Consider the following 72,089-nt stretch of genomic DNA (forward strand, 5'->3'; position numbering starts at 1 on the left):
TGGTTCATCATGGGGACACCAGCTCTACACATTCGTATATCTACACAGAAAGCTAGATGAACTGAGGCAAACAAACATGATATTTCTGTTTGTATAGATGACATTTTATGCACTTGCGTAATGAAAAGAATTTGCTTTTCTCCAAAACCATTTGAACTGTGATTTTCTTGGTCCATTGCATACGAATTCCACACCACTTTGTCCGGATATTGTAGGACCCCCGGAGCAGGTGTCCCACAAATCGACCGAACCCCAGATACACGAGCTCCACACCAATCGATGCAAAAGGCAAGAGGGAAGTTTATTTCATTTGCAAATGGGCCGTCTCAGTAGCACCCTCTAGTGCAGTGCAGAGAGAGCGGCCCCGATCATCAGTTTCACAGAGTATTTAAGGCTTAAAACCACAACATTAGCATATTTCCACTGTGTTACAATTTCATTGGGTAACTTAAACGGTTACAGGGTAAAGGAAGAAGTTACATGCTGTACGTGCCTTGCGGTTTTTATCTTTAGCTTGAGCAAGCAGGGGCAGGGGTCGTCAAGCCGGGTATGTAGTGTGTGGTAACTTGTAGTGTTGTAACAGGATATAGGTTGGGTACATTTTCTGTTAACTTCAGCCTTTATAGTTCCTAAAAACGGTTACATATTGCAAGCTCAGCCATCTTATGAAAGCAATCACATTCCTTGCAAAATTATTGCAAGCCCAGCCAATTTGTACAGAAGCAGAACAATATGCAGTTAGCTCAAGCAACTCCATCTCAAACCTAACCTGCCTAATTCTTTCAGATATGACTGGATGAAACCAGAAATATCTGGTTGTGTTTTGGCTAACTCAATCCCAGATATTGCTACAGCCTCTGTGTTTGTGTTTTCTGGATATTATCAATGGACTTTATTGTTTTGAATGTTTTTTATCGGGGGCATTTTTTTTGACCTTGGATACAGTAATTGGTACCTCATGGAGACACCAGCTCTACATATTTGTATTTTCTAGGGAGAAAGCTAGATGAACTGCGGCAAACATACATGACATTTCTGTTTGTATACATGACATTTTATGCACTTGCCTAATGAAAAGACTGCTTTTCTCCAAAAGCATTTTTACTCTGATTTTCCCAGTCCATGGCATACCAATTCCACACCAGTTTGTCTGGATATGACTGGATGAAACCGGAAATATCCGGTTTTGTTTTGGCTAACTCAATCCCAGATATTGCTACAGCCTCTGTGTTTGTGTTTTCTGGATATTATCGATGGACTTTATTGTTTTGAATGTTTTTTATCGGAGAACATTTTATTTTGAGCTTGGATAAAGTAATTAGTTCCACATGGAGACACCAGCTCTACATATTCGTATTTTTAGGGAGAAAGCAAGAGGAACTGCAGCAAACAAACATGATATTACTGTTTGTATAGATGACATTTTATGCACTTGCCTAACGAAAAGACTTTGCTTTTCTCCAAAACCAATTGTACTGTGATTTTCTCGGTCCATTGCATACGAATTCCACACCACTTTGTCCGGAAATGACTGGATGAAACCAGAAATATCCGGTTGTGTTTTGGCTAACTCAATCTGAAATATTGTGAAAGCCTCTGTGTTTGTGTTTTCTGGATATTATCGATGGACTTTATTGTTTTGAATGCTTTTATCAGGGAGCATTTCATTTTGTACCATTGAAACACTTATTGGTTCATCATGGGGACACCAGCTCTACACATTTGTATATCTACACAGAAAGCTAGATGAACTGAGGCAAACAAACATGATATTTCTGTTTGTATAGATGACATTTTATGCACTTGCGTAATGAAAAGAATTTGCTTTTCTCCAAAACCATTTGAACTGTGATTTTCTTGGTCCATTGCATACGAATTCCACACCACTTTGTCCGGATATTGTAGGACCCCCGGAGCAGGTGTCCCACAAATCGACCGAACCCCAGATACACGAGCTCCACACCAATCGATGCAAAAGGCAAGAGGGAAGTTTATTTCATTTGCAAATGGGCCGTCTCAGTAGCACCCTCTAGTGCAGTGCAGAGAGAGCGGCCCCGATCATCAGTTTCACAGAGTATTTAAGGCTTAAAACCACAACATTAGCATATTTCCACTGTGTTACAATTTCATTGGGTAACTTAAACGGTTACAGGGTAAAGGAAGAAGTTACATGCTGTACGTGCCTTGCGGTTTTTATCTTTAGCTTGAGCAAGCAGGGGCAGGGGTCGTCAAGCCGGGTATGTAGTGTGTGGTAACTTGTAGTGTTGTAACAGGATATAGGTTGGGTACATTTTCTGTTAACTTCAGCCTTTATAGTTCCTAAAAACGGTTACATATTGCAAGCTCAGCCATCTTATGAAAGCAATCACATTCCTTGCAAAATTATTGCAAGCCCAGCCAATTTGTACAGAAGCAGAACAATATGCAGTTAGCTCAAGCAACTCCATCTCAAACCTAACCTGCCTAATTCTTTCAGATATGACTGGATGAAAGCAGAAATATCTGGTTGTGTTTTGGCTAACTCAATCCCAGATATTGCTACAGCCTCTGTGTTTGTGTTTTCTGGATATTATCAATGGACTTTATTGTTTTGAATGTTTTTTATCGGGGGCATTTTTTTTGACCTTGGATACAGTAATTGGTACCTCATGGAGACACCAGCTCTACATATTTGTATTTTCTAGGGAGAAAGCTAGAGGAACTGCGGCAAACAAACATGACATTTCTGTTTGTATACATGACATTTTATGCACTTGCCTAATGAAAAGACTGCTTTTCTCCAAAAGCATTTTTACTCTGATTTTCCCAGTCCATGGCATACCAATTCCATACCAGTTTGTCTGGATATGACTGGATGAAACCGGAAATATCTGGTTTTGTTTTGGCTAACTCAATGCGAAATATTGTGAAAACATCTGTGTTTGTGTTTTCTGGATATTATCAATGGACTTTATTGTTTTGAATGTTTTTATCAGGGAACATTTCATTTTGTACCGTTGAAACACTGATTGGTTCATCATGGGGACACCAGCGGTACACATTCCCATTTCTAGGGAGAAAGCTAGAGGAACTGCGGCAAAGAAACATGACATTTCTGTTTGTATAGATGACATTTTATGCACTTGCCTCACGAAAAGACTGTGCTTTTCTCCAAAACGATTTGTATTGTGAATATCTCAGTCCATTGCATGCGAATTCCACACCACTTTGTCCGGATATGACTGGATGATACCAGAAATATCCGGCTGTGTTTTGGCTAACTCAATCCCAGATATTGCTACAGATTCTGTGTTTGTGTTTTCTGGATATTATCAACGGACTTTATTGTTTTGAATGTGTTTTTTATCGGGGAACATTTTATTTTGTGCTTGGATAGAGTAATTGGTTTCACATGGAGACACCAGCTCTACATATTCGTATTTTTAGGGAGATAGCAAGAGGAACTGCAGCAAACAAACATGATATTACTGTTTGTATAGATGACATTTTATGCACTTGCCTAACGAAAAGACTTTGCTTTTCTCCAAAACCAATTGTACTGTGATTTTCTCGGTCCATTGCATACGAATTCCACACCACTTTGTCCGGAAATGACTGGATGAAACCAGAAATATCCGGTTGTGTTTTGGCTAACTCAATCTGAAATATTGTGAAAGCCTCTGTGTTTGTGTTTTCTGGATATTATCAATGGACTTTATTGTTTTGAATGCTTTTATCAGGGAGCATTTCATTTTGTACCATTGAAACACTTATTGGTTCATCATGGGGACACCAGCTCTACACATTCGTATATCTACACAGAAAGCTAGATGAACTGAGGCAAACAAACATGATATTTCTGTTTGTATAGATGACATTTTATGCACTTGCGTAATGAAAAGAATTTGCTTTTCTCCAAAACCATTTGAACTGTGATTTTCTTGGTCCATTGCATACGAATTCCACACCACTTTGTCCGGATATTGTAGGACCCCCGGAGCAGGTGTCCCACAAATCGACCGAACCCCAGATACACGAGCTCCACACCAATCGATGCAAAAGGCAAGAGGGAAGTTTATTTCATTTGCAAATGGGCCGTCTCAGTAGCACCCTCTAGTGCAGTGCAGAGAGAGCGGCCCCGATCATCAGTTTCACAGAGTATTTAAGGCTTAAAACCACAACATTAGCATATTTCCACTGTGTTACAATTTCATTGGGTAACTTAAACGGTTACAGGGTAAAGGAAGAAGTTACATGCTGTACGTGCCTTGCGGTTTTTATCTTTAGCTTGAGCAAGCAGGGGCAGGGGTCGTCAAGCCGGGTATGTAGTGTGTGGTAACTTGTAGTGTTGTAACAGGATATAGGTTGGGTACATTTTCTGTTAACTTCAGCCTTTATAGTTCCTAAAAACGGTTACATATTGCAAGCTCAGCCATCTTATGAAAGCAATCACATTCCTTGCAAAATTATTGCAAGCCCAGCCAATTTGTACAGAAGCAGAACAATATGCAGTTAGCTCAAGCAACTCCATCTCAAACCTAACCTGCCTAATTCTTTCAGATATGACTGGATGAAACCAGAAATATCTGGTTGTGTTTTGGCTAACTCAATCCCAGATATTGCTACAGCCTCTGTGTTTGTGTTTTCTGGATATTATCAATGGACTTTATTGTTTTGAATGTTTTTTATCGGGGGCATTTTTTTTGACCTTGGATACAGTAATTGGTACCTCATGGAGACACCAGCTCTACATATTTGTATTTTCTAGGGAGAAAGCTAGATGAACTGCGGCAAACATACATGACATTTCTGTTTGTATACATGACATTTTATGCACTTGCCTAATGAAAAGACTGCTTTTCTCCAAAAGCATTTTTACTCTGATTTTCCCAGTCCATGGCATACCAATTCCACACCAGTTTGTCTGGATATGACTGGATGAAACCGGAAATATCCGGTTTTGTTTTGGCTAACTCAATCCCAGATATTGCTACAGCCTCTGTGTTTGTGTTTTCTGGATATTATCGATGGACTTTATTGTTTTGAATGTTTTTTATCGGAGAACATTTTATTTTGAGCTTGGATAAAGTAATTAGTTCCACATGGAGACACCAGCTCTACATATTCGTATTTTTAGGGAGAAAGCAAGAGGAACTGCAGCAAACAAACATGATATTACTGTTTGTATAGATGACATTTTATGCACTTGCCTAACGAAAAGACTTTGCTTTTCTCCAAAACCAATTGTACTGTGATTTTCTCGGTCCATTGCATACGAATTCCACACCACTTTGTCCGGAAATGACTGGATGAAACCAGAAATATCCGGTTGTGTTTTGGCTAACTCAATCTGAAATATTGTGAAAGCCTCTGTGTTTGTGTTTTCTGGATATTATCGATGGACTTTATTGTTTTGAATGCTTTTATCATGGAGCATTTCATTTTGTACCATTGAAACACTTATTGGTTCATCATGGGGACACCAGCTCTACACATTCGTATATCTACACAGAAAGCTAGATGAACTGAGGCAAACAAACATGATATTTCTGTTTGTATAGATGACATTTTATGCACTTGCGTAATGAAAAGAATTTGCTTTTCTCCAAAACCATTTGAACTGTGATTTTCTTGGTGCATTGCATACGAATTCCACACCACTTTGTCCGGATATTTTAGGACCCCTGGAGCAGGTGTCCCACAAATCGACCGAACCCCAGATACACGAGCTCCACACCAATCGATGCAAAAGGCAAGAGGGAAGTTTATTTCATTTGCAAATGGGCCGTCTCAGTAGCACCCTCTAGTGCAGTGCAGAGAGAGCGGCCCCGATCATCAGTTTCACAGAGTATTTAAGGCTTAAAACCACAACATTAGCATATTTCCACTGTGTTACAATTTCATTGGGTAACTTAAACGGTTACAGGGTAAAGGAAGAAGTTACATGCTGTACGTGCCTTGCGGTTTTTATCTTTAGCTTGAGCGAGCAGGGGCAGGGGTCGTCAAGCCGGGTATGTAGTGTGTGGTAACTTGTAGTGTTGTAACAGGATATAGGTTGGGTACATTTTCTGTTAACTTCAGCCTTTATAGTTCCTAAAAACGGTTACATATTGCAAGCTCAGCCATCTTATGAAAGCAATCACATTCCTTGCAAAATTATTGCAAGCCCAGCCAATTTGTACAGAAGCAGAACAATATGCAGTTAGCTCAAGCAACTCCATCTCAAACCTAACCTGCCTAATTCTTTCAGATATGACTGGATGAAAGCAGAAATATCTGGTTGTGTTTTGGCTAACTCAATCCCAGATATTGCTACAGCCTCTGTGTTTGTGTTTTCTGGATATTATCAATGGACTTTATTGTTTTGAATGCTTTTATCAGGGAACATTTCATTGTGTACCGTTGAAACACTTATTGGTTCATCATGGGGACACCAGCTCTACACATTCGTATATCTACTGAGAAAGCTAGATGAACTGAGGCCAAGAAACATGATATTTCTGTTTGTATAGATGACATTTTATGCACTTGCCTAATGAAAACACTTTGCTTTTCTCCAAAACCATTTTTACTGTGATTTTCTCAGTCCATTGCATACGAATTCCACACCACTTTGTCCGGATATGACTGGATGAAACCGGAAATATCCGGTTGTGTTTTGGCTAACTCAATCCCAGATATAGCTACAGCCTCTGTGTTTGTGTTTTCTGGATATTATCGATGGACTTTATTGTTTTGAATGTTTTTATCAGGGAACATTTAATTTTGTACCGTTGAAACACTCATTGGTTCATCATGGGGACACCAGCTGTACACATTCCTATTTCTAGGGAGAAAGCTAGATGAACTGCGGCAAACATACATGACATTTCTGTTTGTATACATGACATTTTATGCACTTGCCTAATGAAAAGAATGCTTTTCTCCAAAAGCATTTTTACTCTGATTTTCCCAGTCCATGGCATTCCAATTCCATACCAGTTTGTCCGTATATGACTGGATGAAACCAGAAATATCCGGTTGTGTTTTGGCTAACTCAATGCGAAATATTGTGAAAACATCTGTGTTTGTGTTTTCTGGATATTATCAATGGACTTTATTGTTTTGAATGTTTTTATCAGGGAACATTTCATTTTGTACCGTTGAAACACTGATTGGTTCATCATGGGGACACCAGCTGTACACATTCCCATTTCCAGGGAGAAAGCTAGAGGAACTGCGGCAAACAAACATGACATTTCTGTTTGTATAGATGACATTTTATGCACTTGCCTCACGAAAAGACTGTGCTTTTCTCCAAAACGATTTGTACTGTGAATATCTCAGTCCATTGCATACGAATTCCACACCACTTTGTCCGGATATGACTGGATGATACCAGAAATATCCGGTTGTGTTTTAGCTAACTCAATCCGAAATATTGCTACAGATTCTGTGTTTGTGTTTTCTGGATATTATCAACGGACTTTATTGTTTTGAATGTGTTTTTTATCGGGGAACATTTTATTTTGTGCTTGGATAGAGTAATTGGTTTCACATGGAGACACCAGCTCTACATATTCGTATTTTTAGGGAGAAAGCAAGAGGAACTGCAGCAAACAAACATGATATTACTGTTTGCATTGATGGCATTTTATGCACTTGCCTAACGAAAAGACTTTGCTTTTCTCCAAAACCAATTGTACTCTGATTTTCTCGGTCCATGGCATACGAATTCCACACCACTTGGCCCGGATATGACTGGATGAAACCAGAATTATCTGGTTGTGTTTTGGCTAACTCAATCTGAAATATTGTGAAAGCCTCTGTGTTTGTGTTTTCTGGATATTATCGATGGACTTTATTGTTTTGAATGCTTTTATCAGGGAACATTTCATTGTGTACCGTTGAAACACTTATTGGTTCATCATGGGGACACCAGCTCTACACATTCGTATATCTACTGAGAAAGCTAGATGAACTGAGGCAAAGAAACATGATATTTCTGTTTGTATAGATGACATTTTATGCACTTGCCTAATGAAAACACTTTGCTTTTCTCCAAAACCATTTTTACTGTGATTTTCTCAGTCCATTGCATACGAATTCCAAACCACTTTGTCCGGATATGACTGGATGAAACCGGAAATATCCGGTTGTGTTTTGGCTAACTCAATCCCAGATATAGCTACAGCCTCTGTGTTTGTGTTTTCTGGATATTATCAATGGACTTTATTGTTTTGAATGTTTTTATCAGGGAACATTTAATTTTGTACCGTTGAAACACTAATTGGTTCATCACGGGGACACCAGCTGTACACATTCCTATTTCTAGGGAGAAAGCTAGATGAACTGCGGCAAACATACATGACATTTCTGTTTGTATACATGACATTTTATGCACTTGCCTAATGAAAAGAATGCTTTTCTCCAAAAGCATTTTTACTCTGATTTTCCCAGTCCATGGCATACCAATTCCATACAAGTTTGTCCGTATACGACTGGATGAAACCAGAAATATCCGGTTGTGTTTTGGCTAACTCAATGCGAAATATTGTGAAAACATCTGTGTTTGTGTTTTCTGGATATTATCAATGGACTTTATTGTTTTGAATGTTTTTATCAGGGAACATTTCATTTTGTACCGTTGAAACACTGATTGGTTCATCATGGGGACACCAGCTGTACACATTCCCATTTCTAGGGAGAAAGCTAGAGGAACTGCGGCAAACAAACATGACATTTCTGTTTGTATAGATGACATTTTATGCACTTGCCTCACGAAAAGACTGTGCTTTTCTCCAAAACGATTTGTACTGTGAATATCTCAGTCCATTGCATACGAATTCCACACCACTTTGTCCGGATATGACTGGATGATACCAGAAATATCCGGTTGTGTTTTAGCTAACTCAATCCGAAATATTGCTACAGATTCTGTGTTTGTGTTTTCTGGATATTATCAACGGACTTTATTGTTTTGAATGTGTTTTTTATCGGGGAACATTTTATTTTGTGCTTGGATAGAGTAATTGGTTTCACATGGAGACACCAGCTCTACATATTCGTATTTTTAGGGAGAAAGCAAGAGGAACTGCAGCAAACAAACATGATATTACTGTTTGCATTGATGGCATTTTATGCACTTGCCTAACGAAAAGACTTTGCTTTTCTCCAAAACCAATTGTACTCTGATTTTCTCGGTCCATGGCATACGAATTCCACACCACTTGGCCCGGATATGACTGGATGAAACCAGAATTATCTGGTTGTGTTTTGGCTAACTCAATCTGAAATATTGTGAAAGCCTCTGTGTTTGTGTTTTCTGGATATTATCGATGGACTTTATTGTTTTGAATGCTTTTATCAGGGAACATTTCATTGTGTACCGTTGAAACACTTATTGGTTCATCATGGGGACACCAGCTCTACACATTCGTATATCTACTGAGAATGCTAGATGAACTGATGCAAAGAAACATGATATTTCTGTTTGTATAGATGACATTTTATGCACTTGCCTAATGAAAACACTTTGCTTTTCTCCAAAACCATTTTTACTGTGATTTTCTCGGTCCATTGTATACGAATTCCACACCACTTTGTCCGGATATGACTGGATGAAACCAGAAATATCTGGTTGTGTTTTGGCTAACTCAATCCCAGATATTGCTACAGCCTCTGTGTTTGTGTTTTCTGGATATTATCAATGGACTTTATTGTTTTGAATGTTTTTTTACCAGGGGCATTTTTTTTTCCTTGGATACCGTAATTGGTTCTACATGGAGACACCAGCTCTACATATTTGTATTTTCTAGGGAGAAAGCTAGAGGAACTGTGGCACACAAACATGACATTTCTGTTGTATACATGACATTTTATGCACTTGCCTAATGAAAAGACTGCTTTTCTCCAAAAGCGTTTTTATTCTGATTTTCCCAGTCCATGGCATACTAATTCCACACAACTTTGTTCGGATATGACTGGATGAAACCAGAAATATCCGGTTGTGTTTTGGCTAACTCAATGCGAAATATTGTGAAAACATCTGTGTTTGTGAATTCTGGATATTATCGATGGACTTTATTGTTTTGAATGCTTTTATCAGGGAACATTTCATTTTGTACCGTTGAAACACTAATTGGTTCATCATAGGGACACCAGCTGTACACATTCCCATTTCTAGGGAGAAAGCTAGAGGAACTGCGGCAAACAAACATGACATTTCTGTTTGTATAGATGACATTTTATGCACTTGCCTCACGAAAAGACTGTGCTTTTCTCCAAAACGATTTGTACTGTGAATATCTCAGTCCATTGCATACGAATTCCACACCACTTTGTCCGGATATGACTGGATGATACCAGAAATATCCGGTTGTGTTTTAGCTAACTCAATCCGAAATATTGCTACAGATTCTGTGTTTGTGTTTTCTGGATATTATCAACGGACTTTATTGTTTTGAATGTGTTTTTTATCGGGGAACATTTTATTTTGTGCTTGGATAGAGTAATTGGTTTCACATGGAGACACCAGCTCTACATATTCGTATTTTTAGGGAGATAGCAAGAGGAACTGCAGCAAACAAACAGGATATTACTGTTTGCATAGATGACATTTTATGCACTTGCCTAACGAAAAGACTTTGCTTTTCTCCAAAACCAATTGTACTCTGACTTTCTCGGTCCATGGCATAAGAATTCCACACCACTTGGCCCGGATATGACTGGATGAAACCAGAATTATCTGGTTGTGTTTTGGCTAACTCAATCTGAAATATTGTGAAAGCCTCTGTGTTTGTGTTTTCTGGATATTATCGATGGACTTTATTGTTTTGAATGCTTTTATCAGGGAACATTTCATTGTGTACCGTTGAAACACTTATTGGTTCATCATGGGGACACCAGCTCTACACATTCGTATATCTACTGAGAAAGCTAGATGAACTGAGGCAAAGAAACATGATATTTCTGTTTGTATAGATGATATTTTTGCACTTGCCTAAAGAAAATAGTTTGCTTTTCTCCACAACCATTTTTACTGTGATTTTCTCGGTCCATTGCATCTGAATTCCAAACCTTTGACAAATACGACTGAATGAAACTGGAAATATCCGGTATTGTTTTGGCTAACTCAATCCCAGATATTGCTACAGCCTCTTAGTTTGTGAATTCTTGATATTATCTATGGACTTTATTGCTTTGAATTTTTTTTATCAGGGAACATTTAATTTTGTTCTTGGAAACACTATTTGGTCGACATTGAGACACCAGCTCTATGCATTCGTATTTTCTAGGGAGAAAGCTAGAGGAACTGCGGCAAACAAACATTATATTTCTGTTTGTATAGATGACATTTTATGCACTTGCCTAACGTAAAGACTTTGCTTTCCTCAAAAAAACCATTTTTACTCTGATTTTCTCGGTTCATTGCATACGAATTCCACACCAGTTTTTCCGGATATGACTGGATGAAACCACAAATATCCGGTTGTGTTTTGGCTAACTAAATCCGAAATATTTTGAAAGCCTCAGTGTTTGTGTTCTCTGGATATTATCGATGGACTTTATTTTTTGAATGTTTTTGTCTGGGAACATTTAATTTTGTACCGTTGAAACACTAATTGGTTCATCATGGGAACACCAGCTCTTCACATTCGTATTTTCTAGGGAGAAAGCTAGAGGAACTGCGGCAAACAAAGACAATATTTCGGTTTGTATCGATGACATTTTATGCACTTGCTTAACGAAAAGACTTTGCTCTTCTCCAAAACCATTTTTACTGTAATTTTCTCGGTCCATTGCATACGAATTCAACACCAGTTTGTCCGGATATGACTGGATGAAACCGGAAATATCCGGTTTTGTATTGGCTAACTCAATCCCTGATATTGCTACAGCATCTGTGTTTGTGTATTCCTGATTATCCACGTACTTCATTGTTTTCAATGTTTTTTTTTTCAGGGAACATTTGATTTTGTGCTTGGAAACACTAATTGTTTCCACATGGAGACACCATCGCTATACATTCGTATCTTCTAGGGAGACAGCTAGAGGAACTGCGGCAAACAAACATGATATTTCTGTTTGTATAGATGACATTTTATGCACTTACCTAACGAAAAGCCTTTGCTTTTCTCCAAAACCATTATTACTGTGAATTTCTCGGTCCATTGCATACGAATTCCACACCACTTTGTCCAGATATGACTGCATGAAACCAGAAATATCTGGCTGTGTTTTGGCTAACTCAATCCGAAATATTGTGAAAGACTCCTTGTTTGTGTTTTCTGGATATTATCGATGGACTTTATTGTTTTGAATATTTTTATGAGGGAACATTTAATTTTGTTTTTGGAATCACTACTTGGTTCATCATGGGGACACCAGCTCTACAAATTCGTATTTTCTAGGGAGAAAGCTAGAGGAACTGCGGCAAACAAACATGATATTTCTGTTTGTATAGATGACATTTTATGCACTTGCCTAATGAAAAGACTGCTTTTCTCCAAAACCATTTTTCTGTGATTTTCTCAGTACACTTCATATGAATTGCACAGAGTTTGTCTCGATATGACTGGATGAAACTGGAAATGTTCGGTTTTGTTTTGGCTAACTCAATCCCGGATATTGCTACAGCTTCTGTGTTTGTGTATGCCTGATATTATCCACGGAGTTTATTGTTTTGAATGTTTTTTATCAGGGAACATTTAATTTTTCGCATGGAAACACTAATTCTTTCATCATGGGAACACTAGCTCTACACATTCGTATTTTCTAGGGAGAAAGCTAGAGGAACTGCGGCAAACAAACATGATATTTCTCTTTGCATAGATGACATTTTATGCACTTGCCTAAAGAAAAGATTTTGCTTTTCTCCACAACCATTTTTACTGTGATTTTCTTGGTCCATTGCATACAAATTCCACACCAGTTTACCAGATATGACTGCATGAAACCGGAAATATCCGGTTGTGTTTTGGTTAACCCAATCCCACATATTGCTACAGCCTCTGTGTTTGTGTATTCCTGATATTATCCATGGACTTTATTGTTTTGAATATTTTATAATCAGGGAACATTTAATTTTGTTCTTGGAATCACTAATTGGTTCCACATGGAGACACCAGCTCTACACATTCATATATTCTAGGGAGAAAGCTAGAGGAACTGCGACAAACAAACATGATATTTCTGTTTGTATAGATGACATTTTATGCCCTTGCCTAACGCAGAGACTTTGCTGTTCTCCAAAACCATTTTTACTGTGATTTATTTGGTTCATTGCATACGAATTCCACACTACTTTGTCCAGATATGACTGGATGAAAACAGAAATATCCGGTTTTGTTTTGGCCAACTGAATCCCTGATATTGCTACAGCCTCTGTGTTTGTGTTTTCTGGATATTATCAAAGGACTTTATTGTTTTGAATGTTTTTTTATCAGGGAACATTTAACTTTGTTCTTGTAAACTCTAATTGTTTCGACATGGAGACACCAGCTGAATATATTTGTAATTTCTAGGGAGAAAGCTAAAGGAACTACGGCAAACAAACATGGTATTTCTGTTTGTATAGATGGCATTTTATGCACTTGCCTAACGAAAAGACTTTGCTTTTCTCCAAAACCATTTTACTGCGATTTTCTCAGTCCATTGCATACGAATTCCACACCAGTTTGTCCGGATATGATTGGATGAACCCGGAAATATCTGGTTTTATTTTGATAACTCAATCCCAAATATTGCTCCAGCCTCTGTGTTTGTTTTTTCTGGACATTATCAACGGACTTTATTGTTTTGAATGTTTTTTTCGGGGAACATTTTATTTTGAGCTTGGATACAGTAATTGGCTCCACATGGAGACACCAGCTGAACATATGCTTATTTTCTAGGGAGAAAGCTAGCGGAACTGCGGCAAACAAACGTGATATTTCTGTTTGTATAGATGACATTTTATGCACTTGCCTAACGAAAAGACTTTGCTTTTCTCCAAAACCGTTTTTACTGTGATTTTTTTGGTTCATTGCATACGAATTCCACACCACTTTGTCCGGATATGACTGGATGAAACCAGAAATATCCGGTTGTGTTTTGGCTAACTCAATCTGAAATATTGTGAAAGCCTCTGTGTTTGTGTTTTCTGGATATTATCAATGGACTTTATTGTTTTGAATACTTTTTCAGGGAACATTTAATTTTGTACCACTGAAACACTAATTGGTTCATCATGGGGACACCAGCTCTACATATTCATCTTTTTTAGGGAGACTGCTAGAGGAACTGCGGCAAACAAACATGATATTTAAGTTTGTATAAATGACATTTTATGCAGTTGCCTAACGAAGATACTTTGCTTTTCTCCAAAACCATTTTTACTGTGAATATCTCCGTCCATTGCATGCGAATTCCACACCAGTTTACCGGATATGACTGGATGAAACCAGAAATATACGGTTTTGTTTTGGCTAACTCAATCGAAATATTGTGAAAGCCTCTGTGTTTGTGTTTTCTGGATATTATCAACGGACTTATTTTTTTTCTTTTTTTTAGTTTTTATTTAATGAATATAAATTTCCAGTGTACAGCTTACGGATTACAATGGCTTCCCCCTCCCATAACTTCCCTCCCACCCGCAACCCTCCCCTCTCCCGCTCCCTCTCTCCATTCATTTGCATCAAGATTCATTTTCAATTCTCTTTATATACAGAAGATCAATTTAGTATATATGAAGTAAAGATTTCAACAGTTTGCACCCACATAGAAACACAAAGTGAAACATACTGTTTGAGTACTAGTTATAGCATTAAATCACAATGTACAGCACATTAAGGACAGAGATCCCACCTGAGGAGCAAGTGCACAGTGGCTCCTGTTGTTGACCCAACAAATTGGCACTCTAGTTTATGGCGCCAGTAACCATCCTAGGCTGTCAGCATGAGTTGCCAAGGCTATGGAAGCCTTCCAAGTTTACCGACTCTGATCATATTTAGACAAGGTCATAAAAGACAGAGTGAGGATAGTAACCAATGATCCTAAGAGTGGCATTTACCAGGTTTGAACAATTGTACAGCATTAAGTGGGGAAGAGGACCATTAGTACACCCAGGTTGGGAGTAGAGCCATTGGTGGTAGAGTAGAGGTTATGATTACAAAGGAATGAGGCCCAAGTGCACTAGACAGGGCCTAGAACAAAGGACAGAGTCATTATTAGAGGAGCTAAGAAAGGTGCTGTCTAAGCTACAAGTAATTTTTCTGATTGAGAGGCAAATAGAACCTGATAGAAGGGGCTTGATAATAATTTGGTGGGCTTTAGGCCTTGTAAGTTAAGAGGCCCAGACCTATCTATCTCTTCACATGGGGTATATCCTAAGGGAGGTGTGAAGCTCCTAGGGAAAGGCACTCTGTTGACTTTCATTACTTGGCTGGCCTGGGAGGAGCGCTGGCCAGGTAAAGGCAGGGGGCATCTCTAACAAGAAATTGACAGTTCTTTTGCAATGTTGCTGACCCTACTTGACCATCCCCTCAGCTGCAGTGGTTACTTTGGAAGTTGGGCTGAGTGAAGGGCTTTTCAGCTTAGAGCCAATAAGATCTGTGGCTCTGACCTGGGCATCCTTCGACTCCAGGGCAGGTGCATTTCCAGTGATCCAACTCTTGGCAGAGCTACCAGGGCTCTTCACAAGCTGGCTTCTGCTGAAGCCCAGGATTACCACATTGAAAGCCACTGCAGTGGACTGGCCTGTTGGGTCTCCTTGAGGGCAGATAACTGTACAGATCAGCCATTAATAGGCCTGCCACCCATTGCTTCTGATACCCAGCTTTCTTTTCCTCCTGGTTTGTGTTAAAGCAGACCAGAGGATGCAAGTCAAGGGAGTGCCCAAGTCCCATCTCTAATCTTTTGCAGCCTGAACTACAAGTCTATAGTCACAGGCATGTTCTGCAGTAGTTTTTCTGAGGTAGACAATGCCCATGAGGAAAATTATATTCTCACTTGAAAACTTTCTTTCCCTTTGGTCTGAAAGGGAGGTTTTTTCTACTTACTGTATACTTCGCTGATGGCAAAGTGAATCTACTATGAGATTATTATTTAAGTTCTTATTTTGGCTATGCTATGACAGAAACATGTTAGCCATCTCTTTTATAAGGTCTAAAGGTTAAATTGTGCATCCTACAGATTCCTTTATAATAGAATTAGTTTCCTACCTTGAAGAGAACAGAGAAATGAAAGAACAAGTTGGGCTTAGAATAGAGAAATGAGGGAGCAAGTCCTAGATCGCTTACTGACAATAGCAATATTACATGAATACTTATCAAACCGTTTCAACAATTAGATAACAACTTAAGAAAACATTTACCAGAAGGTCCAATGCCTTCTATACATTTTAAGAATCATGTATTTGAAAACACCTCTTAAATATCTAAGATGGTGTAGTTTGTTTAGCCAGTAAACTTAAGCACAACCATCTAAAATGTTTTTAGTTTCTTTCTACCAACAAGTTTAAAACATATGATACAGAGATCCAGGTCACACCAATTAAAATGTATCTTTGATTGATTTTAGCAGCTTAAATTTATGGACAATCTTATCTATAAGCCATGTAAAATAAAACTCTTAATAAAATTTCCCCATGGGGACATACAATATGTACACACATATAACATAGCATAATAGACCAATATAGCAATTTTAATAATAGCTTTTAAAATCTTTAACTCTTTTTCTAGATTGCCAATGGATTTGAATTGCTTTTTGTTTTTAGTAATCTCAGTTAACCATACTTTCTCTCAGTTGGTACTGTTAATACATTATTGGCTTCATCTGTTTACAGAGCCATCCCAAAGTACTGAATACAATAAAAGTGGCTGGAAAAAGTCCATAGGAACCTATAGGAGGACAGCTAAACACAGAACCAACAATGCTTTAGTTTTATGAGCAGCACATCCTATATAACTAGGGATGACAAAAGACTTTAAGTCGCCATGTTTAAAATTATAAACTCATCAACCAACAAGAGGCACTTGCTTACTTCACAGTATTTTTGAAAGCACCTGTAGGATTTTACAAGTATTTACCCCTTTAGGCCTCTGGGGCTTTCTCATTAAGATAACTATCATATCTAGTAACACAAGATCATTAGACTTTTTAATTCTCAAACATTTGTATTAATAGCATTTTCCATTATAGAAACTTAAAGTCTGGCACCACATCACATCCTGACAGTCCTTCTAATATAATCCAAATAGCCTGCTTAGTTGGTGTCTCTATAAGATGAGAGACATAGGTCCTTCGATTTTTTCAGTTGGGCCCAAACTGGAAAAACCAAAGTCCAGGATTTACTGGAAATTTTAGAGACCAGATTGTTTGAAACTTTGATTTTCTGAATGCCTGTCAAGAATGCCAAGAAGGCTCAAAATCCAAAATAAATGGATGAAATAAGATTCCTTAAATCATGACATAACATAGACCAAATTTGATCATTGTTACAAGGTGATTATTCAAATCTTTGAAAATAAGCACATATTTAAATAACCCATAGCTCTTAGTAAAAATTCAGCTGTTTTTGAACAATTAGAATTTAACAGACATCAAGAGCACATAATAGATTACTTTAACACTTTGCTTTAGCAGAGCATCAGAGTTTAATTCTATGTCAAAGAGAAATTGAGCTTCCTGTGATGTTTTGCTGTGAGGTTTCCTTCCTTTACCTTCTTTCATATTGGTGACCGTGTTTCTGTGTTTCTGTGTGTAACACATCTTTAAGCATCTTTTGCAGGGCAGGATGAGTGGCAACAAATTCTTTCAGTTTCTGTTTGCTATGAAAAGTCTTAATTTCACCTTCATTCACAAAGGAGAGCTTTGCAGGATATAGTATTCTGGGCTGGCAGTTTTTCTCTCTTAATACCTGGGCTATGTCTCGCCATTCCCTTCTAGCTTGTAGGGTTTCTGCTGAGAAGTCTGCTGTGAGTCTAATTGGAGATCCTCTAAGAGTAATCTGATGTTTCTCTCTTGCACATTTTAGGATCTTTTCTTTATGTTTCTCTGAGGTGAGTTTGATTACAACATGTCGTGGTGAGGATCTCTTTTGGTCATGTTTATTAGGGGTTCTATAAGCTTCCTGTACTAAGATGCCTCTGTCCTTCTCCAAACCTGGGAAATTTTCTGCTAGTATCTCACTGAAAAGGCCTTCTAATCCTTTCTCCCTCTCCATGCCTTCAGGAACTCCTGGAACCCGAATGTTGGGTTTTTTAATAGTATCCTGTAGATTCCTGACAATATTTTTTTAGATTTCTGATTTCTTCTTCTTTTCTTTGGTTTGCCTGTTTCCTTTCCTGTTCTCCATCTTCTAAGTCTGATATTCTCTCTTCTGCTTCACCCATTCTGTTTTTAAGGCTCTCTAATGTGTTTGTCATTTGATCCATTGAATTCTTCATTTCATTATGATTTATCGTCACTATCACCGTTTCTTGTTCCACTAGTTGTTTCATTTCATTTTGATTCCTCCTTAATATTTCATTTTCACGAGAGAGATTTTCTATCTTGTCCATTAAGGATTTCTGTAGTTCAAGAATTTGTTTTTGAGAACTTCTTAATGTTCTTATCAATTTTTTGAGATCCGCTTCTTGCATTTCTTCGATCTCATCATCTTCATAATCTTGAATTGGGGTGTCTTTTTCATTTGGGGGCGTCATAGTGTCTTCCTTGTTCTCGTTAGCTTGGTCTTTGTGTTTGTTGTTTGGCATGTTGGAGATATTTGGTTTCTTCACTGTGGTGTTTTTTCTTGTTACACTATGGCTCTATATTAAGTGGACTGTCTGCTTTCAGTGGAGTCTTAGAGGCTTGAGATGAGTGTGGACTGAGAGCTGTGTTTGGTTCCTCAGGGTTGAGGGTGTGTCAAAGATGACACTCCCAGGTTAGGTGTGGTAAATGTCTCTTTCTTTTTTTGATTCAAAAGGGAAGTAATTCTGCACAGCTGAACGTAATTGGAGGTAGTTAGCAGGCAAATGATATACCCACAGGAGCCAGAGATCGGAAGCTCTTTCCCAAGGACCACACAGGAAATCTGTGCTGCCCTCAGTGTGGGCTCCAATTCTCCTGCAGTCTCCCACTGGGTTGCCAAGTTAGATCCTAACCTCCTGTTATTTCACCCCTCCCCCCAGAGTCAGGTGTTTCTGCTAGGCTCAGGGCCGGTGCAGACCTGAGGTCGCCCTGCTTATGACGTATGTCCAAAATGGTGCCTGCTCTGTCTTGCTCACCTTTGAGAGGTGAGCGGAGAGAGAGAAACTTGTGTCCGTATCGGTCACTTTTTTTATTTTTTTCCTCTCTCTCTTCTAGTTAGCCTGGTGAATTTTTCCCCACGGAGTTTCAAGCCTCGATCCCTCTAGCCTTCTCTTTCCACTTGCCCGCTGGTGTCTCGGGCTATTGAGGTTCGGCTCACCTCACGTTCCAGCGCTTGTGTGTTGAGTCTGCCGCTGGTGTCCCGAACTTGGGCTCCCACGCACTCCAAGCAGGTACACGGTAAATCACTAGTTTCGGAAGTGTTTCCTCTGCTGTTTCATCCCCATACTCTTCTTTGACCCTGCAGTACATCCACTGTACATCCAATGATTTTATCGGGGAACATTTTATTTTCAGCTTAGATACAGTAATTGGTTCCAAATGGAGACACCAGCGCTACATATTTGTATTTTCTAGGGAGAAAGCTAGAGGAACTGCATCAAAGAAACATGATATTTCTATTTACATAGATGACATTTTATGCACTTGTCTAACGAAAAGACTTTGCTTTTCTCCAAAACCATTTCTACTGTGATTTTCTCGGTCCATTGCATACGAATTCCACACCACTTTGTCCGGATATGACTGGATGAAACCAGAAATATCCGGTTGTGTTTTGGCTAACTCAATCCAAAATATTGCTACAGCCTCTGTGTTTGTGTCTTCCTGATATTATCCACAGACTTTATGGTTCTGAATATTTTTTTTCAGGGAAAATTTAAGTTTGTGCTGCGAAACACTAATTATTTCCACGTAGAGACACCAGCGCTACACATTCGTGTTTTCTAGGGAGAAAGCTAGAGGAACTGCGGCAAACAAACATGATATTTCTGTTTTTATAGATGACATTTTATGCACTTGCCTAACGAAAAGACTTTGCTTTTCTCCAAAACCATTTTACTGTGATTTTCTCGGTCCCTTGCACACGAAATCCACACCACTTTGTCCGGATATGACTGGATGAAACCAGAAATATCTGGTTGTGTTTTGGCTAAATCAATCCGAAATATTGCTACAGCCTCTGTGTTGGTGTATTCCTGATATTATCCACGGACTTTATTATTTTGAATGTTTTTTAACAGGGAACATTTAATTTTGTGCTTGGAAACACTAATTATTTCCACATGGAGACACCACCTCTACACATTCATGTTTTCTAGGGAGAAAGCTAGAGGAACTGCGGCAAACAAACGTGATATTTCTGTTTGTCTAGATGATATTTATGCACTTGCCTAACGAAAAGACTTTGCTTTTCTCCGAAACCATTTCTACTGTGATTTTCTCTGTCCATTGCATACGAATTCCACACCACTTTGTCCGGATATGACTGGATGTATCCGGAAATATCCGGTTTTGTTTTGGCTAACTGAATCCGAAATATTGCTACAGCCTCTGTGTTTGTGCCTTCCTCATATTATCCACTGACATTATTGTTTTGAATGTTTTTATCAGGGAACATTTAATTTTGTACCGTTGAAACACTAATTGATTCCTCATGAAGACACCAGCAATACATATTCGTATTTTCTAGGGAGAAAGCTAGAGGAACTGCAGCAAACAAACATGATATTTCTGTTTTTATTGATGACATTTTTTGCACTTGCCTAACGAAAAGACTTTGCTTTTCTCCAAAACCATTTTTACTGTGATTTTCTCCGTCCATTGCATACGAATTGCACACCAGTTTGTCCGAAATATGATGCATGAAACCAGAAATATCCGGGTTTTTTTGGCCTAACTCAATCCCACATATTGCTACAGCATCTGTGTTTGTGTATTCCTGATATTATCCACATACTTTATTGTTTTGAATGTTTTTTATCAGGGAACATTAATTTTGTACCGTAGAAACACTAATTGGTTCATCATGGGGACACCAGCTCTACACATTAGTATTTTCTAGGGAGGAAGCTAGAGGAACTGCGGCAAACAAACATGACATTTCTGTTTGTATAGATGATATTTTATGCACTTGCCTAACGAAAAGACTTTGCTTTTCTCCAAAACCATTTATACTGTGATTTTCTCGGTCCATTGCATACGAATTCCAAACCACTTTGTCCGGATATGACTGGATGAAACCAGAAATATCCGGTTGTGTTTTGGCTAACTCAATCCAAAATATTGCTACAGACTCTGTGTTTGTGTCTTCCTGATATTATCCACAAATTTCATTGTTTTGCATGTTTTTTATCAGGGAACATTTAATTTTGTACCGTTGAAACACTAATTGGTTCATAATGGGGACACAAGCTCTACACATTAGTATTTTCTAGGGAGAAAGCTGGAGGAACTGCGGCAAACAAACATGATATTTCTGTTTGTATAGATGACATTGTATGCACTTGCCTAACGAAAAGACTTTGCTTTTCTCCAAAACCATTTGTACTGTGATTTTCTCAGTCCATTGCATACGAATTTCACACCAGTTTGCCCGGATACGACTGGATGAAACCAGAAATATCTGGTTGTGTTTTGGCTAACTCAATCCGAAATATTGCTACAGCCTCCGTGTTTGTGTATTCCCGATATTATCCACAGACTTTATGGTTCTGAATATTTTTTTTCAGGGAAAATTTAATTTTGTGCTGCGAAACACTAATTATTTCCACGTAGAGACACCAGCTCTACACATTTGTGTTTTCTAGGGAGAAAGCTAGAGGAACTGCAGCAAGCAAACGTGAGATTTCTGTTTGTCTAGACGATATTTTATGCACTTGCCTAACGAAAAGACTTTGCTTTTCTCCAAAACCATTTTACTGTGATTTTCTCGGTCCCTTGCACACGAAATCCACACCACTTTGTCCGGATATGACTGGATGAAACCAGAAATATCTGGTTGTGTTTTGGCTAAATCAATCCGAAATATTGCTACAGCCTCTGTGTTGGTGTATTCCTGATATTATCCACGGACTTTATTATTTTGAATGTTTTTAACAGGGAACATTTAATTTTGTGCTTGGAAACACTAATTATTTCCACATGGAGACACCAGCTCTACACATTCATGTTTTCTAGGGAGAAAGCTAGAGGAACTGCGGCAAGCAAACGTGATATTTCTGTTTTTATTGATGACATTTTATGCACTTGCCTAACGAAAAGACTTTGCTTTTCTCCAAAACCATTTCTACTGTGATTTTCTCCATCCATTGCATACGAATTCCACACCACTTTGTCCGGATATGACTGGATGAAACCGGAAATATCCGGTTTTGTTTTGGCTAACTGAATCCGAAATATTGCTACAGCCTCTGTGTTTGTGTATTCCTGATATTATCCACAGACTTTATGGTTCTGAATATTTTTTTTCAGGGAAAATTTAAGTTTGTGCTGCGAAACACTAATTATTTCCACGTAGAGACACCAGCGCTACACATTCGTGTTTTCTAGGGAGAAAGCTAGAGGAACTGCGGCAAACAAACATGATATTTCTGTTTTTATAGATGACATTTTATGCACTTGCCTAACGAAAAGACTTTGCTTTTCTCCAAAACCATTTTACTGTGATTTTCTCGGTCCCTTGCACACGAAATCCACACCACTTTGTCCGGATATGACTGGATGAAACCAGAAATATCTGGTTGTGTTTTGGCTAAATCAATCCGAAATATTGCTACAGCCTCTGTGTTGGTGTATTCCTGATATTATCCACGGACTTTATTATTTTGAATGTTTTTTAACAGGGAACATTTAATTTTGTGCTTGGAAACACTAATTATTTCCACATGGAGACACCAGCTCTACACATTCATGTTTTCTAGGGAGAAAGCTAGAGGAACTGCGGAAAACAAACGTGACATTTCTGTTTGTCTAGATGATATTTATGCACTTGCGTAACGAAAAGACTTTGCTTTTCTCCAAAACCATTTCTACTGTGATTTTCTCCATCCATTGCATACGAATTCCACACCACTTTGTCCGGATATGACTGGATGAAACCGGAAATATCCGGTTTTGTTTTGGCTAACTGAATCCGAAATATTGCTACAGCCTCTGTGTTTGTGTCTTCCTGATATTATCCACAGACTTTATGGTTCTGAATATTTTTTTCAGGGAAAATTTAAGTTTGTGCTGCGAAACACTAATTATTTCCACGTAGAGACACCAGCGCTACACATTCGTGTTTTCTAGGGAGAAAGCTAGAGGAACTGCGGCAAACAAACATGATATTTCTGTTTTTATAGATGACATTTTATGCACTTGCCTAACGAAAAGACTTTGCTTTTCTCCAAAACCATTTTACTGTGATTTTCTCGGTCCCTTGCACACGAAATCCACACCACTTTGTCCGGATATGACTGGATGAAACCAGAAATATCTGGTTGTGTTTTGGCTAAATCAATCCGAAATATTGCTACAGCCTCTGTGTTGGTGTATTCCTGATATTATCCACGGACTTTATTATTTTGAATGTTTTTTAACAGGGAACATTTAATTTTGTGCTTGGAAACACTAATTATTTCCACATGGAGACACCAGCTCTACACATTCATGTTTTCTAGGGAGAAAGCTAGAGGAACTGCGGCAAACAAACGTGATATTTCTGTTTGTCTAGATGATATTTATGCACTTGCCTAACGAAAAGACTTTGCTTTTCTCCGAAACCATTTCTACTGTGATTTTCTCTGTCCATTGCATACGAATTCCACACCACTTTGTCCGGATATGACTGGATGTATCCGGAAATATCCGGTTTTGTTTTGGCTAACTGAATCCGAAATATTGCTACAGCCTCTGTGTTTGTGCCTTCCTCATATTATCCACTGACATTATTGTTTTGAATGTTTTTATCAGGGAACATTTAATTTTGTACCGTTGATACACTAATTGATTCCACATGAAGACACCAGCAATACATATTCGTATTTTCTAGGGAGAAAGCTAGAGGAACTGCAGCAAACAAACATGATATTTCTGTTTTTATTGATGACATTTTATGCACTTGCCTAACGAAAAGACTTTGCTTTTCTCCAAAACCATTTTTACTGTGATTTTCTCCGTCCATTGCATACGAATTGCACACCAGTTTGTCCGAAATATGATGCATGAAACCAGAAATATCCGGGTTTTTTTGGCCTAACTCAATCCCACATATTGCTACAGCATCTGTGTTTGTGTATTCCTGATATTATCCACATACTTTATTGTTTTGAATGTTTTTTTATCAGGGAACATTAATTTTGTACCGTAGAAACACTAATTGGTTCATCATGGGGACACCAGCTCTACACATTAGTATTTTCTAGGGAGGAAGCTAGAGGAACTGCGGCAAACAAACATGACATTTCTGTTTGTATAGATGATATTTTATGCACTTGCCTAACGAAAAGACTTTGCTTTTCTCCAAAACCATTTATACTGTGATTTTCTCGGTCCATTGCATACGAATTCCAAACCACTTTGTCCGGATATGACTGGATGAAACCAGAAATATCCGGTTGTGTTTTGGCTAACTCAATCCAAAATATTGCTACAGACTCTGTGTTTGTGTCTTCCTGATATTATCCACAAATTTCATTGTTTTGCATGTTTTTTATCAGGGAACATTTAATTTTGTACCGTTGAAACACTAATTGGTTCATAATGGGGACACAAGCTCTACACATTAGTATTTTCTAGGGAGAAAGCTGGAGGAACTGCGGCAAACAAACATGATATTTCTGTTTGTATAGATGACATTGTATGCACTTGCCTAACGAAAAGACTTTGCTTTTCTCCAAAACCATTTGTACTGTGATTTTCTCAGTCCATTGCATACGAATTTCACACCAGTTTGCCCGGATACGACTGGATGAAACCAGAAATATCTGGTTGTGTTTTGGCTAACTCAATCCGAAATATTGCTACAGCCTCCGTGTTTGTGTATTCCCGATATTATCCACAGACTTTATGGTTCTGAATATTTTTTTCAGGGAAAATTTAATTTTGTGCTGCGAAACACTAATTATTTCCACGTAGAGACACCAGCTCTACACATTTGTGTTTTCTAGGGAGAAAGCTAGAGGAACGGCGGCAAGCAAACGTGAGATTTCTGTTTGTCTAGACGATATTTTATGCACTTGCCTAACGAAAAGACTTTGCTTTTCTCCAAAACCATTTTACTGTGATTTTCTCGGTCCCTTGCACACGAAATCCACACCACTTTGTCCGGATATGACTGGATGAAACCAGAAATATCTGGTTGTGTTTTGGCTAAATCAATCCGAAATATTGCTACAGCCTCTGTGTTGGTGTATTCCTGATATTATCCACGGACTTTATTATTTTGAATGTTTTTTAACAGGGAACATTTAATTTTGTGCTTGGAAACACTAATTATTTCCACATGGAGACACCAGCTCTACACATTCATGTTTTCTAGGGAGAAAGCTAGAGGAACTGCGGCAAACAAACGTGATATTTCTGTTTGTCTAGATGATATTTATGCACTTGCCTAACGAAAAGACTTTGCTTTTCTCCGAAACCATTTCTACTGTGATTTTCTCTGTCCATTGCATACGAATTCCACACCACTTTGTCCGGATATGACTGGATGTATCCGGAAATATCCGGTTTTGTTTTGGCTAACTGAATCCGAAATATTGCTACAGCCTCTGTGTTTGTGCCTTCCTCATATTATCCACTGACATTATTGTTTTGAATGTTTTTATCAGGGAACATTTAATTTTGTACCGTTGATACACTAATTGATTCCACATGAAGACACCAGCAATACATATTCGTATTTTCTAGGGAGAAAGCTAGAGGAACTGCAGCAAACAAACATGATATTTCTGTTTTTATTGATGACATTTTATGCACTTGCCTAACGAAAAGACTTTGCTTTTCTCCAAAACCATTTTTACTGTGATTTTCTCCGTCCATTGCATACGAATTGCACACCAGTTTGTCCGAAATATGATGCATGAAACCAGAAATATCCGGGTTTTTTTGGCCTAACTCAATCCCACATATTGCTACAGCATCTGTGTTTGTGTATTCCTGATATTATCCACATACTTTATTGTTTTGAATGTTTTTTTATCAGGGAACATTAATTTTGTACCGTAGAAACACTAATTGGTTCATCATGGGGACACCAGCTCTACACATTAGTATTTTCTAGGGAGGAAGCTAGAGGAACTGCGGCAAACAAACATGACATTTCTGTTTGTATAGATGATATTTTATGCACTTGCCTAACGAAAAGACTTTGCTTTTCTCCAAAACCATTTATACTGTGATTTTCTCGGTCCATTGCATACGAATTCCAAACCACTTTGTCCGGATATGACTGGATGAAACCAGAAATATCCGGTTGTGTTTTGGCTAACTCAATCCAAAATATTGCTACAGACTCTGTGTTTGTGTCTTCCTGATATTATCCACAAATTTCATTGTTTTGCATGTTTTTTATCAGGGAACATTTAATTTTGTACCGTTGAAACACTAATTGGTTCATAATGGGGACACAAGCTCTACACATTAGTATTTTCTAGGGAGAAAGCTGGAGGAACTGCGGCAAACAAACATGATATTTCTGTTTGTATAGATGACATTGTATGCACTTGCCTAACGAAAAGACTTTGCTTTTCTCCAAAACCATTTTTACTGTGATTTTCTCAGTCCATTGCATACGAATTTCACACCAGTTTGCCCGGATACGACTGGATGAAACCAGAAATATCTGGTTGTGTTTTGGCTAACTCAATCCGAAATATTGCTACAGCCTCCGTGTTTGTGTATTCCCGATATTATCCACAGACTTTATGGTTCTGAATATTTTTTTCAGGGAAAATTTAATTTTGTGCTGCGAAACACTAATTATTTCCACGTAGAGACACCAGCTCTACACATTTGTGTTTTCTAGGGAGAAAGCTAGAGGAACGGCGGCAAGCAAACGTGAGATTTCTGTTTGTCTAGACGATATTTTATGCACTTGCCTAACGAAAAGACTTTGCTTTTCTCCAAAACCATTTTACTGTGATTTTCTCGGTCCCTTGCACACGAAATCCACACCACTTTGTCCGGATATGACTGGATGAAACCAGAAATATCTGGTTGTGTTTTGGCTAAATCAATCCGAAATATTGCTACAGCCTCTGTGTTGGTGTATTCCTGATATTATCCACGGACTTTATTATTTTGAATGTTTTTTAACAGGGAACATTTAATTTTGTGCTTGGAAACACTAATTATTTCCACATGGAGACACCAGCTCTACACATTCATGTTTTCTAGGGAGAAAGCTAGAGGAACTGCGGAAAACAAACGTGACATTTCTGTTTGTCTAGATGATATTTATGCACTTGCGTAACGAAAAGACTTTGCTTTTCTCCAAAACCATTTCTACTGTGATTTTCTCCATCCATTGCATACGAATTCCACACCACTTTGTCCGGATATGACTGGATGAAACCGGAAATATCCGGTTTTGTTTTGGCTAACTGAATCCGAAATATTGCTACAGCCTCTGTGTTTGTGTATTCCTGATATTATCCACAGACTTTATGGTTCTGAATATTTTTTTTCAGGGAAAATTTAAGTTTGTGCTGCGAAACACTAATTATTTCCACGTAGAGACACCAGCGCTACACATTTGTGTTTTCTAGGGAGAAAGCTAGAGGAACTGCGGCAAGCAAACGTGATATTTCTGTTTTTATAGATGACATTTTATGCACTTGCCTAACGAAAAGACTTTGCTTTTCTCCAAAACCATTTTACTGTGATTTTCTCGGTCCCTTGCACACGAAATCCACACCACTTTGTCCGGATATGACTGGATGAAACCAGAAATATCTGGTTGTGTTTTGGCTAAATCAATCCGAAATATTGCTACAGCCTCTGTGTTGGTGTATTCCTGATATTATCCACGGACTTTATTATTTTGAATGTTTTTTAACAGGGAACATTTAATTTTGTGCTTGGAAACACTAATTATTTCCACATGGAGACACCACCTCTACACATTCATGTTTTCTAGGGAGAAAGCTAGAGGAACTGCGGCAAACAAACGTGATATTTCTGTTTGTCTAGATGATATTTATGCACTTGCCTAACGAAAAGACTTTGCTTTTCTCCGAAACCATTTCTACTGTGATTTTCTCTGTCCATTGCATACGAATTCCACACCACTTTGTCCGGATATGACTGGATGTATCCGGAAATATCCGGTTTTGTTTTGGCTAACTGAATCCGAAATATTGCTACAGCCTCTGTGTTTGTGCCTTCCTCATATTATCCACTGACATTATTGTTTTGAATGTTTTTATCAGGGAACATTTAATTTTGTACCGTTGAAACACTAATTGATTCCACATGAAGACACCAGCAATACATATTCGTATTTTCTAGGGAGAAAGCTAGAGGAACTGCAGCAAACAAACATGATATTTCTGTTTTTATTGATGACATTTTATGCACTTGCCTAACGAAAAGACTTTGCTTTTCTCCAAAACCATTTTTACTGTGATTTTCTCCGTCCATTGCATACGAATTGCACACCAGTTTGTCCGAAATATGATGCATGAAACCAGAAATATCCGGGTTTTTTTGGCCTAACTCAATCCCACGTATTGCTACAGCATCTGTGTTTGTGTATTCCTGATATTATCCACATACTTTATTGTTTTGAATGTTTTTTATCAGGGAACATTAATTTTGTACCGTAGAAACACTAATTGGTTCATCATGGGGACACCAGCTCTACACATTAGTATTTTCTAGGGAGGAAGCTAGAGGAACTGCGGCAAACAAACATGACATTTCTGTTTGTATAGATGATATTTTATGCACTTGCCTAACGAAAAGACTTTGCTTTTCTCCAAAACCATTTATACTGTGATTTTCTCGGTCCATTGCATACGAATTCCAAACCACTTTGTCCGGATATGACTGGATGAAACCAGAAATATCCGGTTGTGTTTTGGCTAACTCAATCCAAAATATTGCTACAGACTCTGTGTTTGTGTCTTCCTGATATTATCCACAAATTTCATTGTTTTGCATGTTTTTTATCAGGGAACATTTAATTTTGTACCGTTGAAACACTAATTGGTTCATAATGGGGACACAAGCTCTACACATTAGTATTTTCTAGGGAGAAAGCTGGAGGAACTGCGGCAAACAAACATGATATTTCTGTTTGTATAGATGACATTGTATGCACTTGCCTAACGAAAAGACTTTGCTTTTCTCCAAAACCATTTGTACTGTGATTTTCTCAGTCCATTGCATACGAATTTCACACCAGTTTGCCCGGATACGACTGGATGAAACCAGAAATATCTGGTTGTGTTTTGGCTAACTCAATCCGAAATATTGCTACAGCCTCCGTGTTTGTGTATTCCCGATATTATCCACAGACTTTATGGTTCTGAATATTTTTTTCAGGGAAAATTTAAGTTTGTGCTGCGAAACACTAATTATTTCCACGTAGAGACACCAGCTCTACACATTTGTGTTTTCTAGGGAGGAAGCTAGAGGAACTGCGGCAAGCAAACGTGAGATTTCTGTTTGTCTAGACGATATTTTATGCACTTGCCTAACGAAAAGACTTTGCTTTTCTCCAAAACCATTTTACTGTGATTTTCTCGGTCCCTTGCACACGAAATCCACACCACTTTGTCCGGATATGACTGGATGAAACCAGAAATATCTGGTTGTGTTTTGGCTAAATCAATCCGAAATATTGCTACAGCCTCTGTGTTGGTGTATTCCTGATATTATCCACGGACTTTATTATTTTGAATGTTTTTTAACAGGGAACATTTAATTTTGTGCTTGGAAACACTAATTATTTCCACATGGAGACACCAGCTCTACACATTCATGTTTTCTAGGGAGAAAGCTAGAGGAACTGCGGAAAACAAACGTGACATTTCTGTTTGTCTAGATGATATTTATGCACTTGCGTAACGAAAAGACTTTGCTTTTCTCCAAAACCATTTCTACTGTGATTTTCTCCATCCATTGCATACGACTTCCACACCACTTTGTCCGGATATGACTGGATGAAACCGGAAATATCCGGTTTTGTTTTGGCTAACTGAATCCGAAATATTGCTACAGCCTCTGTGTTTGTGTATTCCTGATATTATCCACAGACTTTATGGTTCTGAATATTTTTTTTCAGGGAAAATTTAAGTTTGTGCTGCGAAACACTAATTATTTCCACGTAGAGACACCAGCGCTACACATTCGTGTTTTCTAGGGAGAAAGCTAGAGGAACTGCGGCAAACAAACATGATATTTCTGTTTTTATAGATGACATTTTATGCACTTGCCTAACGAAAAGACTTTGCTTTTCTCCAAAACCATTTTACTGTGATTTTCTCGGTCCCTTGCACACGAAATCCACACCACTTTGTCCGGATATGACTGGATGAAACCAGAAATATCTGGTTGTGTTTTGGCTAAATCAATCCGAAATATTGCTACAGCCTCTGTGTTGGTGTATTCCTGATATTATCCACGGACTTTATTATTTTGAATGTTTTTTAACAGGGAACATTTAATTTTGTGCTTGGAAACACTAATTATTTCCACATGGAGACACCAGCTCTACACATTCATGTTTTCTAGGGAGAAAGCTAGAGGAACTGCGGCAAACAAACGTGATATTTCTGTTTGTCTAGATGATATTTATGCACTTGCCTAACGAAAAGACTTTGCTTTTCTCCGAAACCATTTCTACTGTGATTTTCTCTGTCCATTGCATACGAATTCCACACCACTTTGTCCGGATATGACTGGATGTATCCGGAAATATCCGGTTTTGTTTTGGCTAACTGAATCCGAAATATTGCTACAGCCTCTGTGTTTGTGCCTTCCTCATATTATCCACTGACATTATTGTTTTGAATGTTTTTATCAGGGAACATTTAATTTTGTACCGTTGAAACACTAATTGATTCCACATGAAGACACCAGCAATACATATTCGTATTTTCTAGGGAGAAAGCTAGAGGAACTGCAGCAAACAAACATGATATTTCTGTTTTTATTGATGACATTTTATGCACTTGCCTAACGAAAAGACTTTGCTTTTCTCCAAAACCATTTTTACTGTGATTTTCTCCGTCCATTGCATACGAATTGCACACCAGTTTGTCCGAAATATGATGCATGAAACCAGAAATATCCGGGTTTTTTGGCCTAACTCAATCCCACATATTGCTACAGCATCTGTGTTTGTGTATTCCTGATATTATCCACATACTTTATTGTTTTGAATGTTTTTTTATCAGGGAACATTAATTTTGTACCGTAGAAACACTAATTGGTTCATCATGGGGACACCAGCTCTACACATTAGTATTTTCTAGGGAGGAAGCTAGAGGAACTGCGGCAAACAAACATGACATTTCTGTTTGTATAGATGATATTTTATGCACTTGCCTAACGAAAAGACTTTGCTTTTCTCCAAAACCATTTATACTGTGATTTTCTCGGTCCATTGCATACGAATTCCAAACCACTTTGTCCGGATATGACTGGATGAAACCAGAAATATCCGGTTGTGTTTTGGCTAACTCAATCCAAAATATTGCTACAGACTCTGTGTTTGTGTCTTCCTGATATTATCCACAAATTTCATTGTTTTGCATGTTTTTTATCAGGGAACATTTAATTTTGTACCGTTGAAACACTAATTGGTTCATAATGGGGACACAAGCTCTACACATTAGTATTTTCTAGGGAGAAAGCTGGAGGAACTGCGGCAAACAAACATGATATTTCTGTTTGTATAGATGACATTGTATGCACTTGCCTAACGAAAAGACTTTGCTTTTCTCCAAAACCATTTTTACTGTGATTTTCTCAGTCCATTGCATACGAATTTCACACCAGTTTGCCCGGATACGACTGGATGAAACCAGAAATATCTGGTTGTGTTTTGGCTAACTCAATCCGAAATATTGCTACAGCCTCCGTGTTTGTGTATTCCCGATATTATCCACAGACTTTATGGTTCTGAATATTTTTTTCAGGGAAAATTTAAGTTTGTGCTGCGAAACACTAATTATTTCCACGTAGAGACACCAGCTCTACACATTTGTGTTTTCTAGGGAGAAAGCTACAGGAACGGCGGCAAGCAAACGTGAAATTTCTGTTTGTCTAGACGATATTTTATGCACTTGCCTAACGAAAAGACTTTGCTTTTCTCCAAAACCATTTTACTGTGATTTTCTCGGTCCCTTGCACACGAAATCCACACCACTTTGTCCGGATATGACTGGATGAAACCAGAAATATCTGGTTGTGTTTTGGCTAAATCAATCCGAAATATTGCTACAGCCTCTGTGTTGGTGTATTCCTGATATTATCCACGGACTTTATTATTTTGAATGTTTTTTAACAGGGAACATTTAATTTTGTGCTTGGAAACACTAATTATTTCCACATGGAGACACCAGCTCTACACATTCATGTTTTCTAGGGAGAAAGCTAGAGGAACTGCGGAAAACAAACGTGACATTTCTGTTTGTCTAGATGATATTTATGCACTTGCGTAACGAAAAGACTTTGCTTTTCTCCAAAACCATTTCTACTGTGATTTTCTCCATCCATTGCATACGAATTCCACACCACTTTGTCCGGATATGACTGGATGAAACCGGAAATATCCGGTTTTGTTTTGGCTAACTGAATCCGAAATATTGCTACAGCCTCTGTGTTTGTGTATTCCTGATATTATCCACAGACTTTATGGTTCTGAATATTTTTTTCAGGGAAAATTTAAGTTTGTGCTGCGAAACACTAATTATTTCCACGTAGAGACACCAGCTCTACACATTCGTGTTTTCTAGGGAGAAAGATAGAGTAACTGCGCCAAGCAAACGTGAGCTTTCTGTTTGTCTAGATGATATTTTATGCACTTGCCTTACGAAAAGACTTTGCTTTTCTCGAAAACCATTTTACTGTGATTTTCTCGGTCCCTTGCACAAGAAATCCACACCACTTTGTCCGGATATGACTGGATGAAACCAGAAATATCTGGTTGTGTTCTGGCTAAATCAATCCGAAATATTGCTACAGCCTCTGTGTTGGTGTATTCCTGATATTATCCACGGACTTTATTATTTTGAATGTTTTTTAACAGGGAACATTTAATTTTGTGCTTGGAAACACTAATTATTTCCACATGGAGACACCAGCTCTACACATTCATGTTTTCTAGGGAGAAAGCTAGAGGAACTGCGGCAAACAAACGTGACATTTCTGTTTGTCTAGATGATATTTATGCACTTGCGTAACGAAAAGACTTTGCTTTTCTCCAAAACCATTTCTACTGTGATTTTCTCCATCCATTGCATACGAATTCCACACCACTTTGTCCGGATATGACTGGATGAAACCGGAAATATCCGGTTTTGTTTTGGCTAACTGAATCCGAAATATTGCTACAGCCTCTGTGTTTGTGTATTCCTGATATTATCCACAGACTTTATGGTTCTGAATATTTTTTTCAGGGAAAATTTAAGTTTGTGCTGCGAAACACTAATTATTTCCATGTAGAGACACCAGCTCTACACATTCGTGTTTTCTAGGGAGAAAGATAGAGTAACTGCGCCAAGCAAACGTGAGCTTTCTGTTTGTCTAGATGATATTTTATGCACTTGCCTTACGAAAAGACTTTGCTTTTCTCGAAAACCATTTTACTGTGATTTTCTCGGTCCCTTGCACACGAAATCCACACCACTTTGTCCGGATATGACTGGATGAAACCAGAAATATCTGGTTGTGTTCTGGCTAAATCAATCCGAAATATTGCTACAGCCTCTGTGTTGGTGTATTCCTGATATTATCCACGGACTTTATTATTTTGAATGTTTTTTAACAGGGAACATTTAATTTTGTGCTTGGAAACACTAATTATTTCCACATGGAGACACCAGCTCTACACATTCATGTTTTCTAGGGAGAAAGCTAGAGGAACTGCGGCAAACAAACGTGACATTTCTGTTTGTCTAGATGATATTTATGCACTTGCGTAACGAAAAGACTTTGCTTTTCTCCAAAACCATTTCTACTGTGATTTTCTCCATCCATTGCATACGAATTCCACACCACTTTGTCCGGATATGACTGGATGAAACCGGAAATATCCGGTTTTGTTTTGGCTAACTGAATCCGAAATATTGCTACAGCCTCTGTGTTTGTGTATTCCTGATATTATCCACATACTTTGTTGTTTTGAATCTTTTTTATCAGGGAACAATAATTTTGTACCGTTAAAGCACTAACTGGTTAATAATGGGGACACCAGCTCTACACATTAGTATTTTCTAGGGAGGAAGCTAGAGGAACTGCGGCAAACAAACATGACATTTCTGTTTGTATAGATGATATTTTATGCACTTGCCTAACGAAAAGACTTTGCTTTTCTCGAATACCATTTGTACTGTGATTTTCTTGGTACCTTGCATACGAATTCCACACCAGTTTGTCCAGATATGACTGGATGAAACCAGAAATATCTGGTTGTGTTTTGGCTAAATCAATCCGAAATTTTGCTACAGCCTCTGTGTTTGTGTATTCCTGATATTATCCAAGGACGTTATTTTTTTGAATGTTTTTTTTTCAGGGAACATTTAATTTTGTGCTTGGAAACACTAATTGATTCCACATGGAGACACCAGCTCTACACACTCGTATTTCCTAGGGAGAAAGCTAGAGGAACTGCGGAAAACAAACATGATATTTCTGTTTGTCTAGATGACATTTTATGCGCTTTCCTAATGAAAAGAATTTGCTTTTCTCCAAAACCATTTTTACTGTGATTTTCTCGGTCCATTGCATATGAAATGCAAACCAGTTTGTCCGAAATATGATGCTTGAAACCAGAAATACCCGGGTTTTTTAGGCCTAACTCAATGCCAGATATTGCTGCAGCCTCTGTGTTTTTGTATTCCTGATATTATCCACAGATTTTATTATTTTGAATATTTTTTTCAGGGAACATTTAACTTTGTGCTTGGAAACAGTAATTGATTCCACATGGAGACACAAGCTCTACACACTTGTATTTCCTAGGAAGAAAGCTAGAGAAACTTCGGAAAACAAACATGATATTTCTGTTTGTCTAGATGATATTTTATGCGCTTTCCTAATGAAAAGAATTTGCTTTTCTCCAAAACCATTTGTACTGTGATTTTCTCGGTCCATTGCATACGAATTCCACAAAACTAATCAGGATATAACTGGTAGAAACCATAAATATCCGGTTGAGTTTTGGCTAACTCAATCCCAGATATTGCTACAGCCTCTGTGTTTGTGTATTCCTGATATTATCCGCGGACTTTCTTCTTTTGAATATTTTTGTCAGGGAACATTTAATTTTGTACCGTTGAAACACAAATTGGTTCCACATGGAGACACCAGCTCTACATGTTTGTATTTTCTAGGCAGAAAGCTAGAGGAACTGCGGCAAACAAACATGATATTTCTGTTTGTCTAGATGATATTTTATGCACTTGTCTAACGAAAAGACTTTGCTTTTCTCCAAAACCTTTTGTACTGTGATTTTCTCGGTCAATTGCATACGAATTCCACACCACTTTGTCCGGATATGACTGGATGAAACCGGAAATATCCGGTTTTGTTTTGGCTAACTCAATCCCAGATATTGCTACAGCCTCTGTGTTTGTGCCTTCCTGATATTATCCACTGACATTATTGTTTTGAATGTTTTTATCAGGGAACATTTAATTTTGTACCGTTGAAACACTAATTGATTCCACATGGAGACACCAGCTCTACATATTCGTATTTTCTAGAGAGAAAGCTAGAGGAACTGCAGCAAACAAACATGATATTTCTGTTTGTATTGATGACATTTTATGCACTTGCCTAACGAAATGACTTTGCTTTTCTCCAAATCCATTTTTACTGATATTTTCTCGGTCCATTACATATGAATTGCACACCAGTTTGTCCAAAATATGATGCATGAAACCGGAAATATCCAGTTTTTTTTTTGCCTAACTCAATCCCACATATTGCTACAGCCTCTGTGTTTGTGTATTCCTTATATTATCCACAGACTTTATTGTTTTGAATGTTTTTTTTTCAGGGAACATTTAATTTTGTACCGTTGAAACACTATTTGGTTCATAATGGCAATACCAGCTCTACACATTAGTATTTTCTAGGGAGAAAGCTAGAGGAACTGCAGCAAACAAGCATGATATTTCTGTTTGTATAGATGACACTTTATGCACTTGCCTAATGAAAATACTTTGCTTTTCTCCAAAACCATTTGTACTGTGATTTTCTCAGTCCATTGCATACGAATTCCACACATGTTTGCCAGGATACGACTGGATGAAACCAGAAATAATCGGTTGTGTTTTGCCTAACTCAATCCGAAATATTGCTACAGCCTCTGTGTTTGTGCATTCCTGATATTATCCACAGACTTTTTGGTTCTGAATATTTTTTTTCAGGGAACATTTAATTTTGTGCTGCGAAAAACTAATTATTTCCACATGGAGACTTTACTTTTCTCCAAAACCATTTTTACTCTGATTTCTCAGTACATGGCATACGAATTCCACACCACATTGTACGGATATGACTGGATGAAACCGGAAATATCCACTTTTGTTTTGGCTCACTCAATGCCAGATATTGCTACAGCCTCTGCGTTTGTGTTTTCTGGATATTATCCATGGACTTTAATGTTTTGAATGTTTTTATCTGGGGACATTTTATTTTGACCTTGGATACAGTAATGGTTCCACATGGAGACACCAGCTCCAAATATTCGTATTTTCTAGGGAGAAAGCTGGAGGAACTGTGGCAAACAAACATGATATTTCTGTTTGTATAGATGACATTTTATGTACTTACCAAATGAAAAGACTTTGCTAACTCCAAAACCATATTTACTGTGATTTTCTCAGTCCATTGCATACGAATTCCTCACTGTTTGTACGGACATGACTGGATGAAACCAGAAATCTCCGGTTGTGTTTTGGCTAATTCAATCCGAAATATTGAGAAAACCTCTGGTTTGTGTTTTCTGATATTATCGACGGACTTTGTTGTTTTGAATGTTTTTATCAGGGAACATTTTATATTGAGCTTGGAAACACTAATTGGTTCATCAAGGGGACACCAGCTCTACACATTCTTATTTTCTAGGGAGAAAGCTAGAGGAACTGCGGCAAACAAACGTGGTATTTCTGTTTGTATAGATGACATTTTATGCGCTTTCCTAACGAAAAGACTTTGCTTTTCTCCAAAACCATTTGTACTGTGATTTTCTCGGTCCATCCCATACGTATTGCACACCAGTTTGTCCGAAATATGATGCATGAAACCGGAAATATCCGGGTTTTATTGGGCTAACTCAATCCCACATATTGCTACAGCCTCTGTGTTTGTGTATTCCTGATATTATCCATAGATTTTATTGATTTGAATATTTTTTGTCAGGGAACATTTAATTTTGTACCGTTGAAACACTAATTGGTTCATAATGTGGACACGAGCTCTACACATTTGTAGTATCTAGGGAGGAAGCTAGAGGAACTGCGGCAAAAAAACATGATATTTCTGTTGGTATAGATGACAATTTATGCACTTTCCTAACGAAAAGAATTTGCTTTTCTCCAAAACCATTTGTACTGTGATTTTCTCCGTCCATTGCATAGGAATTCCACACCACTTTGTCCGGATATGACTGCATGAAACCGGAAATATCTGCTTTTGTTTTGGCTAACTCAATCCCAGATATTGCTACAGCCTCTGCTTTTGTGTTTTCTGGATATTATCCACGGACTTTATTGTTTTGAATATTTTTATCTGGGGACATTTTATTTTGACCTTGGATACATTAATGGTTCCACATGGAGACACCAGCTCCAAATATTCGTATTTTCTAGGGAGAAAGCTAGAGGACCTGCTCCAAACAAACATGATATTTCTTTTTGTATAGAAGACATTTTATGCACTTACCAAATGAAAAGACTTTGCTTTACTCGAAAAACCATTTGTACTGTGATTTTCTATGTCCATTGTATACGAATTGCACACCAGTTTGTTCGAAGTATGATGCATGAAACCGGAAATATCTGATTTTGTTTGGCTAACTCAATCCCACATATTGCTACAGCCTCTGTGTTTCTGTATTCCTGATATTATCCACAGACTTTATTTTTTGAATGTTTTTTTTCAGGGAACATTTAATTTTGTACTGATGAAAAACTATTTGGTTCATAATGGCAACACCAGCTCTACACATTAATATTTTCTAGGGAGAAAGCTAGAGGAACTGCCCCAAACGAACATGATATTTCTGTTTGTATATATGACATTTTATGCACTTGCCTAATGAAAAGACTTTGCTTTCTCCAAAACCATTTTTACTCTGAATTTCTCAGCACATTGCATACGAATTCCACACCACATTGTCCGGATATGAGTGGATGAAACCAGAAATATCTGGTTTTGTTTTGGCTAACTCAATCCCAGATATTGCTACAGCCTCTGTGTTTGTCTTTTCTGGATATTATCGATGGACTTTATTTTTCTGAATGTTTTTATCAGGGAACATTTTATTTTGAGCTTGGAAACACTAATTGTTTCCACATGGGGACACCAGCTCTACACATTCGTATTTTCTAGGGAGAAAGCTAGACGAACTGCGGCAAACAAACGTGATATTTCTGTTTGTATAGATGACATTATATGCACTTGCCTAACGAAAAGACTTTGCTTTTCTCCAAAACCGTTTTTAATCTGATTTCTAAGTGTATTGCATACAAATTCCACACCACTTTTTCCGGATATGACTGCAGGAAACCAGAAATATCCGGTTGTGTTTTGGCTGACTCAATCCGAAATATTGTGAAAGACTGTGTGTTTGTGTTTTCTGGACATTATCGATGGACTTGATTGTTTTGAATGTTTTTATCAGGGAACATTTAATTTTGTTCTTGGAATCACTAATTGGTTCCACATGCAGAAACCAGCACTACACATTCGTATTTTCTAGAGAGAAAGCTTGAGGAACAGCGGCAAACAAACATGATATTTCTGTTTGTCTAGATGACATTTTATGCACTTGCCTAACGAAAAGACTTTGCTTTTCTCCAAATCCATTTTTACTCTGATTTTCCCAGTACATGTCATATGAATTCCACACCACTTTGTCCGGATATTACTGGATCAAACTGGAAATAACCGCTTTTGTTTTGGCTAACTCAATCCCAGATATTGCTACAGCCTCTGCGTTTGTGTTTTCTGGATATTATCCATGGACTTTATTGTTTTGAATGTTTTTATCTGGGGACATTTTATTTTGACCTTGGATACAGTAATGGTTCCACATGGAGACACCAGCTCCAAATATTCGCATTTTCTAGGGAGAAACCTAGAGGACCTTCTCCAAACAAACATGATATTTCTGTTGGTATAGAAGACTTTTATGCACTTGCCAAATGAAAAGACTTTGCTTTACTCCAAAACCATTTTTACTCTGATTTTCTCGGTCCATTGCATATAAATTGCAAACCAGTTTGTCCGGATATGACTGGATGAAAGCAGAAATATCCGGTTGTATTTTGGCTAACTGAATCCGAAATATTGTGAAAACATCTGGTTTGTGTTTTCTGGAAATTATCGATGGACTTTGTTCTTTTGAATGTTTTTATCAGGGAACATTTTATATTGAGCTTGGAAACACTAATTGGTTCATCATGGGGACACCAGCTCTACACATTCGTATTTTCTAGGGAGAAAGCTAGAGGAACTGCGGCAAACAAACGTGATATTTCTGTTTGTATCGATGACATTTTATGCACTTCCCAACGAAAAGACTTTGCTTTTCTCCAACACCATTTTTACTCTGATTTTCTCATCCCATTGCATACGAATTCCACACCACTTTGTCCGGATATGACTGGATGAAACCGGAAATATCTGGTTTTGTTTTGGCTAACTCAATCCCAGGTATTGCTACAGCCTCTGTTTTTGTGTGTTCTAGATATTATCCACGGACTTTATTGTTTTGATTGCTTTTATCGGGGAATATTTTATTTTGACCTTGGATACAGTAATTGTTTCCCCATGGAGACACCATCTATACATATTCGAATTCTATAGGGAGAAAGCTAGATGAACTGCCCCAAACAAACATGATATTTCTGTTTGTATAGATGACATTTTAGGCACTTGCCTAACGAAAAGAGTGCTTTTCTCCAAAACAATTTTTACTCTGATTTTCTCAGTCCATTGCATACGAATTCCACACCAGTTTGTCCGAATATGACTGGATGAAACCAGAAATATCTGGTTGTGTTTTGGCTAACTCAATCCGAAATATGGTGAAAACCTCTGTGTTTGGGTTTTCTGGATATTATCGATGGACTTTACTATTTTGAATGTTTTTATCAGGGAACATTTAATTTTGTACCGTAGAAACACAAATTGGTTCATCATGGGGACACCAGCTCTATGTATTGGTATTTTCTAGGTAGAAAGGTAGAGGAAGTGCGGCAAACAAACATGATATTTCTGTTTGTATCGATGACATTTGATGTACTTGCCCTATGAAAAGACTTTGCTTTTCTCCAAAACCATTTTTACTGTGATTTTCTCGATCCATTGCATACGAATTGCACACCACTTTGTCCGGATATGACTGGATGAAACCAGAAATATCCGATTGATCTTTGGCTAACTCAATGCAAAATATTGTGAAAGCCTCTGTTTGTGCATTCCTGATATTATCCACGGACTTTTTGTTTTGAATGTTTTTATCAGGGAACATTTCATTTGGTACCATTGAAACAGTAATTGGTTCATGATGGGAACACCAGCTCCTCACATTCGAATATTCTAGGGAGAAAGCTAGAAAAACTGCGGAAAACAAACATGATATTTCCATTTGTATAGATGACATTTTATGCACTTGCCTAATGAAAAGACTTTGCTTTTCTCCAAAGCCATTTGTACTGTGATTTTCTCGGTTCATTGCATACGAATTCCACACCAGTTTGTCCGGATATGACTGGATGAAACCGGAAATATCCAGTTATGTTTTGGCTAACTCAATCCCAGATATTGCTAAAGCTTCTGTGCTTGTGTTTTCTGGATATTATCCACGGACTTTTTTGTTTTCAATGCTTTTATCGGAAAATATTATATTTTGAGCTTGTATAAAGTAATTGGTTCCACATGGAGACACCAGCTGTACATATCGTATTTTCTAGGGAGAAAGCTAGATGATCTGCAACAAAGAAACATGATATTTCTGTTTGTCTAGATGACATTTTATGCACTTCCCTAACGAAAAGACTTTGCATTACTCCAAAACCATATTTACTCTGATTTTCTCGGTCCATTGCCTATGAATTCCACAACAGTTTGTCCAGATATGACTGGATGAAACCAGAATTATCCGGTTTTGTTTTGGATAGCTCAATCCGAAATAATGCTACAGCCTCTGTGTTTGTATATTCCTGATATTATCCACGGACTTTATTTTTTTGAATATTTTTAGGGAATATTTAATTTTGTGCTTGGAAACACTGATTGATTCCACATGGAGACACCAGCTGTACATATTCGTATTTTCTATAGACAAAGCTAGAGGAACTGCTGCAAACAAACATGATATTTCTGTTTGTATAGATGACTTTTTATGTACATTCCTAACGAAAAGACTTTGCTTTTCTCCAAAACCATTTGTACTGTGATTTTCTCGGTCCATGGCATATGAATTCCACACCACTTTGTCCGGATATGACTGGATGAAACCGGAAATATCCGGTTGTGTTTTGGCTACTCAATCCAAAATATTTCTACAGCCTCTGTGTTTTTGTTTTCAGGATATTATTGATGGACTTTATTGTTTTGAATATTTTGGGCAGGGAATATTTAATTTTGTACCGTAGAAAACTAATTGGTTCATCATAGGGACACCAGCTCTACACATTCGTATTTTCTCGGGAGAAAGCTAGAGGAACTGCGATAAACAAACATGATATTTCTGTTTGTATAGATGACATTTTATGCACTTGCCTAATGTAAAGACTTTGCTTTACTCCAAAACCATTTGTACTGTGATTTTCTCGGTCCATTGCATACGAATTCCAAACAACTTTGTCTGGATATGACTGGATGAATCCGGAAATATCCGGTTGTGTTTTGGCTAACTCAATGCGAAATACTGTGAAAGACTGTGTGTTTGTGTTTTCTGGATATTATCGATGGACTTTATTGTTTTGAGTGTTTTTATCAGGGAAAATTTAATTTTGTACCGTAGAAACACTAATTGGTTCATCATGGGGACACCAGCTCTACACATTCGTATTTTCTAGGGAGAAGGCTAGAGGAACTGCGACAAACAAACATGATATTTCTGTTTGAATAGATGACATTTTATGCACTTGCCTAATGAAAACACTTTGCTTTACTCCAAAACCATTTTCACTCTGATTTTCTCGGTCCATTGCATATGAATTCCAAACCACTTTGAACAGATATGACTGGATGAAACTAGAAATATCCGGTTGTGTTTTGGCTAACTCAATGCGAAATACTGTGAAAGACTGTGTGTTTGTGTTTTCTGGATATTATCGATGGACTTTATTGTTTTGAGTGTTTTTATCAGGGAAAATTTAATTTTGTACCGTAGAAACACTAATTGGTTCATCATGGGGACACCAGCTCTACACATTCGTATTTTCTAGGGAGAAGGCTAGAGGAACTACGGAAAGCAAACATGATATTTCTGTTTGTAGAGATGGCATTTTATGCACTTGCCTAACGAAAACTCTTTGCTTTTCTCCAACCCATTTTTACTCTGATTTTCTTGGTCCATTACAAACGAATTCCACACCAGGATGGCCGGATATGACTGGATGTATCCGGAAATATCCGGTTTTTTTTGGCTAACTCAATCCCAAATATTGCTACAGCCTCTGTGTTTGTGTTTTCTGGATATTATCCATGGACTTTATTGCTTTGAATGCTTGTAGCAGGCAATATTTAATTTTGTACCGTAGAAACACTAATTGGTTCATCATGGGGACACCAGCTCTACACATTCGTATTTTCTAGGGAGAAATCTAGAGGAACTGCGGCAAACAACCATGATAGTTCTGTTTGTAGAGATGACATTGTATGCACTTGCCTAACAAAAAGACTTTGCTTTTCTCCAACCCATTTTTACTGTGATTTTCTCGGTCCATTGCATACGAATTCCACACCACTATGTCCGGAAATGACTGGATGAAACCGGAAATATCCGGTTGTGTTTTGGCTAACTCAATCCAAAATATTGCTACAGCCTCTGTGTTTGTGTTTTCAGGATATTATCCATGGACTTTATTGCTTTGAATGTTTTTAGCAGGGAACATTTAATTTTGTACCGTTGAAACACTAATTGGTTCATCATGGGGACACCAGCTCTACACATTCGTATTTTCTAGTGAGAAAGCTAGAGGAACTGTGGAAAACACTCATGATATTTCTGTTTGTATAGATGGCATTAAATGCACTTACCTAAAGAAAAGACTTTGCTTTTCTCCAAAACCATTTGTACTGTGAATTTCTCGGTCCATTTCATACGAATTCCACACCACTATGTCCGGATATGACTGGATGAATCCGGAAATATCCGGTTTTTTTTTGCTAACTCAATCCCAAATATTGCTACAGCCTCTTTGTTTGTGTTTTCAGGATATTATCCATGGACTTTATTGTTTTGAATGTTTTTTATCAGGGAACATTTAATTTTGTGCTTGCAAACTCTAATTGATTCCACATGGAGACACCAGCTCCACATATTTGTATATTCTAGGGAGAAATCTAGAGGAACTGCGGCAAACAAACATGATATTTCAGTTTGTATCAATGATATTTTATCTCCTTGCCTAATGAAAAGACTTTGCTTTTCTCCAAATCATTTTTACTGTGATTTTCTCGTTCCACTGCATACGAATTCCACACATTTTGTCCGGTTATGACTGGTTGAAACCGGAAATATCTGGTTTTGTTTTGGCTAACTCAGTCCCAGATATTGCTACAGCCTCTGTGTTTGTGCATTCCTGATATTATCCACAGACTTTCTTGTTTTGAATGTTTTTTCTCGGGGAACATTATATTGTGAGCTTGGATACAGCAATGGGTTCCACATGGTGACACCAGCTCTACATAGTCGTATTTTCTAGGGAGAATGCTAGAGGAACTGCGACAAACAATCATGATATTTCTGTTTGTTTTGATGACATTTATGCACTTGCCTAATGAAAAGACTTTGCTTTACTCCAAAAGCATTTTTACTCTGATTTTCTCAGTCCATTGCATACGAATTGCACACAACTTTGTCCGGATATGACTGGATGAAACCAGAAATATCCGGTTTTGTTTTGGCTAACTTAATCCGAAATATTGTGAAAGACTGTGTGTTTGTGTTTTCTGGATATTATCGATGGACTTCATTGTTTTGAATGTTTTTATCAGGGATCATTTAATTTTTTACCGTAGAAACACTAATTGGTTCATACTGGGGACACCAGCTCTACACATTCGTATTTTCTAGGGAGAATACTAGAGGAACTGCGGCAAACAAACATGATATTTCTGTTTGTATAGATGGCATTTTATGCACTTGCCTAATGAAAAGACTTTGCTTTTCTCCAACCCATTTTTACTGTGATTTTCTCTGTACATTGCATACGAATTCCACACCACTTTGTCCGGATATGACTGGATGAAACCGGAAATATCTCGTTTTGTTTTGGCTAACTCAAACTGACATATTGCTACAGCCTCTGTGTTTGTGCATTCCTGATATTATCCACAGATTTTATTGTTTTGAATGTTTTTTTATCAGGGAACATTTAATTTTGTACCGTTGAAACACTTATTGTTTTGACATGGAGACAGCAGCTCTACACATTCGTATTTTCTAGGGAGAAAGCTAAAGGAACTGCGACAAACAAACATGATATTTCTGTTTGTATAGATGGCATAAAATGCACTTACCTTACGAAAAGACTTTGCTTTTCTCCAACCCATTTTTACTGTGATTTTCTCGGTCCATTGCATACGAATTCCACACCACTTTGTCCGGATATGACTGGATGAATCCGGAAATATCCGGGTTTTTTTTGGCTAACTCAATCCCAAATATTGCTACAGCCTCTGTGTTTGTGTTTTCTGGATATTATCCATGGACTTTATTGCTTTGAATGCTTGTAGCAGGCAATATTTACTTTTGTACCGTAGAAACACTAATTGTTTCATCATGGGGTCACCAGCTCTACACATTCGTATTTTCTAGGTAGAAAGCTAGAGGAACTGCGGCAAGCAAACGTAATATTACTGTTTGTATAGATGACATTTTATGTACTTGCCTAAATAAAAGACTTTGCTTTCCTCCAAAACCATTTGTACTGTGATTTTCTCGGTCCATTGCATACGAATTCCACACCACTTTGTCCGGATATGACTGGATGAAACCAGAAATATCTGATTGTGTTTTGGCTGACTCAATCGAAAATATGGCTGCAGCCTCTATGTTTGTTTTTTCTGGATTTTATCGAGGGACTTCATTGTTTTGAATGTTTTTTATCTCGGAACATTTTATTGTGAGCTTGGATACAGTAATGGGTTCCACATGGAGACACCAGCTCCACATATTCGTATTTTCTTGGGAGAAAGCTAGAGGAACTGCGATAAACAAACATGATATTTCTGTTTGTATAGATGACATTTTATGCACTTGCCTAATGAAAACACTTTGCTTTACTCCAAAACCATTTTTACTCTGATTTTCTCGGTCCATTGCATACGAATTCCAAACCACTTTGAATGGATATGACTGGATGAAACCAGAAATATCCGGTTGTGTTTTGGCTAACTCAATGCGAAATACTGTGAAAGACTGTGTGTTTGTGTTTTCTGGATATTATCGATGGACTTTATTGTTTTGAATGTTTTTATCAGGGAACATTTAATTTTGTACCGTAGAAACACTAATTGGTTCATCATGGGGACACCAGCTCTACACATTCGTATTTTCTAGGGAGAAATCTAGAGGAACTGCGGCAAACAACCATGATAGTTCTGTTTGTAGAGATGACATTGTATGCACTTGCCTAACAAAAAGACTTTGCTTTTCTCCAAAACCATTTGTACTGTGATTTTCTCGGTCCATTGCATACGAATTCCACACCACTTTGTCCGGATATGACTGGATGTATCCGGAAATATCCGGTTTTTTTTGGCTAACTCAATCCCAAATATTGCTACAGCCTCTGTGTTTGTGTTTTCAGGATATTATCCATGGACTTTATTGTTTTGAATGCTTGTAGCAGGCAATATTTACTTTTGTACCGTAGAAACACTAATTGGTTCATCATGGGGACACCAGCTCTACACATTCGTATTTTCTAGGGAGAAATCTAGAGGAACTGCGGCAAACAACCATGATAGTTCTGTTTGTAGAGATGACATTGTATGCACTTGCCTAACAAAAAGACTTTGCTTTTCTCCAACCCATTTTTACTGTGATTTTCTCGGTCCATTGCATACGAATTCCACACCACTATGTCCGGAAATGACTGGATGAAACCGGAAATATCCGGTTGTGTTTTGGCTATTTCAATCCAAAATATTGCTACAGCCTCTGTATTTTTATTTTCAGGATATTATCGATGGACTTTATTGTTTTGAATGTTTTTAGCAGGGAACATTTAATTTTGTACCGTTGAAACACTAATTGGTTCATCATGGGGACACCAGCTCTACACATTCGTATTTTCTAGTGAGAAAGCTAGAGGAATTGTGGAAAACACTCATGATATTTCTGTTTGTATAGATGGCATTAAATGCACTTACCTAACGAAAAGACTTTGCTTTTCTCCAAAACCATTTGTACTGTGATTTTCTCGGTCCATTGCATACGAATTCCACACCACTTTGTCCGGATATGACTGGATGAATCCGGAAATATCCGTTTTTTTTTGGCTAACTCAATCCCAAATATTGCTACAGCCTCTGTGTTTGTGTTTTCAGGATATTATCGATGGACTTTATTGTTTTGAATGTTTTTTATCTGGGAACATTTAATTTTGTGCTTGCAAACTCTAATATATTCCACATGGAGACTCCAGCTCCACATATTTGTATATTCTAGGGAGAAATCTAGAGGAACTGCGGCAAACAAACATGATATTTCAGTTTGTATCAATGGTATTTTATCTCCTTGCCTAATGAAAAGACTTTGCTTTTCTCCAAATCATTTTTACTGTGATTTTCTCGTTCCACTGCATACGAATTCCACACATTTTGTCTGGTTATGACTGGTTGAAACCGGAAATATCTGGTTTTGTTTTGGCTAACTCAGTCCCAGATATTGCTACAGCCTCTGTGTTTGTGCATTCCTGATATTATCCACAGACTTTCTTGTTTTGAATGTTTTTTCTCGGGGAACATTTTATTGTGAGCTTGGATACAGCAATGGGTTCCACATGGTGACACCAGCTCTACATAGTCGTATTTTCTAGGGAGAATGCTAGAGGAACTGTGACAAACAATCATATTTCTGTTTGTTTTGATGACATTTATGCACTTGCCTAATGAAAAGACTTTGCTTTACTCCAAAACCATTTTTACTCTGATTTTCTCAGTCCATTGCATACGAATTGCACACAACTTTGTCCGGATATGACTGGATGAAACCAGAAATATCCGGTTTTGTTTTGGCTAACTTAATCCAAAATATTGTGAAAGACTGTGTGTTTGTGTTTTCTGGATATTATCGATGGACTTCATTGTTTTGAATGTTTTTATCAGGGATCATTTAATTTTTTACCGTAGAAACACTAATTGGTTCATCATGGGGACACCAGCTCTACACATTCGTATTTTCTAGGGAGAATACTAGAGGAACTGCGGCAAACAAACATGATATTTCTGTTTGTATAGATGGCATTTTATGCACTTGCCTAATGAAAAGACTTTGCTTTTCTCCAACCCATTTTTACTGTGATTTTCTCTATACATTGCATACAAATTCCACACCACTTTGTCCGGATATGACTGGATGAAACCGGAAATATCTCGTTTTGTTTTGGCTAACTCAAACTGAGATATTGCTACAGCCTCTGTGTTTGTGCATTCCTGATATTATCCACAGATTTTATTGTTTTGAATGTTTTTTTATCAGGGAACATTTAATTTTGTACCGTTGAAACACTTATTGTTTTGACATGGAGACACCAGCTCTACACATTCGTATTTTCTAGGGAGAAAGCTAAAGGAACTGCGACAAACAAACATGATATTTCTGTTTGTATAGATGGCATAAAATGCACTTACCTAACGAAAAGACTTTGCTTTTCTCCAACCCATTTTTACTGTGATTTTCTCGGTCCATTGCATACGAATTCCACACCACTTTGTCCAGATATGACTGGATGAATCCGGAAATATCCGGGTTTTTTTTGGCTAACTCAATCCCAAATATTGCTACAGCCTCTGTGTTTGTGTTTTCAGGATATTATCCATGGACTTTATTGTTTTGAATGCTTTTAGCAGGTAATATTTACTTTTGTACCGTAGAAACACTAATTGTTTCATCATGGGGTCACCAGCTCTACACATTCGTATTTTCTAGGTAGAAAGCTAGAGGAACTGCGGCAAGCAAACGTAATATTTCTGTTTGTATAGATGACATTTTATGTACTTGCCTAAATAAAAGACTTTGCTTTCCTCCAAAACCATTTGTACTGTGATTTTCTCGGTCCATTGCATACGAATTCCACACCACTTTGTCCGGATATGACTGGATGAAACCAGAAATATCTGATTGTGTTTTGGCTGACTCAATCGAAAATATGGCTGCAGCCTCTATGTTTGTTTTTTCTGGATTTTATCGAGGGACTTCATTGTTTTGAATGTTTTTTATCTCGGAACATTTTATTGTGAGCTTGGATACAGTAATGGGTTCCACATGGAGACACCAGCTCCACATATTCGTATTTTCTTGGGAGAAAGCTAGAGGAACTGCGACAAACAAACATGATATTTCTGTTTGTATAGATGACATTTTATGCACTTGCCTAATGAAAACACTTTGCTTTACTCCAAAACCATTTTTACTCTGCTTTTCTCGGTCCATTGCATACGAATTCCAAACCACTTTGAATGGATATGACTGGATGAAACCAGAAATATCCGGTTGTGTTTTGGCTAACTCAATGCGAAATACTGTGAAAGACTGTGTGTTTGTGTTTTCTGGATATTATCGATGGACTTTATTGTTTTGAATGTTTTTATCAGGGAACATTTAATTTTGTACCGTAGAAACACTAATTGGTTCATCATGGGGACACCAGCTCTACACATTCGTATTTTCTAGGGAGAAATCTAGAGGAACTGCGGCAAACAACCATGATAGTTCTGTTTGTAGAGATGACATTGTATGCACTTGCCTAACAAAAAGACTTTGCTTTTCTCCAACCCATTTTTACTGTGATTTTCTCGGTCCATTGCATACGAATTCCACACCACTATGTCCGGAAATGACTGGATGAAACCGGAAATATCCGGTTGTGTTTTGGCTAACTCAATCCAAAATATTGCTACAGCCTCTGTATTTTTATTTTCAGGATATTATCGATGGACTTTATTGTTTTGAATGTTTTTAGCAGGGAACATTTAATTTTGTACCGTTGAAACACTAATTGGTTCATCATGGGGACACCAGCTCTACACATTCGTATTTTCTAGTGAGAAAGCTAGAGGAACTGTGGAAAACACTCATGATATTTCTGTTTGTATAGATGGCATTAAATGCACTTACCTAACGAAAAGACTTTGCTTTTCTCCAAAACCATTTGTACTGTGATTTTCTCGGTCCATTGCATACGAATTGCACACAACTTTGTCCGGATATGACTGGATGAAACCAGAAATATCCGGTTTTGTTTTGGCTAACTTAATCCGAAATATTGTGAAAGATTGTGTGTTTGTGTTTTCTAGATATTATCGATGGACTTTATTGTTTTGAACGTTTTTATCAGGGAACATTTAATATTGTACCGTAGAAACACTAATTGGTTCATCATGGGGACACCAGCTATACACATTCGTATTTTCTAGGGAGAATACTAGAGGAACTGCGGAAAACAAACATGATATTTCTGTTTGTATAGATGGCATTTTATGCAATTGCCTAATGAAAAGACTTTGCTTTTCTCCAACCCATTTTTACTGTGATTTTCTCTGTACATTGCAAACGAATTCCACACCACTTTGTCCGGATATGACTGGATGAATCCGGAAATATCTCGTTTTGTTTTGGCTAACTCAATCTGAGATATTGCTACAGCCTCTGTGTTTGTGCGTTCCTGATATTATCCACAGATTTTATTGTTTTGAATGTTTTTTATCAGGGAACATTTAATTTTGTACCATTGAAACACTTATTGTTTCGACATGGAGACACCAGCTCTACAAATTCGTATTTTCTAGGGAGAAAGCTAAAGGAACTGCGACAAACAAACATGATATTTCTGTTTGTATAGATGGCATAAAATGCACTTACCTAACGAAAAGACTTTGCTTTTCTCCAACCCATTTTTACTGTGATTTTCTCGGTCCATTGCATACGAATTCCACACCACTTTGTCCGGATATGACTGGATGTATCCGGAAATATCCGGTTTTTTTTGGCTAACTCAATCCCAAATATTGCTACAGCCTCTGTGTTTGTGTTTTCAGGATATTATCCATGGACTTTATTGTTTTGAATGCTTTTAGCAGGTAATATTTACTTTTGTACCGTAGAAACACTAATTGTTTCATCATGGGGTCACCAGCTCTACACATTCGCATTTTCTAGGTAGAAAGCTAGAGGAACTGCGGCAAGCAAACGTAATATTTCTGTTTGTATAGATGACATTTTATGTACTTGCCTAAATAAAAGACTTTGCTTTCCTCCAAAACCATTTGTACTGTGATTTTCTCGGTCCATTGCATACGAATTGCACACAACTTTGTCCGGATATGACTGGATGAAACCAGAAATATCCGGTTTTGTTTTGGCTAACTTAATCGAAAATATGGCTGCAGCCTCTATGTTTGTTTTTTCTGGATTTTATCGAGGGACTTCATTGTTTTGAATGTTTTTTATCTCGGAACATTTTATTGTGAGCTTGGATACAGTAATGGGTTCCACATGGAGACACCAGCTCCACATATTCGTATTTTCTTGGGAGAAAGCTAGAGGAACTGCGATAAACAAACATGATATTTCTGTTTGTATAGATGACATTTTATGCACTTGCCTAATGAAAACACTTTGCTTTACTCCAAAACCATTTTTATTCTGATTTTCTCGGTCCATTACATACGAATTCCAAACCACTTTGAATGGATATGACTGGATGAAACCAGAAATATCCGGTTGTGTTTTGGCTAACTCAATGCGAAATACTGTGAAAGACTGTGTGTTTGTGTTTTCTGGATATTATCGATGGACTTTATTGTTTTGAATGTTTTTATCAGGGAACATTTAATTTTGTACCGTAGAAACACTAATTGGTTCATCATGGGGACACCAGCTCTACACATTCGTATTTTCTAGGGAGAAATCTAGAGGAACTGCGGCAAACAACCATGATAGTTCTGTTTGTAGAGATGACATTGTATGCACTTGCCTAACAAAAAGACTTTGCTTTTCTCCAACCCATTTTTACTGTGATTTTCTCGGTCCATTGCATACGAATTCCACACCACTATGTCCGGAAATGACTGGATGAAACCGGAAATATCCGGTTGTGTTTTGGCTAACTCAATCCAAAATATTGCTACTGCCTCTGTATTTTTATTTTCAGGATATTATCGATGGACTTTATTGTTTTGAATGTTTTTAGCAGGGAACATTTAATTTTGTACCGTTGAAACACTAATTGGTTCATCATGGGGACACCAGCTCTACACATTCGTATTTTCTAGTGAGAAAGCTAGAGGAACTGTGGAAAACACTCATGATATTTCTGTTTGTATAGATGGCATTAAATGCACTTACCTAACGAAAAGACTTTGCTTTTCTCCAAAACCATTTGTACTGTGATTTTCTCGGTCCATTGCATACGAATTCCACACCACTTTGTCCGGATATGACTGGATGTATCCGGAAATATCCGGTTTTTTTTGGCTAACTCAATCCCAAATATTGCTACAGCCTCTGTGTTTGTGTTTTCAGGATATTATGCATGGACTTTATTGTTTTGAATGCTTGTAGCAGGCAATATTTACTTTTGTACCGTAGAAACACTAATTGATTCATCATGGGGACACCAGCTCTACACATTCGTATTTTCTAGGGAGAAATCTAGAGGAACTTCGGCAAACAACCATGATAGTTCTGTTTGTAGAGATGACATTGTATGCACTTGCCTAACAAAAAGACTTTGCTTTTCTCCAACCCATTTTTACTGTGATTTTCTCGGTCCATTGCATACGAATTCCACACCACTATGTCTGGAAATGACTGGATGAAACCGGAAATATCCGGTTGTGTTTTGGCTAACTCAATCCAAAATATTGCTACAGCCTCTGTATTTTTATTTTCAGGATATTATCGATGGACTTTATTGTTTTGAATGTTTTTAGCAGGGAACATTTAATTTTGTACCGTTGAAACACTAATTGGTTCATCATGGGGACACCAGCTCTACACATTCGTATTTTCTAGTGAGAAAGCTAGAGGAACTGTGGAAAACACTCATGATATTTCTGTTTGTATAGATGGCATTAAATGCACTTACCTAACGAAAAGACTTTGCTTTTCTCCAAAACCATTTGTACTGTGATTTTCTCGGTCCATTGCATACGAATTCCACACCACTTTGTCCGGATATGACTGGATGTATCCGGAAATATCCGGTTTTTTTTGGCTAACTCAATCCCAAATATTGCTACAGCCTCTGTGTTTGTGTTTTCAGGATATTATGCATGGACTTTATTGTTTTGAATGCTTGTAGCAGGCAATATTTACTTTTGTACCGTAGAAACACTAATTGGTTCATCATGGGGACACCAGCTCTACACATTCGTATTTTCTAGGGAGAAATCTAGAGGAACTTCGGCAAACAACCATGATAGTTCTGATTGTAGAGATGACATTGTATGCACTTGCCTAACAAAAAGACTTTGCTTTTCTCCAACCCATTTTTACTGTGATTTTCTCGGTCCATTGCATACGAATTCCACACCACTATGTCTGGAAATGACTGGATGAAACCGGAAATATCCGGTTGTGTTTTGGCTACCTCAATCCAAAATATTGCTACAGCCTCTGTATTTTTATTTTCAGGATATTATCGATGGACTTTATTGTTTTGAATGTTTTTAGCAGGGAACATTTAATTTTGTACCGTTGAAACACTAATTGGTTCCACATGGAGACACCAGCTCTACACATTCGTATTTTCTAGTGAGAAAGCTAGAGGAACTGTGGAAAACACTCATGATATTTCTGTTTGTATAGATGGCATTAAATGCACTTACCTAACGAAAAGACTTTGCTTTTCTCCAAAACCATTTGTACTGTGATTTTCTCGGTCCATTGCATACGAATTCCACACCACTTTGTCCGGATAAGACTGCATGAAACCGGAAATATCCGGTTTTTTTTGGCTAACTCAATCCCAAATATTGCTACAGCCTCTGTGTTTGTGTTTTCAGGATATTATGCATGGACTTTATTGTTTTGAATGCTTTTAGCAGGTAATATTTACTTTTGTACCGTAGAAACACTAATTGTTTCATCATGGGGTCACCAGCTCTACACATTCGTATTTTCTAGGTAGAAAGCTAGAGGAACTGCGGCAAGCAAACATAATATTTCTGTTTCTATAGATGACATTTTATGTACTTGCCTAACGAAAAGACTTTGCTTTCCTGCAAAACCATTTGTACTGTGATTTTCTCGGTCCATTGCATACGAATTCCACACCACTTTGTCCGGATATGACTGGATGAAACCAGAAATATCTGATTGTGTTTTGGCTAACTCAATCGAAAATATTGCTGAAGCCTCTATGTTTGTTTTTTCTGGATTTTATCTAGGGACTTTATTCTTTTGAATGTTTTTTATCTGGGAACATTTTATTGTGAGCTTGGATACAGTTATGGGTTCCACATGGAGACACTAGCTCCACATATTCGTATTTTCTAGGGAGAAAGCTAGAGGAACTGCGACAAACAAACATGATATTTCTGTTTGTGTAGATGACATTTTATGCACTTGCCTAATGAAAACACTTTGCTTTACTCCAAAACCATTTTTACTCTGATTTTCTCGGTCCATTGCATATGAATTCCAAACCACTTTGAACGGATATGACTGGATGAAACCAGAAATATCCGGTTGTGTTTTGGCTAACTCAATGCGAAATACTGTGAAAGACTGTGTGTTTGTGTTTTCTGGATGTTATCGATGGACTTTATTGTTTTGAATGTTTTTATCAGGGAACATTTAATTTTGTACCGTTGAAACACTAATTGGTTCATCATGGGGACACCAGCTATACACATTCGTATTTTCTAGGGAGAAAGCTAGAGGAACTGCGGCAAACAAACATAATATTTCTGTTTGTATAGATGACATTTTATGCACTTGCCTAATGAAAAGACTTTGCTTTACTCCAATACCATTTTTACTCTTATTTTCTCGGTCCATTGCATATGAATTCCACACCACTTTGTCCGGATATGACTGGATGAATCCGGAAATATCTCGTTTTGTTTTGGCTAACTCAATCCGAGATATTTCTACAGCCTCTGTGTTTGTATATTCCTGATATTATCCACGGACTTTATGGTTTTGAATGTTTTTTATCAGGGAACATTTAATTTTGTGCTTGCAAACTCATATTGATTCCACATGGAGACACCAGCTCCCCATATTTGTATATTCTAGGGAGAAATCTAGAGGAACTGCGGGAAACAAACATGATATTTCAGTTTGTATCAATGATATTTTATCTACTTGCCTAATGAAAAGACTTTGCTTTTCTCCAAATCATTTTTACTGTGATTTTCTCGTTCCACTGCATACGAATTCCACACCATTTTGTCCGGTTATGACTGGTTGAAACCGGAAATATCTGGTTTTGTTTTGGCTAACTCAGTCCCAGATATTGCTACAGCCTCTGTGTTTGTGCATTCCTGAAATTACCCACAGACTTTCTTGTTTTGAATGTTTTTTCTCGGGGAACATTTTATTGTGAGCATGGATACAGTAATTGGTTCCACATGGAGACAACAGCTCTACATATTTGTATTTTCTAGGGAGAAAGCTAGAGGAACTGTGACAAACAAACATGATATTTCTGTTTGTTTAGATGACATTTATGCACTTGCCTAATGAAAAGACTTTGCTTTACCCCAAAACCATTTTTACTCTGATTTTCTCGGTCCATTGCATACCAATTGCACACAACATTGTCCGGATATGACTGGATGAAACCAGAAATATCCGGTTGTGTTTTGGCTAACTCAATGCTAAATACTGTGAAAGACTGTGTGTTTGTGTTTTCTGGATATTATCGATGGACTTTATTGTTTTGAATGTTTTTATCAGGGAACATTTAATTTTGTACCGTAGAAACACTAATTGGTTCATCATGGGGACACCAGCTCTACACATTCGTATTTTCTAGGGAGAAAGCTAGAGGAAATGGGGCAAACAAACATGATATTTCTATTTGTATAGATGAGATTTTATGCACTTGCCTAACAAAAAGACTTTGATTTTCTCCAACCTATTTTTACTGTGTTTTTCTCGGTCCATTGCATACGAATTCCACACCACTTTGTCCGGATATGACTGGATGAAACCGGAAATATCCGGTTGTGTTTTGGCTAACTCAATCCAAAACATTGATACAGCCTCTGTGTTTGTGTTTTCTAGATATTATCAATGGACTTTATTGTTTTGAATGTTTTTAGCAGGGAATATTTAATTTTATACGGTTGAAACACTAATTGTAACATAATGGGGACACCAGCTCTACACTTTCGTATTTTCTAGGGAGAAAGCTAGATGAATTGTGGAAAACAAACATGGTATTTCTGTTTCTATAGATGATATTTTATCTAGTTGATAATGAAAAGACATAGCTTTTCTCAAAAACCATTTTTACTGTGATTTTCTTGGTCTATTGCATACGAATTCCAGTCCTCGTTGTCCGGATATGACTGGATGAAAGCATAAATATCCGGTTTTTTTTTGGCTAACTTAATCCAAAATATTGCTGCAGCCTCTATGTTTGTTTTTTCTGGATATTATCCACAGACTTTATTGTTTTGAATGTTTTTTATCGGGGAACATTTAATTTTGTGCTGTGAAACAATAATTGGTTCCACATGGGGACACCAGCTCTACACGTTCGTATTTTCTAGGGAGAAAGCTAGAGGAACTGCGACAAACAAACATGATATTTCTGTTTGTATAGATGGCATTTTATGCACTTGACTAACGAAAAGACTTTGCTTTACTCCAAAACCATTTTTACTCTGATTTTCTCGGTCCATTGAAGGAATTCCAAACCACTTTGTCTGGATATGACTGGATGAAACCAGAAATATCCGGTTGTGTTTTGGCTAACTCAGTGCGAAATACTGTGAAAGACTGTGTGTTTGTGTTTTCTGGATATTATCGATGGACTTTATTGTTTTGAATGTTTTTATCAGGGAACATTTAATTTTGTACCGTAGAAACACTAATTGATTCATCATGGGGACACCAGCTATACACATTCGTATTTTCTAGGGAGAAAGCTAGAGGAACTGTGGCAAACAAACATGATTTTTCACTTTGTATCCATGATATTTTATCTACTTGCCTAATGAAAAGACTTTGTTTTCTCCAAAACCATTTTTACTGTGATTTTCTCGTTCCATTGCATGCGAATTCCACACCACTTTGTCTGGATATGACTGGATGAAATCGGAAATCTCCCGTTGTGTTTTGGCTAACTCAATCCAAAATATTCCTACAGCCTCTGTGTTTGTGCATTCCTGATATTATCCACAGACTTTCTTGTTTTGAATGTTTTTTATCGGGGAACATTTTATTGTGAGCTTGGATACAGTAATGGGTTCCACATGGAGACACCAGTTCTACATATTCGTATTTTCTAGGGGGAAATTAGAGGAACTGTGACAAACAAACATGATATTTCTGTTTGTATAGATGACATTCGATGCACTTTGCTAACGAAAAGACTTTGCTTTTCTCCAAAACCCTTTTTACTCTGACTTTCTCGGTCCATTGCATCCGAATTCCACACCACTTTGTCCGAATATGACTGGATGAAAGCAAAAATATCCGGTTGTGTTTTGGCTAACTCAATCGAAAATATTGCTACAGTCTCTGTGTTTGTGTTTTCTGGATATTATCGATGAACTTTAACGTTTTGAATGTTTTTATCAGGGAATATTTAATTTTGTACCGTAGAAACACTAATTGGTTCATCATGGGGACACCAGCTCTACACATTCGTATTTTCTAGGGAGAAAGCTAGAGGAACTGCGGCAAACAAACATAATATTTCTGTTTGTATAGATGACATTTTATGCACTTGCCTAATGAAAAGACTTTGCTTTACTCCAATACCATTTTTACTCTGATTTTCTCGGTCCATTGCATACGAATTCCACACCAGTTTGTCCGGATATGACTGGATGAAACCGGAAAAATCTGGTTGTGTTTTGGCTAACTCAATCCCAGATATTGCTACAGCTTCTGTGTTTGTGCATTCCTGATATTATACAAAGACTTTATTGTTCTGAATGTTTTATATCAGGGAACATTTAATTTTCTGCTTGGAAACACTATTTGGTTCCACATGGAGACACCAGCTGTACACATTCGTATTTTCTAGGGAGAAAGCTAGAGGAACTGCGGCAAACAAACATGATATTTCTGTTTGTATAGATGACATTTTATGCACTTGCCTAATGAAAAAACTTTGCTTTACTCCAAAACCATTTTACTCTGATTTTCTCGGTCCATTGCTTACGAATTCAAAGCCACTTTTTCTGGATATGACTGGATGAATCCAGAAATATCCGGTTGTGTTTTGGATAACTCAATGCGAAATACTGTGAAAGACTGTGTGTTTGTGTTTTCTGGATATTATCGATGGACTTTATTGTTTTGAATGATTTTATCAGGGAACATTTAATTTTGTACAATAGAAACAATAATTGGTTCATCATGGGGACACCAGCTCTACACATTCGTATTTTCTAGGGAGAAAGCTGGAGGAACTACAGCAAACAAACATGATATTTCTGTTTGTATAGATGATATTTTATGCACTTGCCTAACGAAAAGACTTTGCTTTTCTCCAAAACCATTTGTACTGTGATTTTCTCGGTCCATTGCATACGAATTCCAAACCACTTTGTCCAGATATGACTGGATGAAACCAGAAATATCTGGTTGCGTTTTCGCAAACTCAATACGAAATATTGCTACAGGTTTTGTGTTTGTGTATTCTTGATATTATACATGGACTTTATTTTTTTGAACGTTTTTTTGCAGGGAACATTTAATTTTGTACCACTGGAACACTAATTGTTTCCACATGGAGACACCAGCTCTACACATTCGTATTTTCTAGGGAGAAATCTAGAGGAACTGCGGCAAACAAACATGATATTTCTGTTTGTCTGGATGACATTTTATGCACTTGCCTCACGAAAAGACTTTTCTTTTCTCCAAAACCATTTTTACTGGGACTTTCTCGGTCCATTGCATACGAATTCCACACCACTTTGTCCGGATATGACTGGATGAAACCAGAAATATCCGGTTTTGTTTTGGCTAACTCAATCCCAGGTATTGCTACAGGCTCTGTGTTTATATTTTCAGGATATTATCGATGGAGTTGATTGTTTTGAATGTTTTTATCAGGGAACATTTAATTTTGTACCGTTGAAACACTAATTGGTTCATCATGGGTACACCAGCTCCACATATTTGTATTTTCTAGGGAGAAAGCTAGAGGAACTGCAGCAAACAAACATGATATTTCAGTTTGTATCGATGGTATTTTATCTACTTGCCTAATGAAATGACTTTGCTTTTCTCCAAAACCATTTTTACTGGGACTTTCTCGGTCCATTGCATACGAATTCCACACCACTTTGTCCGGATAAGACTGCATGAAACCGGAAATATCCCTTTGTGTTTTGGCTAACTCAAACCAAAATATTGCTACAGTCTCTGTGTTTGTGTTTTCAGGATATTATCGATGGACTTTATTGTTTTGAATGTTTTTATCAGGGAACATTTAATTTTGTACCGTTGAAACACTAATTGTTTCATAATGGGTACACCAGCTCTACACATTCGTATTTTCTAGGGAGAAAGCTAGATGATTTGTGGCAAACGAACATAATATTTCTGTTTCTATACATGACATTTTATGCACTTGCCAAACGTAAAGACTTGGCTTTTCTCCAAAACCATTTTTACTGTAATTTTCTCGGTCCATTGCATACGAATTATACACCAATTTGTCCGGATATGACTGGATGAATCTGGAAATATCTCGTTTTGTTTTGGCTAACTCTATTCCAGATATTGCTGCAGCCTCTATGTTTGTTTTTTCTGGATATTATCGACAGACTTTATTGTTTTGAATTTTTTTTTATTGGGGAACATTTTATTGTGAGCTTGGATACTGTAATGGGTTCCACATTGTGACAGCAGCTCTACATATTCGTATTGTCTAGGGAGAAAGCTAGAGGAACTGTGACAAACAAACATGATCTTTCTGTTTGTATAGATGACATTTTATGCACTTGCCTAATGAAAAGACTTTGCTTTACTCCAAAACCATTTTTACTCTGATTTTCTCGGTCCATTGCATACAAATTCCAAGCCACTTTGTCCGGATATGACTGGATGAAACCAGAAATATCCGGTTGTGTTTTGGTTAACTCAATGCGAAATACTGTGAAAGACTGTGTGTTTGTGTTTTCTGGATATTATCGATGGACTTTATGGTTTTGAATGTTTTTATCAGGGAACATTTAATTTTGTACCGTAGAAACACTAATTGGTTCATCATGGGGATACCAGCTCTACACATTTGTATTTTCTAGGGAGAAAGCTACAGGAACTGCGGCAAACAAACATGATATTTCTGTTTGTATAGATGACATTTTATGCACTTGCCTAACGAAAAGACTTTTCTTTTTTTTGTTAAACTTTTATTTAATGAATATAAATTTCCAAATAATAGCTTATGGGTTACAATGGCTTCCCCCCTCCCATAACTTCTCTCCCACCCGCAACCCTCCCCTTTCCCGCTCCCTTTCCCCTTCCCTTCATGTAAAGATTCATTTTCAATTCTCTTTATATACAGAAGATCAGTTTAGTATATATTAGGTAAAGATTTCAGCATTTTGCCCCTATAGCAACATAAAGTGAAAAAACTACCATTGGGTTACTAATTATAGCATTAAATAGCAATGTACAGCACATTAAAGACAGAGATCCTACATAATTTTTTTCAAATTAATTAATTTTCTATGACATTTCCTTTTTAACACCAGGTTGTTTTTTTTTTTCATTTCCAATTCTCTTTATATACAGAAGATCAATTCAGTATATAATTAGTAAAGACCTCATCAGTTTGTGCCCACACAGAAACACAAAGTATAAAAATACTGTTTCAGTACTAGTTATAGCATCACTTCGCTTTAGACAACACATTAGGGACAGATCCCACATGGGGTGTAAATACACAGTGACTCCTGTTGCTGATTTAACAATTTGACACTCCTGTTCATGGCGTCAGTAATCTCCCTAGGCTCTAGTCATGAGTTGCCAGGGCTATGGAAGCCTTTAGAGTTTGCTGACTTTGATCTTATTCCGATAGGGTCATAGTCAAAGTGGAAGTTCTCTCCTCCCTTCGGAGAAGGGTACCTCCTTCTTTGATGGCCCCGTTCTTTCCACTGGGATCTCACTCACAGAGATCATTCATTTAGGTCTTTTTTTTTCCATGATATCTTGGCTTTCCATGCCTGCTATACTCTCATGGGCTCTTCAGCCAGATCCGAATGCCTTGAGGGCTGATTCTGAGGCCAGAGTGTTGTTTAGGACATCTGCCATTCTATGAGTCTGCTGTGTATCCCACTTCCCATGTTGGATCTTTCTCTCCCTTTTGATTCTATCAGTTAGTGTTAGCAGATACTTGTCTTGTTTGTGTGATCCCTTTGACTCTTAGACCTATCAGAGCTATCAATTGTGAGCTGAAATTGATCACTTGGACTAGTGCGATGGCATTGGTACATGCCATCTTGGTGGGATAGTGTTGGAATCCCCTGGCACATTTCTAACTCCACTATTTGCGGCCAGTCCGATTGAGCATGTTCCAAATTGTTCATCTCCTCCCTCTCTTTTTCCACTCTTAGATTTAAGGGGGATCACTTTTCAGTTAAAATTTAAACACCTAAGAATAATTGTGTGTTAATTACAGAGTTCAACCACTAGTACTAGAACAACAAGAACAACAACAAATACTAAAAAGGATAAAGTATTACATTGTACATCTAAAGTCAGGACATGAGCTGATCAGTTCATTGTTGCTTATAGTGTCCATTTCACTTAACAGGTTTCCCCTTTGGTGCTCAGTTGTCACCGATCAGGGAAAACAAATGATATTTGTCTCTTTGGGACTGGCTTAATTCACTCAGCATGATGTTTTCCAGATTGCTCCATCTTGTTGCAAATGACTGGGTTTCGTTGTTTCTTACTGCTGTATAGTATTCTATGGAGTACATGTCCCATAATTTCTTTATCCAGTCTACTGTTGATGGGCATTTGGGTTGGTTCCAGGTCTTAGCTATTGTGAATTGAGCTGCAATAAACATTAATGTGCAGATGGCTTTTTTATTAGCCAAGTTAAGTTCCTTTGGGTAAATTCCAAGGAGTGGGATGGCTGGGTTGTATGGTAGGGTTATGTTCAGGTTTCTGAGGAATCTCCAGACAGACTTCCATAGTGGCTTAACCAGTTTGCATTCCCACCAACAGTGGGTTAGTGTCCCTTTTTCCCCACATCCTCTCCAGCATCTGTTGTTGGTATATTTCTGAATGTGAGCCATTCTCACCGGGGTGAGATGGAACCTCATTGTGGTTTTAATTTGCATTTCTCTGATTGCTAGTGATCTTGAACATTTTTTCATGTGTCTGTTGGCCATTTGGATTTCCTCTTTTGAAAATGTCTATTGAGGTCCTTGGCCCATCTCTTAAGTGGGTTGTTTGTTTTGTTGTTGTGGATTTTCTTGATTTCTTTGTAGATTCTGGTTATCAATCCTTTATCTGTAGTATAGTTTGCGAATATTTTTTTCCCATTCTGTTGGTTGCCTCTTCACTTTCCTGACTGTTTCTTTTGAAGTACAGAAACTTCTCAATTTGATGCAATCCCAAATGTTAATTTTGGTTTTGACTGCCTGTGCTGTTGGAGTATTTTCCAGGAAGTCTTTGCCTGTGCCTATATCTTGCAGGGTTTCTCCAATGCTCTCTAATAATTTGATGGTTTCGGGTCGTAGATTTAAGTCTTTAATCCATGTTGAGTGAATTTTTGTGTAAGGTGATAGGTATGGATCTTGCTTCAAGCTTCTGCACATGGAAATCCAATTTTCCCAGCACCATTTATTGAATAGACTGTCCTTATTCCAGGGGTTAGATTTGGATCTTTGGTCAAATATAAGTTGGCTGTAGATGTTTGGATTGATTTCTGGTGTTTCTATTCTGTTCCATTGGTCTATCCATCTGCTTCTGTACCAGTACCATGCTGTTTTGATAACAACTGCCCTGTAGTATGTCCTGAAATCAGGTATTGTGATGCCTCTGGCTTTGTTTTTGTTGTACAAGATTGCTTTGGCTATTAGAGGTCTTCTGTGTCTCCATATGAATTTCAGCATCATTTTTTCCAGATCTGAGAAGAAGGTCTTCGGGATCTTGATGGGTATTGCATTGAATGTATAAATTGCTTTTGGGAGAATAGACATTTTGATGGTATTGATTCTTCCAATCCATGAGCATGGAAGATTTCTCCATTTTTTGGTATCCTCTTCTATTTCTTTCTTTAAGGTTTTGTAGTTTTCATTATAGAGATCTTTAACGTCCTTGGTTAAGTTTATTCCAAGGTATTTGATTGTTTTTGTAGCTATTGTGAATGGGATTGATCTTAGAAGTTCTTCCTCAGCCGTGGCATTGCCTGTGTATACAAAGGCTGTTGATTTTTGTGCATTGATTTCATATCCTGCTACTTTGCCAAATTCTTCTATGAGTTCCAATAGTCTCTTAGTAGAGTTCTTTGGGTCCCCTAAATAAAGAATCCTATCATCTGTAAAGAGGGATAGTTTGAGTTCTTCCTTCCCAATTTGTATCCCTTTAATTTCTTTTTCTTGCCTAATAGCTCTGGCCAAAACTTCCAGAACTATATTGAAGAGTAGTGGTGAGAGAGGGCATCCCTGTCTGGTACCAGATTTCAGTGGAAATGCTTCCAACTTTTCCCCATTCAATAGGATGTTGGCCGTGGGTTTTTCATATATTGCTTTGATTGTATTGAGGAATGTTCCTTCCATACCCAGTTTGCTTAGAGTTTTCATCATGAAAGGGTGTTGTATTTTATCAAATGCTTTCTCTGCGTCTATTGAGAGAATCATATGGTTTTTCTTCTGCAGTCTGTTAATGTAGTGTATTACGTTGATTGTTTTGCGAATGTTGAACCATCCCTGCATACCGGGGATGAATCCCACTTGGTCTGGGTGGATGATCTTTCTGATGTGTTGTTGCATTCTATTGGCCAGAATTTTATTGAGTATTTTTGCATCTATGTTCATCAGGGATATTGGTCTGTAATTCTCTTTCAATGTTGCATCTCTTTCTGGCTTAGGAATTAAGGTGATGGTGGCTTCATAGAAAGAATTTGGGAGGATTCCCTCTTTTTCGATTGCTCTGAATAGTTTGAGAAGAATTGGAGTTAGTTCTTCTCTAAATGTCTGGTAGAACTCAGCAGTGAATCCATCTGGCCCTGGGCTTTTCTTTGTTGGGAGGGCCTTTATTACTGTTTCAATTTCTGTGTCAGTTATTGGTCTGTTTAGGTTTTCTATGTCTTCCTGGCTCAATTTAGGGAGGTTGTATGTGTCCAAGAATCTGTCCATTTCTGATAGATTTCCCTGTTTGCTGGCATACAAGTCCTTGTAGTAATTTCTGATGATTCTTTTTATTTCTGCGGCGTCTGTTGTTACGTTTCCCTTTTCATCTCTGATCCTATTGATTTGGGTCTTTTCTCTTCTTTTTTAAGTTAGTTGGGCCAATGGGGTGTCAATTTTGTTTATTTTTTCAAAAAACCAGCTCCTCATTTGGCTGATTTTTTGTAATGTTTTTTTTGGATTCAATCCTGTTGATTTCTTCTCTGATTTTAATTATTTCTCTTCTCCTACTGGGTTTGGGTTTGGTTTGCTGCAGATTTTCTAGATCCTTGAGATGACTTGAAAGCTCATCTATTTGGTGCCTTTCCAATTTCTTGATGTAGGCACCTATTGATATAAACTTTCCTCTTAACACTGCTTTTGTTGTATCCCATAGGTTTTGGTATGTTGTGCTGTTATCCTCATTTACTTCCAGAAAATTTTTGATTTCTCTTTTAATTTCTTCTATGACCCATTGTTCATTCAGGAGCATGTTGTTCAATCTCCATGTGTTTGCACGTGCTCTAGGGATTCCTGAGTTGCCAATTTCCAATTTCATTCCTTTGTGGTCTGAGAAGCTGCATGGTATGATTCTAATTCTTTTGAATTTGCTGAGACTTGCTTTATGGCCTAGTATGTGGTCAATCCTAGAGAAGGTTCCATGTACTGCTGAGAAGAATGTAAAGTCCTTAGATGTAGGATGAAATGTTCTGTAGATATCTGTTAGATCCATTTGGGCTATAGTGTCATTTAAATCTACTGTCTCCTTGTTGATCTTCTGTTGATCTGTCTATCTCTGAAAGTGGAGTATTGAAGTCCCCCAGTACTATTGTGTTGGGGTCTAAGTCTCCCTTTAAGTCCCTTAACAAGTCTTTTAAATAAGCTGGTGCCCTGTAATTAGGTGCATATACATTGATAATCATTATATCTTCCTGTTGAATGGATCCCTTAATCATTAAATAGTGCCCCTCTTTGTCTCTCCTAACAGTTTTTGTGGTAAAGTTTATGTTGTCCAATATTAAGATGGCTACGCCCGCTCTCTTTTCATTTCTGTTGGCATGGTATATCTTTTTCCAGCCTTTCACTCTCAGTCTGTATGGATCATTGTTGGATAGATGGGTTTCTTGTAAGCAGCAAAAGGATGGGTTTTGTTCCTTAACCCAATCAGCCAATCGGTGTCTTTTAACTGGACAGTTCAAGCCATTAACATTCAATGTGACTATTGAGAAGGAGTAACGTTGCCCTGCCATTAGCCAAAGATACTTTCTAATATATGGTTTGAGATTCCTGTGATCTTTTGGTGTGAGGTTTCCTACCTTTATCTTCTTTCATTTTGGTGACCGTGTTTCTGTGTTTCTGTATGTAACACATCTTTAAGCATCTTTTGCAGGGCTGGACGAGTGGCGACAAACTCTTTCAATTTCTGTTTGCTGTGAAAGGTCTTTATTTCACCTTCATTCATAAATGAGAGCTTTGCAGGATATAATATTCTGGGCTGGCCGTTTTTCTCTCTTAGCACCTGGGCTATGTCTCGCCATTCTCTCCTAGCTTGTAGGGTTTCTGAAGAGAAGTCAGCTGTGAGTCTAATTGGAGATCCTCTGAGAGTAATCTGGCATTTCTCTCTTGCACATTTTAGGATCTTTTCTTTGTGTTTCACTGTGGTGAGTTTGATTACGATGTGTCGTGGTGAGGATCCCTTTTGGTCATGTTTATTAGGGGTTCTATGAGCTTCCTGTATTAGGATGTCTCTGTCTTTCTCCAAACCTGTGAAATTTTCTGCTAGTATCTCACTAAAAAGGCCTTCTAATCCTTTCTCTCTCTCCATGCCTTCAGGTACTCCTAGAACCCGAATGTTGGGTTTTTTAAGAGTATCCTGTAGATTCCTGACAGTATTTTTTAGATTTCTGATTTCTTCTTCTTTTCTTTGATTTGATTGTTTCCTTTCCTGTTCTCTGTCTTCTAATTCTGATATTCTCTCTTCTGCTTCACCCATTCTGTTTTTGAGGCTTTCTAATGTGTTTGTCATTTGATCTATTGAGTTCTTCATTTCATTATGGTTTCTTGTCACTATCACAGTTTCACGTTCTACTAGTTGTTTCATTTCATTTTGATTCCTCCTTAATATTTCATTTTCACGAGAGAGATTTTCTATCTTGTCCATTAAGGATTTCTGTAGTTCAAGAATTTGTTTTTGAGAACTTCCTAATGTTCTTATCAGTTTTTTGAGATCCGCTTCTTGCATTTCCTCTATCTCTTCATCTTCATAATCTTGGACTGGGGGGTCTTGTTCATTTGGGGGCATCATAGTGTCTTCCTTGCTCTTGTTAACTCTGCTTCTATGTTTGTTGTTTGGCATGTTGGAGATAATTTATTTTTTTTTTTGCTGTTTTTTGCTGTGGTGTTTTTTTCTCGTTACACTATGCCTCTAGGTGGGCTGTCTGCTTTGATGGATCCTTAGAGGCTGTGATGGGTGTGGCCAGAGAGCTCTGCTTGATTCTTCAGGTTTGAGGCTTTGCAAAAAGTGACTCTCCTTGCTCCTTGCTGGATCTCTCTTTCTCTCTCTCTTTTTTTTTTTTTTGACTCAGTTGGGAAGTAATTCCGAATGGCTCCCGTTGGTTCCTGCACTGGGTAGATTTTGCGGGTCGTATCCCGCAGTTGGTTTTCCACGTGGTGGGCTCCTTGTAGGTCCTCTGTGTCACATCCACTAGATCTGGAAGCGTTTCTTCTGCAGTTTTTTTCTTGAATCTTTTCCTGAGGCCTTGTCTCAGCTGGTGATCCAAGGCTCCACCTGGGGCTTCTCCCGTGATCTTCCTCTCTGGGCGCTGTCGCCTAGGGCCAGGCAGGCCACAGGATCGCCGCCGCCGCCGCCGCAGCTGTAGTGCCTGCGCGCACTCCCCGGGATTGGGACCATGGAGAGAGGCACTTGGGACGCCGCCGTCGCCGCTGCTGTAGTGCCTGCGTGTGCTCCCCAGGACTGGGACCGTGGAGAGAGGCGATCGGGACGCCGCCGCCGCCGCCAACGCTGTAGTGCCTGCGCACTCTCCCCCGGACTGGGACCGTGGAGAGAGGTGAACGGGACGCCGCTGCCGCTGCCGCCGCCACCGCCGCGGCAGAGCTGCAGGCAGAGGCGGGAGGAGGAGAGTTTCTGAGGCTTTTGTCTCACCTCTGGTTCCCGCACTGGCGAGACTTTGTGGCTCGGTTCCCGCGGATGAGGTTTCCACGCAGTGGGCTCTCAGTAGATCCTCTGTGTCTCATCCACTAGATCTGGAAGCGTCTCCTCTGCAGCTTTTTTCTTGAGTCTTTTCCTAAGGCTGTGCAGCCAGTTCAGGGCACAAAGGCCTTCCACTTCTTGTCACCTTGCCGCCTGCTGCCAGCCAAGACTTTGCTTTTCTCCAACCCATTTTTACTGTGATTTTCTCGGTCCATTGCATACGAATTCCACACCACTTTGTCCGGATATGTCTGGATGAAACCGGAAATATCCGGTTGTGTTTTGGCCAACTCAATCCCAAATATTGCTACAGACTCTGCGTTTGTGTTTTCTGGATATTATCGATGGACTTTATTGTTTTGAATGTTTTTAGCAGGGAATATTTAATTAGTACCGTAGAAACACTAATTGGTTCATCATGGGGACACCAGCTCTACACATTCGTATTTTCTAGGGAGAAAGCTAGAGGAACAGCTGCAAAAAAACATGATATTTCTGTTTTTATCGAAGACATTTTATGCACTTGTCTAACGAAAAGACTTTGCTTTTCTCCAAAACCATTTTTACTGTGATTTTCTCGGTCCATTGCTTACGAATTCCACACCACTTTGTCAGGACATGACTGGATGAAACAGGAAATATCTCGTTTTGTTTTGGCTAACTCAATCCCAGATATTGCTACAGCCTCTTTGTTTGTATATTCCTGATATTATCAACGGACTTTATTGTTTTGAATGTTTTTTTATCAGGGAACATTTAATTTTGTCCTTGCAAACTCTAATTGGTTCCACATGGAGACACCAGCTCCACATATTTATATATTCTAGGGAGAAATCTAGAGGAACTGTGGCAAACAAACATGATATTTCAGTTTGTTTCGATGATATTTTATCTACTTGCCTAATGAAAAATCTTTGCTTTACTCCAAAACCATTTTTACTGGGACTTTCTCGGTCCATTGCATACGAATTCCACACCACTTTGTCCGGATATGACTGGATGAAACCGGAAATATCCAGTTTTGTTTTGGCTAACTCAATCCCAGATATTGCTACAGCCTCTGTGTTTGTGCATTCCTGATATTATACACAAAATTTATTGTTTTGAATGTTTTTTATCAGGGAACATTTAATTTTGTACCATTGAAACACTAATTGTTTCCACATGGAGACACCAGTTCTACACATTCTTATTTTCTAGGGAGAAAGCTAGAGGAACTGCGACAAACAAACATGATATTTCTGTTTGTATAGATGACATTTGATGCACTTGGCTAATGAAAAGACTTTGCTTTTCTCCAAAACCATTTTTACTGTGATTTTCTCGGACCATTGCATACGAATTCCACACCACTTTGTCCGGAAATGACTGAATGAAACCGGAAATATCCGGTTTTGTTTTGGCTATCTCAATCCCAAATATTGCTACAGCCTCTGTGTTTATGTTTTCAGGATATTATCGATGGACTTTATTGTTTTGAATGTTTTTATCAGGGAACATTTCATTTTGTACCGTTGAAACACTAATTGTTTCATAATGGGGACACGAGCTCTACATATTCGTATTTTCTAGGGAGAAAGCTAGAAGACTTGCGGCAAACAAACATGATATTTCTGTTTCTATACATGACATTTTATGCACTTGCCAAACGTAAAGACTTTGCTTTTCTCCAAAACCATTTTTACTGTAATTTTCTCGGTCCATTGCATACGAATTATACACCACTTTGTACGGATATCACTGGATGTAACCGGAAATATCTGGTTGTGTTTAGGTTAACTCAATCCCAGATATTGCTGCAGCCTCTATGTTTGTTTTTTCTGGATATTATAAACAGACTTTATTGTTTTGAATGTTTTTTATCGGGGAACATTTTATTGTGAGCTTGGATACAGTAATGGGTTCCATATGGAGACACCAGCTCTAAATATTTGTATTTTCTAGGGAGAAAGCTAGAGGAACTGCGACAAACAAACATAATATTTCTGTTTGTATCGATGACATTTTATGCACTTGCCTAACAAAAAGACTTTGCTTTTCTCCAAAACCATTTTTACTGTGATTTTCTCGGTCCATTGTGTGACAAACAAACATGATATTTCAGTTTCTATCGATGATATTTTATCCACTTGCGTAATGAAAAGACTTTGGTTTTCTCCAAAACCATCTTTACTGTGATTTTCTCGGTCCATTGCATACGAATTCCACACCAGTTTGTCCGGATATGACTGGATGAAACCGGTAATATCCGGTTGTGTTTTGGCTAACTCAATCCAAAATATTGCTGCAGGCTCTATGTTTGTTTTTTCTGGATATTATCCACAGACTTCATTGTTTTGAATGTTTTTTTATCGGGGAACATTTTATTTTGAGCTTGGATACAGCAATTGGTTCCACATGGAGACAACCGCTATACATATTCGTTTTTTCTAGGGTGAAAGCTAGCGGAACCACGACAAACAAACATGATATTTCTGTTTGTACAGAATACATTTTATGCACTTGCCTAATGAAAAGACTTTGCTTTTCTCCAAAACCATATTTGCTGTTATTTTTTCGGTCCATTGCATATGATATACACACCAGTTTGTCCGGATAAGACTGGATGAAACCGGAAATATCCAGTTTTGTTTTGGCTAACTGAATCCCAGATATTGCTACAGCCTCTGTGTTTGTTTTTTCCGGATATTATCCACGACTCTATTGTTTTTAATGTTTTTTATCGGGGAACATTTTATTTTGAGCTTGGATACAGTAATTGGTTCCACATGGAGACACCAGCTGAACATATTCATATTTTTTTTTGTTCATTGGGTATGAATTCCACACCACTATGTCCAGATATGACTGGATGAAAACAGAAATATCCGGTTGTGTTTTGGCTAACTCAATCCGAAATATTGTGAAAGCCTCTGTGTTTGTGTATTCTGGATATTATCAACGGAGTATATTTTTTTGAATGTTTTTTTTTTATCAGGGAACATTTAATTTCGTTCTTGGAATCACTAGTTGGTTCCACATGGAGACACCAGCTCTACACATTCGTATTTTCTAGGGAGAAAGCTGGAGGAAATGCGGTAAACAAACATGATATTTCTGTTTGTATAGATGATATTTTATGCACTTGCCTAACATAAAGACCTTGCTTTTCTCTAAAACCATTTGTACTGTGAATATCTCGGTCCATTGCATACGAATTCCACACCAGTTTACTGCATATGACTGGATGAAACCAGAAATATCAAGTATTGTTTTGGCTAATTCAATCCCAGATATTGCTACAGCCTCTGTGTTTGTGTATTCCTGGTATTATCCATGGACTTTATGGTTTTGAATATTTTTATCAGGGAACTTTTATTTTTGTGCTTGGAATCACCAATTGGTTCCACATGGAGACACAAGCTCTACACATTCGTATTTTCTAGGGAGACAGCTAGAGGAACTGCGGCAAACAAACATGATATTTCTGTTTGTATAGATGACATTTTATGCACTTGCCTAACGAAATCTCTTTGCTTTTCTCCAAAACCATTTTTACTGTGATTTTTTTCGTCCATTGCATACGAATTCCACACCAGTTTGTCCGGATATTACTGGATGAAACCGGAAATATCCGGTTTTGTTTTGGCTAACTCAATCCCAGATATTCCTACAGCCTCTGTGTTTGTGTATAACTGATATTATCCATGGACTTTATTGTTTTGAATTTTCTTTATCGGGGAACATTTTTTTTGAACTTGGATGCAGTAATTGGTTCCACATGGAGACACACTTTCTATGTATTCGTATTTTCTAGGTAGAAAACTAGAGGAACTGCGGCAAACAATCATGATATTTCTGTTTGTATCGATGACATTTTATGCACTTGCCTAACAACAAGACTGCTTTTCAAAAAAAAAACATTTTTACTTGGTTTTCTCGGTCCATTGCATACGAATTCCACGCAACTTTGTCCGGATATGACTAGATGAAACAGAAATATTCGGTTTTGTTTTCGCTAACTCAATACGAAATATTGTGAAAGCCTCTATGTTCGTGTTTTCTGGTTATTATCGATGGACTTTATTGTTTTGAATATTTTTATCAGGGAACATTTCATTTTGTACCGTTGAAACACTAATTGGTTCATCATGGGGACACCAGCTCTACACATTCGTGTTTTCTAGGGAGAAAGCTAGAGGGACTGCGGCATACAAACATGATATTTCTGTTTGTATAGATGACATTTTATGCACTTGCCTAACGAAAAGACTTTGCTTTTCTCCAAAACCATTTTTCTGTGATTTTTGTGTACACTTTATACGAATTCCAAACCTGTTTCTCCGGGTATGACTGGATGAAACCAGAAATATCCAGTATTGTTTTGGCTAACTCAATCCCACATACTGCTACAGCCTCTGTGTTTGTG

This window comes from Lepus europaeus, unplaced genomic scaffold (genome assembly GCF_033115175.1).
Source record: "Lepus europaeus isolate LE1 unplaced genomic scaffold, mLepTim1.pri SCAFFOLD_32, whole genome shotgun sequence".
NCBI lineage: Eukaryota > Metazoa > Chordata > Mammalia > Lagomorpha > Leporidae > Lepus > Lepus europaeus.